This window comes from Ranitomeya variabilis, chromosome 3 (genome assembly GCF_051348905.1).
Source record: "Ranitomeya variabilis isolate aRanVar5 chromosome 3, aRanVar5.hap1, whole genome shotgun sequence".
NCBI classification, from domain to species: Eukaryota; Metazoa; Chordata; class Amphibia; order Anura; family Dendrobatidae; genus Ranitomeya; species Ranitomeya variabilis.
The window spans coordinates 425599975-425672063 of NC_135234.1; positions in this window are offsets into that span (position 1 = coordinate 425599975).

Consider the following 72089-nt stretch of genomic DNA (forward strand, 5'->3'; position numbering starts at 1 on the left):
TTGGGGGTAGCTGTACATGCTCACTATTACTCCAGTTGGGGGTAGCTGCACATGCTCACTATTACTCCACTTTGGGAGTAGCTGCACATGCTCACTATTACTCCAGTTTTGGGGTAGCTGCACATGCTCATTATTACACCAGATTGGGGGTAGCTGCTCATGCTCATTATTACTCCTGTTTGGAGGTAGTTGCACATGCTCACTATTACTCTAGCTTGGGGGTAGCTGCACATCAGGGCCAGACTGCCCATCTGGCAACTCTGGCAAATGCCAGAAAGGCCTGTCTGATTGTGGGCTGCCTTGACTGCTACGTTGTTAGCAGAATCGGTGTTCTCAAGACACCCATCTTCCTTTCCTCCATCCAGGGTAATATTAGTAATATATCCCATCTGGTTCATGGGGACGGGGACAACATGAGCCTGTGTGATTTCCAATGCCAGGGCTGAATTTCAGCCCCAGTCCGTACCTGCTGCACATGCTCACTATTACTCCAGTTTGGGGTTAGCTATACATGCTCACTATTAGTCCAGCTTGGGGGCAGCTGCACATGCTCACTATTACTCCAGTTTAGGGTTAGCTGCACATGCTCACTATTACTCCAGTTTAGGGTTAGCTGCACATGCTCACTATTACTCCAGTTTGGGGTTAGCTGTACATGCTCACTATTACTCCAGTTTGGGGTTAGCTGCACATGCTCACTATTACTCCAGCTTGGGGTTAGCTGCACATGCTCACTATTACTCCAGTTTGGGGTTAGCTGTACATGCTCACTATTACTCCAGTTTGGGAGTAGCTGCACATGCTCACTATTACTCCTGCTTGGGGAACTTATTCTCTGTATTGATGGGTGAACCCTCAGTAATCATACATTTATGACCAATCCTAATTCTGTCCCATTAATGATCAAATCTATAAAGTATGTTGTCCTAGCCCAGTATACACTGTGTGCAGAATTATTAGGCAAGTTGTATTTTAGAGGATTATTTTTATTATTGATCAACAACTATGTTCTCAATCAACCCAAAAGACTCATAAATATCAAAGCTTAATATTTTTGGAACTTGGAGTGTTTTTTTTTTTATTTGCTATCTTAGGAGGATATCTGTTTGGGCAGGTAACTATTACTGTGCAGAATTATTAGGCAACTTAATAAAAACCAAATATATTCTCATCTCACTTGTTTATTTTCACCAGGTAAACTAATATAAATGTACAAAATTTAGAAATAAACATTTCTGACATGCAAAAACAAAACCAAAATAAATTAGTGACCGACATAGCCACTTTTCTTTATGATGACCCTCCACAGCCTTCCATCCATAGATTCTGTCAGTTGCTTCATCTGTTTACGATCAACATTGTGTGCAGAAGCCACCACTGCCTCCCAGACACTGTTCCGAGAGGTGTACTGTTTTCCCTCCCTGTAGATCTCACATTTTATGAGGGACCACAGGTTCTCTATGAGGTTCAGATCCGGTGAACAAGGGGGCCATGTCATTATTTTTTCTTCTTTGAGACCTTTACTGGCAGCCACACTGTGGAGTAGTTGGAGACATGTGATGGAGCATTGTCCTGCATGAAAATCATGTTTTTCTTGAATGATACCAACTTCTTCCTCTACCACTGCTTGTAAAAGTTGTCTTCCAGAAACTGGCAGTAGGTCTGGGAGTTGAGCTCCATCCTCAACCTGAAAAGGTCCCACAAGTTCACCTTTGATGATACCAGCCCATACCAGTACCCCACCTCCACCTTGCTGGCGTCTGAGTCGGAGTGGAGCTCTCTGCCCTTTACTGATCCAGCCTCTGTCCCATCAAGAGTCACTCTCATTTCATCAGTCCATAAAACCTTAGAAAATTCAGTCTTAAGATATTTCTTGGCCCAGTCTTGACATTTTATCTTATGTTTCTTGTTCAAAGGTGGTCGTTTTCCAGCCTTCCTTACCTTGGCCATGTCCCTGAGTATCGCACACCTTGTGCTTTTTGTTACTCCAGTAACGTTGCAGCTCTGAAATATGGCAAAACTGGTGGCAAATAGCATCTTGGCAGCTTCACGCTTGATTTTCCTCAATTCATGGGCAGTTATTTTGCGCCTTTTTTGCCCAACACGCTTCTTGCGACCCTGTTGGCTATTTGCCATGAAACACTTGATTGTTCGGTGATCACACTTCAAAAGTTAGGCAATTTCAAGACTGCTGCATCCCTCTGCAAGACGTCTCACAATTTTGGACTTTTCAGAGCCCGTCAAATCTCTCTTCTGACCCATTTTGCCAAAGGAAAGGAAGTTGCCTAATAATTAAGCACACCTCATATAGGGTTCTTCTGATGTCATTAGACAACACCCTTCCTCATTACAGAGATGCACATCACCTGATTTACTTAATTGGTAGTTGGCTCTCAAGCCTGAACAGCTTGGAGTAGGACAACATGTATAAAAAGTATCATGTGTTCAAAATACAACTTGCCTAATAATTCTGCACGCAGTGTATATTGCATAATAATTTCTGACAATTACAAGCTAAGGAGTTCTTTCATAATGCTCTTTAATGACTTCTTTGTTGGAAATAATTATGCAGATATAACATTAAAATTAACCCAGAAGTTCCCTAGCCTAAATCATTGTATTGTTCAGCTAATAATCTTATTAGTCTGGGCCTTATAGCGCCATCCGTGGGGAATGAGCTGTCTGAATAGTATATGTTCACTCTCTGCTCAACCACAGAATCTTCTCTGAGACCGACTGTAGGGCTCAGAATAACATTGTAAGTCCTTATTATTAAGTGGCTCGGTATATATTCAAATGCACCCCGTAAAACGATGATGTGTTGGTGCAATAGATGAAGGTGATTGTGTCATTACCTGGTTTATGCATCTGACGCTAAGAATACAGAATCCGAATGTTCTGTAAATTATTGGCAATGTCACCTACTACTTTCATAGTCAGTAAGGTTTTTGGCAAGTTATATGAGGAATGAAATGAGCCATAGAAACTGCAATATTCTTTGTCATAACCTACAAACTCATTCTTGTAATATTCAGCTCCATCACAAAAGTGAAGCAACTACTGCTCTGAGCAGGTGACAAAGTAGGTACCATGATGGTTGAGCCACACAAGATAAAACTTAAAGGGGATGTCCACTTTTGGCGTTAATTTTGTTTCATCACATGCATGTACTGTATTTGGAGGCTAAATATAATTTTTGCAATTGTATATAACTAAAAATCTTTTTTTCTTTTACTGGCTATTTGTTTTCCTTCTCATTCAACTTTCAGGTGGCCTGTGGTCATAAATTAGCTGAAGAAGACAGATGCATAGGCTCACTGATGGATCCTCCGTTAACTCATCTTGCAGCAACACAAAGTACAGACGCTATAAAAGGCAATCAGTGTAAATTTGTTTAATTAAACCCAATTGAAAAAAATGATTTTAGCCTCAAATACAGGCATTTAAGTAAAAAAAAATACCAAAAGGAATTCCCCTTTAAGACTAATAAAGCTCCTGCATGTTTGCTTCCCATATCAAATGTATCAATTTATACAAAGGAGAACACAGATTTGTTATTATTATAACATTCGTGTTCTCGAATTAGAACTGAAATATCGTTTATGATTTTGTCACATATGCAGAATATTCACAGTGGGAGACTGATGGGCTCAAGTTTCTAGCATTAAAATGCTGCAGATATGAGTAATCATGTGTTTGATAATTCCCAATGAGAAACATTAGATACCAGCAGCTACAAAAAGTCATTCTTATTATATATTAAACAGCTTAATGTGGATAAACACATTTATCAAGCTTAATGCATCAGTAGAATCCGAGTCCATTAGTGCTAAGTAAGTGAGGGAAAAATATGAACATGTCATAACTCATAAGTAAAACAAGTAAAACAGTCCTCAAGTTCTAATCTAGTTAAATGTCCATTGAGGTGTTACTCGGAGTGGTGAAGAAGGCACCTGCACTGTTAGGGCAAGGCTCAAGAGGTCACGTCCATGGCTCATAGATATTGAGTCTTAACGCACATAGGACCCCCCAAATTATTGTTACATTGTTAATAGTGGTGTCTTTTATATGGCAAAAGGGCATTTTGTCCCAGTAAGGTACCAATGCTAATGTGAAACCGCTACCTCTACATGCACAATGGCTGTGTTAGTTTTTGTATATCTTACCTACATTTACTACTATGATTATAATTCACTTCTCCAAATTCTTCACCCAATTTTTGAGGTGCATGGAGCTAAAGCCACTATGTCTGCGTCTGTCCAGTATTCCAAAAGATTTAAAGGGAATCTGTCATCAGGTTTTTGCTATGTATTTTGAGGACAGTATGAGAAAGGGGTTAACACACAGAATTCAACAATGTGTCACATATCAAGCTGTGTGCTGTTGTTTGCCTACAACGAAGGTTTTATCATACGGACATTATCATTGCTGTTGCTAGCTGAATAATTTATTTCATTTCAATAAGAGACGTCTCAAGGAGACATGACTAATAGTGATGAGCGAGTATACTTGTTGCTCGGGTTTTCCCGTTCACGCTCGGGTGACCTCCGAGTATTTATGACTGCTGGGGGATTTAGTTTTCATCGGCAGCTGAATGATTTACAGCTACTAGCCTGCTTGATTACATGTGGGGATTCCCTAGCAACCAGGCAACCCCCACATGTACTTATGCTGGCTAGTAGCTGTAAATCATTCAGCTACCCGAGATGAAAACTAAATCTCTGAGCAGTCATAAATATTCGGAGGTCACCGGAGCGTTCTCGGGAAATCTCGAGCAACAAGTACACTCGCTCATCACTAATGACTAACTTTTACAAGTACATAAAAAAATACAAAAAATGAAAAGTTGTTTCAGGCAAAACCCCTCAAATGACAAAGGGGCATCAACTCCATCTGGAGAAACTAAAGGTTCAATCTCCAGAGGAGACAAGGCTTCTTTACCATAAGAACTATTATGTTCTATGTGGAATAGAAGACTACCTCAAGAGTTGGTTATGGCAGGAACCATTGACTTTTTCAAAAAGGGCTTAGATGCTTTTTTTTTTTTTTACAAGAAAATAACACAAATACTTAAACATAAATGTAAATGTGCAAAGTTTTTTTCTGAACGTTCCGTCCAATAGATCAACAATTGGTTTAAGGAGGGAAAAATTAGCTCTTTTAGTGCAGACTGGAGCATGCATTATGGTGTATATATTCCCTTTCCTTGTATCCTTTCCCATCCCTCAGTTAACTTGATGAGGTGCATTTTTTACTTCTATGTAAAAGTATATTGCAACAGAGACATTTTTATTTTCTGGTATTTCGATGACACTATTGAAAAGTTCTTCAGTAGAATCCGCAGAGGAGAACATATAAACAAAAGGATCCTTTATGTCCCAACAGCATGCAGTTAAGGGCGTTCTCTATTAAAACTATTGGAGATGTGTCCATAGCATGAGACGTTAATATCAGATTGGTGGGAGTCCGTTACCTGGCAAACTCACCAATCAGGTGGTAGAAGCCGCAGCTCCGGCAGTGGCCAGATATAAACACAATGAGCGGAGAGGCACTGTACAGAGCCAATGTCTACTGGCTGTGCCAAGTGCAAAATAATATTAGCTGTTCTTCAGCGCATATTTATTAATTTTATTAGCAATATGGGAAATAAATCATTGCTAAGACCCATTCCAACCCATGAGTTGTTAAATATAGAAATAAGTATCTGCTTTTTCATCTATTCTTTATGAATTACCTGTGTAATGAAACTTAGGATATAAAAATACCCAAACCCTCTAGTGAATGAAAAGTATACTGAATGAAGTTCAGATGACACCCATCACGTATACACAATATAGTATCGGTAACCAAGTGAGCTTCAATTAAGCAAACAATAGTAGGAAGATATTGCTGCTGCAAATGACATTCCATGCTCTTCCTAGCTTCTTTTCACTTAAACAGAAAATAAACACACAAAAAAACAAAACAAAAAACCTTCTTCCCTTACAATAATTAGTCGAATTTACCAACATGTCAAATTCCTTGAAACCCTCCAATGATTGCGGAAAAAAAAGCAACTTAGGCACCCAAACAAGAGATACTCTCCTTGGATGGGTTCACACAAACTCTATAAACCCATCTTCAGCTAGTCCTGTCTACCTAGTAAGGAGGGGAGAGCATGGCAGAGTCATTCTGCTTCAGCAATCAGTGGGGGTTTCAGGACTGAACCCCCCATTAATTGATTAATTGTTCTGACATGTCACTATGACCTATTCAAAATTGTGCATAGTTCCACTTAAAGGAACTTTCCCATCTATATATTTTAATTAAATGTTTGTTTATGTGCATGCAGGGTAGTGGGAGTGTATTAATATACTCCCTGTGAAGAATATGAGGGGATTTAATGGCAGATTACGATCTTCCTTCATAATGTGTAACTGTAACAGGACACCTGACTCAGCAGGTGGTTCAGCTACATCAGCTTCAAAGTGAAAACTCACACCCCCACCTGCTAATTTAGTATCCAGGCTCATGACACCATGACCCCTGCTGATCCCACACTGTGTAACTGCTACATTCAAACTTCCCCAAGTCAGATAGGATTTCATAAGTAGATAATGGAATTCTAATTGTCATAGCTGTATATCGGTGATGTTTTCGAGATCCTAAATCCTTCATAGGTTTTGGGAGTTTAGCTACATCCCGGGGGTGAAACAGGAAGTGACAAACCAAGGGGGTAAATCCTTGTGTAAGACCATGTGCTCTTTCTTTTGTCATGCTTGCTTTATACTTCTAAAGCAAAGTTCACATTTTGTAATGTGCTGGAAGAAAGTGGAAACATGTGGTACCCCACTCCCTTCATGTAGTCCAGCTCACATGATGGAATATCAAAATGTTCATCTGCTTATACCTTTCTACTACTACCTGTATTTGCATATTTAACCATTGAATACAGTGGGAAAAAAAACAATTGTGCAATTTCTCCCACTTAATAAGACGAAAGAGACCTGTAATTGACATCATAGGTAGACCATAACTGTGAGATTCAAAATGAGAAAACAAATCCAGAAAATCACTTTGTCTGATTCAGCAAGAAATATTTTGCAAATTATGGTGGAAAATAAGCATTTGGTCATTGACAAAAGTTCATCTCAATATTTTGTTAAATATCCTTTGTTGGCAATGACAGAGGTCAAACGTTTTCTGTAAGTCTTCACAAGGTTGGCAAACACTATTGGTGGTATGTTAGCCCATTCCCTCCATGCAGATCCCTAGAGCAGTAATGTTTTGGGCCTGTCTCTGGGCAACACAGACTTTCAACTCCATCCAAAGGTTTTCTATGGGGTTGAGATCTGGAGACCGGCTAAGCCGTTCCAGGACCTTCATATGCTTCTTACGAAGCCACTCCTTCATTGCCCTGGTGGTGTGCTTGGGATCATTATCATGCTGAAAGACCCATCCATGTTTTATTTTCAATGCCTTTGCTGATGGAAGGAGGTTTGCACTCAAAATCTCACGATACATGGTCCCATTCATTCTTTCCTGTAAACAAATCAGTTGTCCTGGTCCCTTTGCAGAGAAACAGCCCCAAAGCATGATGTTGCCACCTCCATGCTTCATAGTAGGTATGGTGCTCTCTGAATGCTACTCAGCATTCTGTCTCCTCCAAACACAATGAGTTTTGTTTCTACCAAACAGTTCTACTGTGGTTTCATCAGACCATATGACATTCTCTCAATACTCTTCTGGATAAAACAAATGCTCTCTAGCAAACTTCAGACAGACCCGGACATGTACTGACTTAAGCACGTCTGGCACTGTAGGAATTGAGTCCCTGCGGAGTAGTGTTACTGATGGTAGCCTTTGTTACAGTGGTCCCAGCTCTATGCAGGTCATTCACTAGGTCCCCCCATGTGGTCCTTGGATTTTTGCTCACCGTTCTTGTGATCATTTTGACTCCACAGGGTGAGATCTTGCGTGGAACACCAGATCGAGGGAGATTATCAGTGGCCTTGAATGTCTTCCATTTTCTTATTATTGCTCCCTCAGTTGATTTCATGACAGACAGCTGTGGTCTGATATTAATAGCCAGGGAAATTGGCCCTCCTCCCAGGCTAAGAACATCAGCCTTCAGCCACCCCAAAAATGGTGCATCAATAAGATGCGCCAAATCTGGTGCTTAGCCTCTCTCATCCCACTTGCCCTCTATTATACACATCTATTTAAAAATAAAAACAAAATAATACTCATCTTACGTCTGCCGAATCAATTGAAGCCCTCATCTACTGCAAAAAAGAAAAATAATAAAAAAGCATATTACTCACCTGTACTGTCATGTCGGACGCTGTTCAGACCAGGTCGTTCGACAGACAGCGGTAATTCCGCTTTTGACCACTATGTGCTCATTGGCGTCGGCTAGATTTTATCTAGCTGGTCCGGGGTTAATTTACCTGATGCTCGGATTGGAAGCTGGGCCATGCCCATTGCCTTTAAATAGTTATCCTGAACATTGGGCGTCGCCGATTATAGCTTCTGTCTTGTGCGCTGTTATCTCGGTCTGGAGTGGTGAGCTAGAAGTTGGAGTATCGTTGCTGGTGGTGTATTTCCCTTTGTCTTATTTACTCCTTCCTATATTTGTATTTATTTTGCCCTGCGCATTTATAGTGTATTCCTGAGTGACTGCGGCGTGGTGTATATTTTCCGTTATCCTTGTCTGTTCTAACTGTGGGCATTGGTGTATGATCTTTTCACTGGGTGGTGGGTGGTGGTTTCAGCCTAGGGTTGAAACAGGAGACAGGGCGAGGGTCGAGGCCTAGACATGCACACCATCAGTGTAAACTCTAGGTAGAGGGTCAGTCAGGATTTCCCTAGTCTGAGGGAAATTACAGGGGCCCGGGTTATTAGCTCTTGCCCACCTAGTCTCCCCGTGACATGTACGATGTGAAAAAAATCCATACTGTCCCATGATAATCCAGATGATTTAGATAGTGGTCACATCACTGATGCGGCCACTATCCCCGCCAGCCAGAACAGGACCATAATCGCTCCTTCAGTGTCTAGCGCTAAGCTGCCGTGAGAAAGTTTACCTTTGTTCTAACTTACACCACTGCTCACTGCATGAGAAAGTCGTAAAGCAGTGAGCAGTGCTGTAATTGAGGTCACCGGGGTTCAGCTGTGAACTTTCTCATGAGAGTTCAGCAGTAGACACTGGAGGAGCAATTACAGTGTGTTTTGGCTGGTGGGGAGAGCAGTCACTGATGTGACTGCTCTCCAAATCATCTGAATCGTTGTGGGACAGTATAGATTATCTTCACATTGGATGGGTGAGGGATATGGTTGTTTATTATTTTTGTTTTTTTTACAGGGAATATGGATATCGATGGATTGTGAGTAAGGTGAGTATCATGGTTGTTTATTATTTTCTGTTTTTTACAGGTGACAAGGTCTTCAATGGAATAGGCGTAAGGTGAGTATAACTGTGATTTTTTATTTCAAATATTGGAGTCTGTATCTTTCAAAAAAATATTTAATTCTGGCTGTATCTTTTTTACAACCTAACTATGGGATCAGTAATGGCGGCATTTAATTGACACCTATCCATTACAAACTGGGCTTGATGTCACTGGCCATAATACAGCTGACATTTGCCATTCGTCACAAGAAGGGCCATGACCAAGACAATGCCGACAGGTTATCCTGAAGTGGAGAGGCTGCAGACGGTTGCCAGGGGAACATCGGAAAGTGCTAGCACCCTGTGAAGGGAGGGTTGTGTAAAGAATATGGGGGTATGTATTAGCAGACTACAATCCTCCTTCATAATGTAGAGCTGTTACAGGACATCTGGCTCAGCAGGTGGTCCAGCCTTATCAACTTCAAAGTGAAAACTTACAACTACCAGCTCAGCTCATGACAAGATGACCCCCTGCTGAGATCATGCTGTGTAACTGCTACCTTCTAACTCTAAAGGTACCTTCACACGAAGCGACGCTGCAGCGATAGCGACAACGATGTCGATCGCTGCAGCGTCGCTGTTTGGTCGCTGGAGAGCTGTCACACAGACCGCTCTCCAGCGATCAACTATGCCGAGGTCCCCTGGTAACCAGGGTAAACATCGGGTAACTAAGCGCAGGGCCGCGCTTAGTAACCCGATGTTTACCCTGGTTACCAGCGTAAAATCTAAAAAAAACAAACAGCACATACTTACATTCACGTCCCCCTGCGTCCACTTCCTGACTGACTGAGCGCCGTACAGTGAGAGCAGAGCGGTGACGTCACCGCTGTGCTGCTTTCACTTTCACTTTGCGGCGCTGAGTCAGAGGAGGAAGCAGACTGCAGGGGACGCAATGTGAGTATGTGCTGTTTGTTTTTTTTACATTTTACGCTAGTAACCAGGGTAAACATCGGGTAACTAAGCGCGGCCCCGCGCTTAGTAACCCGATGTTTACCCTGGTTACCAGTGTAAAATATCGCTGGTATCGTTGCTTTTGCTTTCAAACACAACGATACACAGCGATCGGACGACCAAATAAAGTTCTGGACTTTATTCAGCGACCAGCGACATCACAGCAGGATCCTGATCGCTGCTGCGTGTCAAACGAAACGATATCGCTAGCGAGGACGCTGCAACGTCACGGATTGCTAGCGATATCGTTATAATGTCGTTTCGTGTGAAGGTACCTTAAGTAAAATAGCATTTCATAAGGATATTATGAAATTATTGTACATCATAGCTGTATACCAGTTACATTTTTGAGATCTCTGGAATGGGCTAAACGCCTTCCAGGATCTCGATACATTCTATCACCCCAGGGTGGGGAGATATGCAGAATGGCTAGTAGAAGCCAGGTAGCAAAACCATGTTTGGTCTCCAAGTGTAACGGGGCCTGTCTGGATCCTATAGCACCAGAAACACCACCCTATGATCTTCTATTTTGAAGTTATGGTCCTTCATAGGTTTTGAAAGTTTTAGCTACCAACACCCAGGGGAGGGGGGATTATGACCATCCCGGAGGCGGAACAAGGAGTGACCAACCAAGGGGTTAAATCCTTGTGTAAGATCATATGCTCTCTCACTTTGTCATGCTTGCTGTTCACTTCCAAAAGGGGTCACGTCATGCAACGTGCTGGATTGAACTGGAAACAGCTGGCGCCCCACATGAGTGCAGTCCAGATCACATGGTCAAACATCAAACCAGCAACTGACATGTTTCATCTGCTTATACTTATGTACTACTTAGTGGTGAATAGTGGAAGGTGTGGGTTCTTCACACTGACCTGCAGCTGCCCTCTTCAGTGTCAAGCGACTTTCTGGTCCTCTTTTGAATTACGTCACACATCTGCAGATGCTTTTACAATGTAAGTCCATGGAGAGTCTGAATGAGGCTCCATAGGCTTACATTGTAAACGAGACATCCAGTTCATGCATAACACACAAAATAAATATAGATGGGAGTGCTTCTTTAAAGGTATATGTAATTTTATACTTTGCAGTTTCCCAAAAAGAGAAAAACACCTTACAGGTAACTGCGTTGACAAAGGCAGTCTTATGTTGTTAACCTAATAATATGTCCACTGTTCTTAACTGGTTAGCAACCAAAAAAGGCAAATTATCTCAAACAAGGTGTTCTGTCAGCATGTCAATCTCCAGGACTTGTTTTAGTTGGAGTTCATACGCCACATTCCATAGTTGGGAATAGTGCCAAATGCAGCAATCAATAAGAGGTAATGGGAGCAAATTCCAGCCATTTCAGTGTTATAATTTGTCCTGGAAACAGGCAGGGAATAATGAGGAAGGATTCAGGTGAACCTTTTTGAGCCGATTTATTAAAGTGTTTACTGAGTATTTTTGAGCAATTTGGAAGTTGCAGAAAGTGTTGGGACATTTGGCATTTACAAATTTAGCATGGATGAGACATGGTCAAGACAAGGTGTGGCTACACCCACCAATGAAAATGACAAGTTTTGCCACTTTAGATGTGTAACTTAATCTAGAAATCCAGTCTCTATCTGGAGTAAAGTTATGGCTGTGTCACCTGCCAGTTTAATGGTGAGCTTCTTAACGAATTAAGCACATCATACTCCAGTGAGCCCCAGTCTTAATGAATTGGATTCTTAGTTCTTCCTTATCTAAATATTTTCTCTAGTTTCTCTCTAAAAAGGGATATTTCAGTCCAGGAGTACTGTGCTCTCCATCTCCATTGCTTTGCAATCTGTAAGATTGGTTTCACAAGTGATGCACCCTCTAGTTGCTGGTGAAGTGTAGCTGAGTAATAAGGTCTCCGGCCTACCTGTCTACAGTCTGGTTCTCTGTACCTCTGTCGCATTGCATCTTCAAGCTTGTATTCCCTCTGGGCTGGGACTATCATCCATAAGCAAGGTCAAGGCATATACATGGGTTTATCTCATAGTAGTTCATATGATTACTTGCTGGAGCTAGTAGTCCCTGAGCTGGGGGTATAAATAGTGGAGCACCAGTGTCCCGTGTAACACCAACACTCCAAATCTCTGACACAACCAAGTGAATTGAATCACATGTGCATGGCCTTTATATTCCCTGGAACCTGTACATATGGCCCAAAACTAAGTGTAAAGTTGTCGTCTACATTGTCTTCAGCATTACTGTTGAGATATTGTATTGCATGAGTGTCTATATCAGCTGCTGTATTGCTCCCTCCCTATCTTTCAACTTTTTTTGTCCAGGTTGGACAGAACTTGTGGTGTTTGTTTGGTTACTGCTGGCTCTCCTGCCAAATCTATGACAATCAGTCATTTACAGCACCATGGAATTAATGGTGCTCTATAGATAAATAAATAATAATAATAATAATAAGTGATAGGCAGCTGAATCCTGGGTGGAACCTTTTGTATAAAGGATCCCCAATGGCGCTCGCGAGCGCGCTTGTATCATTTGTGTGTGGCTACATGAATGAAGACCCTACCACTCTGTCTGCAAGTGTCATAGAATCATAGAATGGTAGAGTTGGAAGGGACCTCCTGGGTCATCTGGTCCAACCCCCTGCTCAAAGCAGGATTCACTAAATCATCTCAGACAGATGTCTGTCCAGCCTATGATTGAAGACTTCCATGGAAGGAGAACTCATCACCTTTCGTGGCAGCCTATTCCACTCATTGATCACCCTAACTGTCAAAATGCTTTTTCTAATATCTAATCTGTGTCTCCTCCCATTCAGTTTCATCCCGTTGCTTCTAGTCTTTCCTTGTGCAAATGAGAATAAAGATGATCCTTCTACAATGTGACAGCCCTTGAGATATTTGTAGACAGCTATTAAGTCGCCTCTCAGTCTTCTTTTTTCCAAGCTAAACATTCCCAGATCCTGTAACCGTTCCTCATAGGACATGGTTTGCTGACCGGTCACCATTCTGATCACTTTTCTATGAACTTGCCCCAGTTTGTTGATGTCTTTTTTAAATTGTGGTGCCAAAAACTGGATACAGTATTCCAGGTGAGGTCTGACCAAAGAGGAGTAGAGGGCAATAAAGACTTCGCATGATCTATCCTATATGCTTCTGTTAATACATCCCAGAATTGCATATGCCTTTTTTGCTGCTGCATCACACTGTTGACTCATCTTCAGTTTCGTATGTTTGTCTTACTTAAGTGTCTTAAGTGTCGTATGTCGGTCTTACTTTGGAACTGTACACATAGGCAGGCAGCTAGCATCAGTGGGGGCAATTCGCCATTTGGCTTAGCATCTTTTACCTACATGTGTGCGGTTAGCACAGTAGAGTTTCAGTGTAAGCTCAACCCTAGTCAGGGTATTAAGCAGAGCATCTGTTTCATTTCTGTGTGTGAGTGACACAGGTCAGGTGCAGTGCATCTGTTTAGTTTCTGTGTGCGAGTGACACAGCTCAGCTGCAGAGCATCTGTTTAGTTTCTGTGTGCGAATTACACAGCTCAGGTGCAGTGCATCTGTTTCGTTTCTTTGTGCGAGTTCAGTGCATGTGCTTGGCCTGTGACGTTTAACATGACAAAATGGTGTACGTGAGTTCCGTGACCTGAATAAAAACCTCACCATCCCCTTAAAACGGGTCCCATTTATTCACCTTATAACATTAACGCCTTTTCCATACCCCAATAAACAGACAGAGACATATATTTGGATTTAAGTGGCCACAGCAGCCATTTTATTAACATAAAGTATAACACAAATTTCTTTAACAAACCAAAATTAGGAGGGGTGGTCCTCAAAGCCCCAAAGTTATAAAACTCAAATATCCAAATTCCACATTGCTCCCCCAGGTTAAGTCTTACCCCCAGCCGTAAAGCACCAGCTCAGGGATAGATAACAACCAACCTGGTCCACCAAACCAGAACCCATGCCAGTGTACCTTGAATACCCCTCCAGCGGGATAATCGAACCACGCCTTGTTAAATTCACTCATGGGGAGTCCAGGACCTCTCAAGATCCCCCCCATTGAACCGCCATTTACCATTTCCACGGACTTCGAGGACCTCCACCCCCGCCCAACTGACGTGACATTTTTACCATTAGTATTAACAATACCATAAACAATTATCTTTTTGTGTATCCCATAAATAGAAAAAACTAACCCTTCAAAGGCCAACACCCCACTGTTTAACCAAGCAAGAAAGGGAGGGTTGGTGGGAGATTCCACTCACGTCTAGCAGGCACCTAATATGGATGCCTGCGTGAGGTACGTGCTCCCTCTTATACTCCCCCTCCCCTCGCCCCTTAATCCCACCTCCTACTTAGTTCAAACCGTGGCCAGTAACCCTCCCCTCACATTCCAATTAACCCCCACTGTCCCAGCTCCTAGCTATATTCTTGCATCAGCTCACCAGGTCCCACGCAACCATGTCATGTCGGCCTCCCTTTAGGTGCTGTGGGCCCAGTACGGCCTCTCTGAACAGAGCACTTAGTACTCGCTTGTACTGTTCCCTTCTGTGGAGTAACAGAGTTTGGAACTCTGCGACCTGTTCACACTGAGTGGCATTTACCCAGTGTGTACAAATAATCGCTCGCTGTGTGCTCCGACATGGCTCACTAGCAGCAGTTCAACATCTCTGCACAGTGAACCCCGGATTGCGATTGCACTTTATTATTTATTTTATTTAGTGCAATCTGCCAACCCTAACAAGACATGCAGGCACATTAATAAAACAGCAATACACAATGTTTACATATTGACTTATAGCCAAACCGTCAGGGCACCGCATAGGGCACACATGCCAGGCATATGGGAGAGAGGAGGCAACTGAGAGTCCCCGCCATCTCCTTACAGTACCAGTCCCAGCAGTGGCACACTCCTCCGTTAGAACTGGCTAGGAGACAGGGCTTGCAAACTAGATGGAAACATGGGTTTCAGTTGTGGTCTCTTCCTGTAGCAGATTGGTTCTAAAATACAAACATTTTCGCAATTTGTAAAGTATTAAAAATGTAAACTATTGAAAAAATAGTTTCATATAGTATTTCCAAAGACAAACAACTACTTTGAATAACATTTTTCAATTACAGCCTCCCGTACAGTAATCTCAGACATAGTTTGATGCACTCGGCGTACATCATTTGCCTATCATCTTGGATGCTAGTAATAAAAATATCTCGTAAAATTGTAACATGTTCACTCAAAAATAACAAATTAACATATTCAAACATCATGTAATAATGGAGAAAACCCTATCATCAGGATACGAAGAACAGGCAATAAATCATGTTCACACAGCCACGGAAATATAACAGCAATAGGCCTACTCTTGCATGAAAACAACACTTGATTTAAAGAATAGAAATGGCCAAAATGTAATGCAAATAATGTATATAAATTGGGGCAAGGTTCCTAGTTAATAACGATTAAAGTGGGTTTCTGACAAATTTAACATTTCAGTTCCTTACTGAGAACCTTTCTCAAGCATTACATGGCTGCATACACATGATATGAGCTGAATTCTAGATACATTTCTCCGAAGTGTCTCGTATTTTTAACTTTGTTGTTTCGAGTATACACAGCTTAGAGGGAATAATGAATGTGAACCTTTTTAGAGCTATGTACAGTACACATAGTGTACCATAAAATAATATAAAGCTGCCCTCAACAGCGCCACAATGGAGAAATTCATATTGGCACAGGTAAGGATCAGTATAGAACAAGCAGCACTGCACTGTGCTGTAGAGAGGTGCTACAGGACAACCTTTCATTATATGCTCTACAGTAATGCATATGTTTTGCCATTGAAATGCTCATAATGTTTGGATAGACCTTCCTGCCACAGATTAACAATAACTATGGCTTAGTATATACTGAATGTGGTTTCACAATCTAATGGCTCAAGAAACACTATTATATATTGATAATAACCCAATGCCACTGTATAATGTATTAGTAAATATATATCTATGCAATTTTCTAATTTATTAGTAATAGCCTAGTGTGAACCAACAGCTATAACATGTTCCAATATAGTTTATGATAAAGAGAATGACATTTACATTATCTTTGAGCCAATTGTGTGAAAATGTCATATACACTTGTCATTAAAATCCACAAAATATAAAATAAATGTTCTGACAAGAATAATGTTATTCACATAGTCATGAAAAGATATGTATTATAACCTGTAGATGACACTAGTATTAAGAAAGTTAAAGAGGTTGTCCAGGTTTGGGACAAACATCTGCACGTACAATGCTATGTTACTGCAGACTGCCTAATTTTGATAGGGAGCTCTGGCAGTTATAGGGAATTGGGGTGGATGGTGTGACAGTTATAGCTAATGAGGATGGACTGTGTGGTGATTACAGCTAACAAGGGCAGATAGTGCGTTGGTTATAGCTAATAACTAAGGACTGACAGTGTAGTGGTATAAGGTAATAATAATAATAATAATAATAATAATAATAATAATAAGGTAATAGATAAACTTCTTGGGGTGTCTAGTTTCCAAAATATGGTCTCTTCTGGGGGATTTTCCCTGTTTAGGCACATCAGGGGCTCTCCAAACGCGATATGGTGTCCGATCTCAATTCTAGCCAATTCTGCGTTGAAAAAGTCAAACGGCGCTCCTTTCCTTCCGAGCTCTGCCATGTGCCAAAACAGTGATTTACCCCCACATATGGGGCATCAGCAAACTCATGACAAATTGCACAACAAATTTTATGGTCTAATTTCTCCTGTTACCCTTGGAAAAATAAAAAATTGGGGGTGAAAAGATCATTTTTGTGGAAAAAATATGATTTTTTTATTTTCACGGCTCTACGTTATAAACTGTGAAGCACTTGGGGGTTTAAAGTGCTTACTACACATCTAGATAAGTTCCTTTGGGTGTCTAGTTTCCAAAATGGGGTCACTTGTGGAGGTAAATCACTGTTTAGGCACATCAGGGGCTCTCCAAACGCGTTATGGGTGGCATCCGATCTCAATTCCAGCCAATTCTGCAATGAAAAAGTCAAATGGCGCATCTTCCTTTCTGAGCTCTGCCGTGTGCCCAAATAGTGGTTTACCTCTACATATGGAGTATCACCATATTGAGGAAAAATTGCACAACAACTCTTGGGGCCTAGTTTCTCCTGTTACCCTTGGGAAAATAAAAAAATTGGGGGAGAAAAGCTCATTTTTGTGGAAAAAATATGATTTTTTTTATTTTCACGGCTCTAAGTTATAAACTTCTGTGAAACACTTGGGGATTCAAAGTGCTCATCACACATCTAGATAAGTTCCTTGGGGGTCTAGTTTCCAAAATGGGGTCACTTGTGAGGGGTTTCCACTTTTTAGGCACATCAAGGGCTCTCCAAACACGACATGGCGTCTGATCTCAATTCCAGCCAATTTTGCGTTGAATAAGTCAAACTGCGCCCCTTCCCTTCTAAGCCCTGCCGTGCACCCAAACAGAGTTTTTCCACACATATGGGAAACAAATTTTGTGGTTCATTTCTCTTTCTACACTTGTGAAAATAAAAAAAATTGGCACTGAAGTAAAATGTTTGTGAAAAAAGTTAAATGTTAATTTTTTTCCTTCCACGTTGCTTCAGCTCCTGTGAAGCACGCAAAAGGTTCATAAACTTCTTGGATGTGGTTTTGAGCACCTTGAGGGGTGCAGTTTTTAGAATGGTGTCACTTTTGAGTATTTTCTGTCATGTAGACCCCTCAAAGTGACTTCAAATGCAAATGTGATATGGTCCCTAAAAAAAATGGTTTTGTAAATTTTGTTGTAAAAATGAGAAAATCGCTGGTCAAATTTAACCCATTATAACATCCTAACAAAAAAAATGTTTTTCAAAAATTGTGCCAATGTAAAATAGACATGTGGGAAATGCTATTTCTTAACTATTTTGTGTGACATATCTCTCTGATTTAAGGGCATAAAAATTTAAAATTTTATAAATTGCAAAATGTTCAATTTTTTTGCCATATTTCCATTTTTTCATAAATAAACGCAAATCATATTGAAGAATTTTTACCACTTACATTAAGTACAATATGTCATGAAAAAACAATCTCAGAATCAGCGGTAGCTGTTAAAGCATTCCAGAATTATAACCACATAGTGGCAGTGGTCAGAAATGTAAAAATTGGCTTGGTCATTAAGTACAAAACTGGCTCTGTCACTAAGGGATTAATCATGTACTGATTATGGTTTTGGTGCTGCATTCATGTAATAATGATGGCTCTGGTGCTGCATTCATGTACTGATGGTGGATCTGACGTGATGCATAAATGTACTGATGGTGCTTCTGGTGATGTATTTATGTACTGATGGTGCTATTGGTGATGTATTTATATACTACTGATGCTTTTGGTGTCATGTACTGATGATGGTTGTGATGCTGTATTTCTGTACTGGTGATATTTGGGATGTTATATTCCTTTACTGTTGTTTAGTTCTGATCTTGTACATATGTAATAAATCATAACTTTTCACATATTGTGACACATGGCTATGTAAGTATAGTATTGTGCTGTCTGACAAATTAAGAATTACCCCACCTTTATTAATGTTAGGAGTAGGGTTGAGCGAAACGGGTCGATCATTTTCAAAAGTCGCCGACTTTTGGCTAAGTCGGCGTCTCATGAAACCCGATCCGACCCCTGTGCTTGTCGGCCATGCGGTACGCGACTTTCGCGCCAAAGTCGCGTTTCAATGACGCGAAAAGCGCCATTTCTCAGCCAATGAAGGTGAACGCAGAGTGTGGGCAGCGTGATGACATAGATCCTGGTCCCCACCATCTTAGAGAAGGGCATTGCAGTGATTGGCTTGCTGTCTGCGGCGTCACAGGGGCTATAAAGGGGCGTTCCCGCCGACCGCCATCTTACTGCTGCTGATCTGAGCTTAGGGACAGGTTGCTGCCGCTTCGTCAGAAGCAGGGAGAGCGTTAGGCAGGGTCCACTAACCACCAAACCGCTTGTGCTGTAGCGATTTCCACTGTCCAACACCACCTTCGGTGTGCAGGAACAGTGGAAGCTATTTTTTTTTTTTTTTCCTCAGCGCTGTAGCTCATTGGGCTGCCCTAGAAGGCTCCGTGATAGCTGTATTGCTGTGTGTACGCCACTGTGGAAACCAACTGCTTTTTTCAAAGCACATATCCTCTTGTTCCTTCCTTTCTGCACAGCTATCTTTTTTGTTTGTCCACACTTTTTATTTAATTTGTGCATCAGTCCACTCCTATTGCTGCCTGCCATACCTGGCTTAGATTACTGCAGGGAGATAGTAATTGTAGGACAGTCCCTGTTTTTTTTTTTTTTTTTTTTGTGGGAGATTAAGATTGGCATTTCTGCTACAGTGCCATCCCTGTGTGTGCCATCTCTCACTGAGTGGGCCATAGAAAGCCTATTTATTTTTTCCGTGATTTGTGTTCTAAATTCTACCTCAACACAAAAACACTACATCAATCAGTGGTGGAAAAATATTGGCCTCAGTCAGGGCTTGTGTGCCACTGCTGTGTGTGCTATCTCTTATTCAGTGGGCTATAGAAAGCCTATTTATTTATTTATTTTTTTTCTTATTATTTGGTTTCTAAAGTCTCCCTGAAAAAAAATAAAATAAATAAAAAAACAGTGGGAGAGTAATATTGCCCTTTCAGCTTGTGTGCCAGTCTTGACTCCTGGGTGTGCCACCTCTCTCTCTAATTGTGGGCCATAGAAAGCCTTTTTTTTTTTTTTTTTTTTTTAAATATTATTGGGTTTCTAAAGTCTCCCTTAAAAAACAAAAAATACATAAAAAAACAGTGGGAGAGTAATATTGCCCTTTCAGCTTGTGTGCCAGTCTTGACTCCTGGGTGTGCCACCTCTCTCTCTCATTCAGTGGGCCATAGAAAGCCTTTTTTTTTTTTTTAAATATTATTGGGTTTCTAAAGTCTCCCTTAAAAAACAAAAAATACATAAAAAAACAGTGGGAGAGTAATATTGCCCTTTCAGCTTGTGTGCCAGTCTTGACTCCTGGGTGTGCCACCTCTCTCTCTCATTCAGTGGGCCATAGAAAGGCTATTTATTTTTTTGGTTTTTTTTAATATTATTTGGTTTCTAAAGTCTCCCTGAAAATAATTAAAAAAAAACTTAAAAAAACAGTGGGAGAGTAATATTGCCCTTTCAGCTTGTGCGCCAGTCTTGACTCCTGGGTGTGCCACCTCTCTCTCTCATTCAGTGGGCCATAGAAAGCCTTTTTTTTTTTTTAAATATTATTGGGTTTCTAAAGTCTCCCTTAAAAAACAAAAAATACATAAAAAAACAGTGGGAGAGTAATATTGCCCTTTCAGCTTGTGTGCCAGTCTTGACTCCTGGGTGTGCCACCTCTCTCTCTCATTCAGTGGGCCATAGAAAGGCTATTTATTTTTTTGGTTTTTTTAATATTATTTGGTTTCTAAAGTCTCCCTGAAAATAATAAAAAAAAAACTTAAAAAAACAGTGGGAGAGTAATATTGCCCTTTCAGCTTGTGCGCCAGTCTTGACTCCTGGGTGTGCCACCTCTCTCTCTCATTCAGTGGGCCATAGAAAGGCTATTTATTTTTTTGGTTTTTTTAATATTATTTGGTTTCTAAAGTCTCCCTGAAAATAAAAAAAAAAAAACTTAAAAAAACAGTGGGAGAGTAATATTGCCCTTTCAGCTTGTGCGCCAGTCTTGACTCCTGGGTGTGCCACCTCTCTCTCTCTAATTGTGGGCCATAGAAAGCCTTTTTTTTGTTGTTTTTTTTTTTGTTTTTTTTTTAATATTATTTGGTTTCTAAAGTCTCCCTGAGAAAAAAAAAAAAATAAATTAGGTGGGAGATTAATATTGACATTAGTGCTTGAGTGACAGTCCTGCGTGTGTGTCATCTCTGTGATTTTGTGCCACAGAAAACAGAGTGTGTAACATTGTGCCTGATTTTCCTTGTGGTCTCACCAACCTGTTAAGGGATATTGAAATCATACTGAAGTTATAGCTCACCGTGTAAGTTGTTTGACAGCAACAAATAAAGTTACTTTGGTTAAGATTTTAAAACAATGAGGAAGTCTGGTGCAAGAGGTCGTCGTGGGCGTTCATTGTCAGCTGGTAATGATGGTAGTGGTAGTGGAGCATCAGGTGGTCGTGGGGATAAAAATATTCCACCTAAGTCTGGAGCTGTGGAGCCAGTTTCGTCGTCAGGCTACACAAGGCCTCGAACGCTCTCTTTTCTGGGAGTAGGAAAACCGCTTTTAAAGGCGGAGCAGCAACAGCAAGTTTTGGCTTACATTGCAGACTCAGCCTCTAGCTCTTTTGCCTCCTCTTCCGAAACTGGTAAATGTAAAAGCAGCGCGTCGCTTGTGGATGTTCACGGTCAGGGACAAGTCGCTTCCTTGTCCTCCTCAGCAAAAACTACAACAAGAGAGAAGGATGCAGCAGGCGACACAACGGGTCACTCCATGGAGCTCTTTACACATACCGTCCCTGGCTTAGAAAGTGAAACATTTAACAGGCCATGCCCATTACAAGTATATTCTGACATGGAGTGCACTGATGCACAGCCACAGCCAGAGTACTATGCTGCTCCTTTGACTCAGACCACCACATTGCCCTCTCAGGGTACAGATCCACAATCAGACCCTGATGAGACTATGTTGCCCCGCCACGAACGCTATACCACCGACCGACACAGTGACACAGACGAAGTTGCACACGAGCTCGAAGAGGAGGTAATAGATGACCCAGTTATTGACCCCGATTGGCAGCCATTGGGGGAACAGGGTGCAGGCGGCAGTAGTTCAGAAGCGGAGGTGGAGGAGGGGCCGCAGCAGGCATCAACATCGCAACAGGTTCCATCTGCCGGGCCCGTATCTGGCCCAAAACGCGTGTCAAAGCCAAAACCTGTTGGAGGACAGCGTGGCCATCCGGTTAAAGCTCAGTCTGCAATCCCTGAAAAGGGATCCGAGTCTAGGAAGAGTGCAGTCTGGCATTTTTTTAAACAACATCCAACTGATCAGCGCAAAGTCATCTCTCAAAAATGTTCAACTAGCTTAAGCAGAGGTCAGAATCTGAAAAGTCTAAATACTAGTTGCATGCATAGACACTTAACCACCATGCATTTTCAAGCCTGGACTAACTACCAAACGTCCCTTAAGGTTGTAGCACCCTCGGCCAATGAAGCTAGTCAGCAACGCAACATCCCTTCCGTCACTGTAAGGCCACCATTTTCCGCACCACCGGCAGTATCTGTGCAGGTTTCTTTGCCAGCCAAAAGCAGTCAGGGTCAGGGAACCACCAGTTTTGTAGGAGGAAATATTGCATCTAGGGCACCGGCGGAAACAATACCGTCTCCAACCGTCTCTCAGTCTGCCATGTACACCGGCACACCCGAAAGTTCCACGATCTCCAGCTCTCCAGTCCAGCTCACCCTACATGAGACTCTGGTTAGAAAAAGGAAGTACTTATCCTCGCATCCGCGTACACAGGGTTTTAACGCCCACATAGCTAGACTAATCTCGTTAGAGATGATGCCCTACCGGTTAGTTGAAAGCGAAGCTTTCAAAGCCCTGATGGAGTACGCTGAACCACGATACGAGCTACCCAGTCGACACTTTTTTTCCAGAAAAGCCATCCCAGCCCTGCACCAGCATGTTAAACAGCGCATCGTCCATGCACTCAGGCAATCTGTGAGTACAAAGGTGCACCTGACTACAGATGCATGGACCAGTAGGCATGGCCAGGGACGTTATGTGTCCATCACGGCACACTGGGTGAATGTGGTGGATGCAGGGTCCACAGGCGACATCAATTTAGGGACAGTTGTGCCTAGCCCACGGTCTAGGAAACAGTTGGCTGTAGGCGTTCGCACCCCCTCCTCCTCCTCCTCCTCGTCCTCCTGCAGAAGCTACAGCTCTTCCACAGAACGCAGTCTGCCAACCACTCCATCGGCAGATGACACTGTTGCACACCAGTTGTCCCATTATGGGCCAGCTACTGCCAAGCGTCAGCAGGCTGTATTGGCTATGAAGTGTTTGGGCGACAACAGACACACCGCGGAAGTTCTGTCCGAGTTCTTGCAACAAGAAACGCAGTCGTGGCTGGGCACAGTAGATCTTGAGGCAGGCAAGGTAGTGAGTGATAACGGAAGGAATTTCATGGCTGCCATCTCCCTTTCCCAACTGAAACACATTCCTTGCCTGGCTCACACCTTAAACCTGGTGGTGCAGTGCTTATTGAAAACTTATCCTGGGTTCTCCGACCTGCTCCTCAAAGTGCGTGCACTTTGCTCACATATCCGACGTTCGCCTGTACACGCCAGCCGTATGCAGACCTATCAGCGGTCTTTGAACCTTCCCCAGCATCGCCTCATCATAGACGTTGCAACAAGGTGGAACTCAACACTGCACATGCTTCAGAGACTGTGCGAACAGAGGCGTGCTGTTATTTATTTGTGGGAGGATACACGGGCAGGCAGTAGGATGGCAGACATGGAGTTGTCAGGTGTGCAGTGGTCTAAGATACAAGACATGTGTCAAGTCCTTCAGTGTTTTGAGGAATGCACACGGCTGGTTAGTGCAGACAACGCCGTAATAAGCATGAGCATCCCCCTAATGCGTCTGCTGATGCAAAGTTTGACGCACATAAAGGAGCAGGCGTCTGCACCAGAGGAAGAGGAAAGCCTTGATGACAGTCAGCCATTGTCTGGTCAGGGCAGTGTACAGGACGAGGTAGCGGGCGAAGAGAAGGTGGAGGACGAGGAGGATGATGGGGATGAGTATATTTTTAATGCCGAACCTTTCCCGGGGGCACAGGAAATTGGTTGCGTGTCACGGCCGGGTTCTGGTTTTTTGAGGGACACAAGTGACGTAGATTTGCCTGCAACTGCCCCTCAACCAATCACAACCGGAGATTTGACAACTGGAACTTTGGCCCACATGGCGGATTATGCCTTACGTATCCTAAAAAGGGACACACGCATTACGAAAATGATGAACGATGACGATTACTGGTTGGCCTGCCTCCTTGATCCACGCTATAAAGGCAAATTGCAAAATATTATGCCACATGAGAACTTGGAACTAATATTAGCAACCAAACAATCAACTCTTGTTGACCGTTTGCTTCAGGCATTCCCAGCACACAGCGCACGTGATCGTTCTCACACGAGCTCCAGGGGGCAGCAGACTAGGAGTGTTAGGGGTGCACACATCAGAAGTGGCGTTGGACAGAGGGGTTTTCTGACCAGGTTGTGGAGTGATTTTGCTATGACCGCAGACAGGACAGGTACTGCTGCATCAATTGAAAGTGACAGGAGACAACATTTGTCCAGTATGGTTACTAACTATTTTTCATCCCTTATCGATGTTCTCCCTCAACCGTCATTCCCATTTGATTACTGGGCCTCCAAATTAGACACCTGGCCAGAATTGGCAGAATATGCATTGCAGGAGCTTGCTTGCCCGGCAGCAAGTGTCCTATCAGAAAGAGTATTCAGTGCTGCAGGTTCAATATTAACCGAAAAAAGGACTCGTCTGGCTACCCAAAATGTTGACGATCTAACATTCATTAAAATGAACCACAACTGGATTTCGAAATCTTTTGCCCCACCTTGCCCGGCCGACACCTAGCTTTCCTATGAAAAGCTCTTGCCTGTGAATTACTTTTCTAATGTCTAATTTGCTGCAGCTGATTGTACAGCATACGACATGTTTACACCTCCCTAAATGGCCAAACTCCCCACACGGGGCCGTGGTATCGCGACTTGGCGCAAGCACCCGTGAGACTGCTGTTTGTCTGAAGAGGTGGGTGTGCTCGCTTTTGGTTGACGGCATTGCTACTGGGTCCCTCATAGTACAATGTAGTGTCTCTGGCGGTGGCGGTGCGCACCCAACGTCAGACACACCGTTGTAACATGAGGGGCCCTGGGGCGGTCCCGCCGGCCTCAAGAGAGTTCCCCCCTACCCCAGCTCAAAATGTGCTCTACCACGTGCAAAATTATGTCGCACAGCTCCACCAATCTTTAGTCTATTCGCTGACATCATTCAATGTCTGGCACTGACAATACAAATTTGTAGACATCTATGATGCAACTTAAAGTAGTCTGTGTCTGTGTCCTATATTGGCACCATTAAATAGTTACTGCCAAATTACTATGTCAGAAACTCAGTAGATGAGCCCACCCCTGTACCTAAGTATGCCACCTTTTTTTTTGTTTTGGTTGTTTTGCGAGACATTAACATCTATTTATATTTTGGGAGTACTGGGACAGACACTCCTTGCACTACTCCTCCACTCACCACCAAGCTGCCTGTGTATCCATGTAACCGCTGTAAAGCTGCCATGAGCCTATTGTTTGTTATTTTAGGCCTTTGATAGCCTGTCTGCGGTCCCTACTTTAAATACTCCTCCACTCATCACCAGCTGCCTGTGTATCCATGTAACCGCTGTAAAACTGCCATGAGCCTATTGTTTGTTATTTTAGGCCTTTGATAGCCTGTCTGCGGTCCCTACTTTAAATACTCCTCCACTCATCACCAGCTGCCTGCCCGTGTATCCATGTAACCGCTGTAAAACTGCCATGAGCCTATTGTTTGTTATTTTAGGCCTTTGATAGCCTGTCTGCGGTCCCTACTTTAAATACTCCTCCACTCACCACCAAGCTGCCTGTGTATCCATGTAACCGCTGTAAAACTGCCATGAGCCTATTGTTTGTTATTTTAGGCCTTTGATAGCCTGTCTGCGGTCCCTACTTTAAATACTCCTCCACTCATCACCAGCTGCCTGCCCGTGTATCCATGTAACCGCTGTAAAACTGCCATGAGCCTATTGTTTGTTATTTTAGGCCTTTGATAGCCTGTCTGCGGTCCCTACTTTAAATACTCCTCCACTCACCACCAAGCTGCCTGTGTATCCATGTAACCGCTGTAAAACTGCCATGAGCCTATTGTTTGTTATTTTAGGCCTTTGATAGCCTGTCTGCGGTCCCTACTTTAAATACTCCTCCACTCATCACCAGCTGCCTGCCCGTGTATCCATGTAACCACTGTAAAACTGCCATGAGCCTATTGTTTGTTATTTTAGGCCTTTGATAGCCTGTCTGCGGTCCCTACTTTAAATACTCCTCCACTCATCACCAGCTGCCTGTGTATCCATGTAACCGCTGTAAAACTGCCATGAGCCTATTGTTTGTTATTTTAGGCCTTTGATAGCCTGTCTGCGGTCCCTACTTTAAATACTCCTCCACTCATCACCAGCTGCCTGCCCGTGTATCCATGTAACCGCTGTAAAACTGCCATGAGCCTATTGTTTGTTATTTTAGGCCTTTGATAGCCTGTCTGCGGTCCCTACTTTAAATACTCCTCCACTCACCACCAAGCTGCCTGTGTATCCATGTAACCGCTGTAAAACTGCCATGAGCCTATTGTTTGTTATTTTAGGCCTTTGATAGCCTGTCTGCGGTCCCTACTTTAAATACTCCTCCACTCATCACCAGCTGCCTTCCCGTGTATCCATGTAACCGCTGTAAAACTGCCATGAGCCTATTGTTTGTTATTTTAGGCCTTTGATAGCCTGTCTGCGGTCCCTACTTTAAATACTCCTCCACTCACCACCAAGCTGCCTGTGTATCCATGTAACCGCTGTAAAACTGCCATGAGCCTATTGTTTATTTTAGGCCTTTGATAGCCTGTCTGCGGTCCCTACTTTAAATACTCCTCCACTCATCACCAGCTGCCTGCCCGTGTATCCATGTAACCGCTGTAAAACTGCCATGAGCCTATTGTTTGTTATTTTAGGCCTTTGATAGCCTGTCTGCGGTCCCTCCTTCCACTAGGCCTCCACTGACCAGACCACTGCTGCCCGTGTACCCCTGGAACCAATTTTAAAGTGCCTACAGCCAGCCCATTTTATTGTGTTAGGCCTTCGAAGCCTGTCTGCGGTCCCTCCTTCCACTAGGCCTCCACTGACCAGACCACTGCTGCCCGTGTACCCCTGGAACCAATTTTAAAGTGCCTACAGCCAGCCCATTTTATTGTGTTAGGCCTTTGAAGCCTGTCTGCGGTCCCTCCTTCCAATAGGCCTACACTGACAAAGGTACACCTGACAACAGACACATGGACCTGTAGGCATGGCCACGGAAGGTTACGTGTCCTTTGTGGCTCAATGGGTTAATGTATTGGATGCATGGTCCACACAGGGGACAGCCTGCTAAGTCTGTATGCAGTCCCTAATTCAAGTTGTCCTCAACTGAATAAAGCTGAGCTTCTACCTTCTGGCTCTCATTAAGTGTTTTTTAAAAAACAAAATGGTGGTTCCGGCCTACTAACGGTGTCTGCCCCTGCCTGGTGTTGCCCTCAACTGAATAAAGCTGAGCTTCAACCTTCTTGCTCTCATTAAGTGTTTTTTAAAAAACAAAATGGTGGTTAGGGCCTACTAACGGCTTCTGCCCCTCCCTGGTGTTGCCCTCAACTGAATAAAGCTGAGCTTCTACCTTCCGGCTCTGATTAACTGCTGTTTTTAAACAAAATGGTGGTTCCGGCCTACTAACGGTGTCTGCCCCTGCCTGGTGTTGCCCTCAACTGAATAAAGCTGAGCTTCAACCTTCTGGCTCTCATTAAGTGTTTTTTAAAAAACAAAATGGTGGTTAGGGCCTACTAACGGCTTCTGCCCCTCCCTGGTGTTGCCCTCAACTGAATAAAGCTGAGCTTCTACCTTCCGGCTCTGATTAACTGCTGTTTTTAAACACATTGCTGGTTCCGGCCTACTAACGGTGTCTGCCCCTGCCTGGTGTTGCCCTCAACTGAATAAAGCTGAGCTTCAACCTTCTGGCTCTCATTAAGTGTTTTTTAAAAAACAAAATGGTGGTTAGGGCCTACTAACGGCTTCTGCCCCTCCCTGGTGTTGCCCTCAACTGAATAAAGCTGAGCTTCTACCTTCCAGCTCTGATTAACTGCTGTTTTTAAACAAAATGGTGGTTCCGGCCTACTAACGGTGTCTGCCCCTGCCTGGTGTTGCCCTCAACTGAATAAAGCTGAGCTTCAACCTTCTGGCTCTCATTAAGTGTTTTTTAAAAAACAAAATGGTGGTTAGGGCCTACTAACGGCTTCTACCCCTCCCTGGTGTTGCCCTCAACTGAATAAAGCTGAGCTTCTACCTTCCGGCTCTGATTAACTGCTGTTTTTAAACACATTGCTGGTTCCGGCCTACTAACGGTGTCTGCCCCTGCCTGGTGTTGCCCTCAACTGAATAAAGCTGAGCTTCAACCTTCTGGCTCTCATTAAGTGTTTTTTAAAAAACAAAATGGTGGTTAGGGCCTACTAACGGCTTCTGCCCCTCCCTGGTGTTGCCCTCAACTGAATAAAGCTGAGCTTCTACCTTCCGGCTCTGATTAACTGCTGTTTTTAAACACATTGCTGGTTCCGGCCTACTAACGGTGTCTGCCCCTGCCTGGTGTTGCCCTCAACTGAATAAAGCTGAGCTTCAACCTTCTGGCTCTCATTAAGTGTTTTTTAAAAAACAAAATGGTGGTTAGGGCCTACTAACGGCTTCTGCCCCTCCCTGGTGTTGCCCTCAACTGAATAAAGCTGAGCGTCTACCTTCCGGCTCTGATTAACTGCTGTTTTTAAACACATTGCTGGTTCCGGCCTACTAACGGTGTCTGCCCCTGCCTGGTGTTGCCCTCAACTGAATAAAGCTGAGCTTCAACCTTCTGGCTCTCATTAAGTGTTTTTTAAAAAACAAAATGGTGGTTCCGGCCTACTAACGGTGTCTGCCCCTGCCTGGTGTTGCCCTCAACTGAATAAAGCTGAGCTTCAACCTTCTGGCTCTCATTAAGTGTTTTTTAAAAAACAAAATGGTGGTTAGGGCCTACTAACGGCTTCTGCCCCTCCCTGGTGTTGCCCTCAACTGAATAAAGCTGAGCTTCTACCTTCCGGCTCTGATTAACTGCTGTTTTTAAACAAAATGGTGGTTCCGGCCTACTAACGGTGTCTGCCCCTGCCTGGTGTTGCCCTCAACTGAATAAAGCTGAGCTTCAACCTTCTGGCTCTCATTAAGTGTTTTTTAAAAAACAAAATGGTGGTTAGGGCCTACTAACGGCTTCTGCCCCTCCCTGGTGTTGCCCTCAACTGAATAAAGCTGAGCTTCTACCTTCCGGCTCTGATTAACTGCTGTTTTTAAACAAAATGGTGGTTCCGGCCTACTAACGGTGTCTGCCCCTGCCTGGTGTTGCCCTCAACTGAATAAAGCTGAGCTTCAACCTTCTGGCTCTCATTAAGTGTTTTTTAAAAAACAAAATGGTGGTTAGGGCCTACTAACGGCTTCTGTCCCTCCCTGGTGTTGCCCTCAACTGAATAAAGCTGAGCTTCTACCTTCCGGCTCTGATTAACTGCTGTTTTTAAACACATTGCTGGTTCCGGCCTACTAACGGTGTCTGCCCCTGCCTGGTGTTGCCCTCAACTGAATAAAGCTGAGCTTCAACCTTCTGGCTCTCATTAAGTGTTTTTTAAAAAACAAAATGGTGGTTAGGGCCTACTAACGGCTTCTGCCCCTCCCTGGTGTTGCCCTCAACTGAATAAAGCTGAGCTTCTACCTTCCGGCTCTGATTAACTGCTGTTTTTAAACACATTGCTGGTTCCGGCCTACTAACGGTGTCTGCCCCTGCCTGGTGTTGCCCTCAACTGAATAAAGCTGAGCTTCAACCTTCTGGCTCTCATTAAGTGTTTTTTAAAAAACAAAATGGTGGTTAGGGCCTACTAACGGCTTCTGCCCCTCCCTGGTGTTGCCCTCAACTGAATTAAGCTGAGCTTCTACCTTCCGGCTCTGATTAACTGCTGTTTTTAAACACATTGCTGGTTCCGGCCTACTAACGGTGTCTGCCCCTGCCTGGTGTTGCCCTCAACTGAATAAAGCTGAGCTTCAACCTTCTGGCTCTCATTAAGTGTTTTTTAAAAAACAAAATGGTGGTTAGGGCCTACTAACGGCTTCTGCCCCTCCCTGGTGTTGCCCTCAACTGAATAAAGCTGAGCTTCTACCTTCCGGCTCTGATTAACTGCTGTTTTTAAACACATTGCTGGTTCCGGCCTACTAACGGTGTCTGCCCCTGCCTGGTGTTGCCCTCAACTGAATAAAGCTGAGCTTCAACCTTCTGGCTCTCATTAAGTGTTTTTTAAAAAACAAAATGGTGGTTAGGGCCTACTAACGGCTTCTGCCCCTCCCTGGTGTTGCCCTCAACTGAATAAAGCTGAGCTTCTACCTTCCGGCTCTGATTAACTGCTGTTTTTAAACACATTGCTGGTTCCGGCCTACTAACGGTGTCTGCCCCTGCCTGGTGTTGCCCTCAACTGAATAAAGCTGAGCTTCAACCTTCTGGCTCTCATTAAGTGTTTTTTAAAAAACAAAATGGTGGTTCCGGCCTACTAACGGTGTCTGCCCCTGCCTGGTGTTGCCCTCAACTGAACAAAGCTGAGCTTCCACATTCTGGCTTTCGGCCTATACTATCAGATATTAAACTGCATTTGGCCTACTAGTGTGGTTAGGCCCTTGAAACAGTGTCTGCTACTCTTGGGTTTGCTACTCCACTGAACAAAGCAATGCCGCCTGTTTAGTCCTGTTACCAATTTTGATCTGCATTTAGCCTACTTTATTCTTTGGCCCTATATCTGTTTCCTCATCATCCTGCCCATTGCCCAGCCACTGCTAGATGAGTCTGCTGGTACATTGACCTAGACCACTACATTCCCCTTGTACTCTACACAGCCAGAATCTGACCCTGCTGAAAGTAAGGTTCCCCTTCCCGCATATTATACCACCTTACACAGGGACAAAGAGGAAGGTGCAGATGAAAGTGCAGGTTCCTTCATCAGGTGGGGGGGCATACTCGTTGGCGACGTCACTGGCACAGGGCCACTCAGAGTACGCAAAAGTGTCGCTGCTGGTGGGAGGCGCCCCCGCCATGCAAACACACCGCCGTACTTTGAGGGGCCCTGTGCCAGTGCCAATGCGAACGAGTGGGCCCCCCCTGCTTGCTCAGGATCACAGCACTTGCAACGTTGAAATACTTACCTCTCCCTGCTCCACCGCCATGACGTAGTCCATGTTTCCTGGGCCCACTAAAACCTTGAACCAGCCCTACCCCCACAACTTTTGCCAAATGACCCCCAATTTCCAGTGCCCAACTATTATTATAAAGTTAATTAAGATTGACAAGCTTCAGAAAACAAGAATGGATGTTTTTGGCAGTAAAATGTGCACTGTAGGTGTTTTCCTGGCCTCCACTCACTGCCGGCTATGCTTCCCCATTGACTTGCATTGGGTTTCGTGTTTCGGTCGATCCCCGACTTTTAGCGATAATCGGCCGACTTCACTCGACTCGACTCTGGACTAAATCGGGTTTCACAAAACCAGACTCGATCTTAAAAAAATGAAAGTCGCTCAACCCTAGTTAGGAGCATTAATTCCAGTGGTCAGTACATTACCATTCACATGCAAATTTTATATACGAATCATGTGCCAACTAGCTTCTCTTTCTGCATTGGGAGAATCAGAAAGAAAATCCAGTTGGCACGTGATTGTAAATATGCAAACATTATGAGCAGTCACGCGACAACTACTCAAACAGCTTCAGCTTTGCAAAAGAGAGGGCGCCAAGCTTAAATTTTGCAAAAGGTGCAGGAAAACCTTTATTTGCCTCTTCTACAATTATGTAATTGAATAGTGTAAGATGTAATATAAATATAAAAATATATATGATAATGAAAATTGTCAAAAATATATAATAAATATAAAGCAATTTATAGAATCATATAACGTTAGAGTTGGAAGGGACCTCGAGAGTCATCATGTCCTGCTCCCTGCTCAATTCACAGTAATTATATACCATATATACTCGTTTATTAGCCGACCCGAGTATAAGCCTTGGCATCTAATTTTGCCACGAAAAACTGGGAAAATTATTCGATTCGAGTATAAGCCGGGTATGCATTGTCCCCTCATCCCTATCCTGGTATGCATGGTTCCTCATCCCCCTCCTTATATGCATGGTTCTTCATCTCCATCCTTATATGCATGGCTCCTCATCGCTTTCCTTGTCTGCATGGCTCCCCATCCCTGTCCTTGTCTGCATGGCTCCCCATCCCTGTCCTTGCCTTGTCTGCATGGCTTCCCATCCCCATCCTTGTCTACATGGCTCCCCATCCATATCCTGCCAGGGCAGCTAAGGAGTGGCTCCGTGAGAACTATTTCAAGGTCTTGGGGTGGCCTAGCCAGTCTCCAGACCTGAACCCAATAGAAAATCTTTGGAGGGAGCTGAAACTCAGTGTTGCCCTGCCACAGCTCCGAAACCTGAAAGATCTGGAGAAGATCTGTATGGAGGAGTGGGCCAAAATCCCTGGTGCATTGTGTACAAACTTGGTCCCGAACAACAGGATACGTCTGACCTCTGTATTTTTTTGCAAACAAAGGTTTCTGTACCAAACATTATGGTCTTTTTTCTATTGTATCAAATGTTTTTTTCATGAAATAAAATGCCAATTAATTATGCAAAAATTATACAATGTAGTTTTCTGGATTTTATTAAGATTCTGTCTCTCACAGTTGAAGTGTACCTACGATAAATTACAGACCTCTCTATTCTTTGTAGGTGGGAAATTTACCAAACAAAAGGCAATATTCAGGAAACAAACAACAGCCATTTGGCACCGTAATGATGGTGATGCTGATGAGGGGTGTTTTGATCTCTGCTCATTGCTATGTACACCAATGACTTTATCAATAAAAAAGTCATCATTTTCAGCACCAAGGACAGCAGGTTTGTCTACAAAGGTATCCTAAAGATTTCTGTAGTGTTCAGCATCAAAGGGAGTTGATTTGTTATAATGTATGTAAAAACTGAATTTTGCATTCATATTTTGTACATTCCCAGAAGGAAAATAAAAGTTTGTTATATAACGAGAATCTGCCAGCTCATTCACTAAAGATTTACTTCCCATTGTTGTGTTATCTTTTATTAGAAATGATTATGAAGAAGAATAATAACAACCCACCCCAGTGCTTGAATCCCAGTGCTCCCATAACTCTGAAACATTTAGGGAAAGAACCTGATAACAGATAGTGCAAGATCTCACGGGGAAGTAGAAAAAATAAACAATTATAAATAGGGAAAAGATGGATTTTAGAGATAGCATTAGTGAATTGGATGAAACGAAGTGGGAGCATAGTATACAATATTTCCTACCAGGTTCTCCACTCCTTTGTCATTATTAAAATAAAGTTCAGCTTTATTATGCACACTACAATCCCTCATGCACATGTTCAAACAATCTCTGGCTTTATGATTTATTAATTGGGCAGAGAAAAGTTTTTAGCTTTAAAGAAAATGATCTTAAATATTTCACAGTGCACAGCACAAAGTCTCCCTGCTTGTTCAAGGAGGATCCTGACCCAGGGGAGGGAAGCCACTTTAAAATATGACATGTCTGCACAAAAACATTGTGCTAGTCATGACACTCTTAAAGAGCCTCTAAAACAACAATTGTTTAACAGATATAAATCATTGTGTTATCCTCTTGTATTCACTATTTGACTACTTTATTCAGTCAAATCTGAGTTACTATTGTTTCGTTAGCCTTTGGATTCTAACAATATGTCTATTTGGTATTATTTAGGCATGATGCTAGGAGAACGGAGCTGTGCTACATAGTTTCATAGCTTCAACAACTACACATTTACATGAAAAGGAAACAATGACAGTCAGAAGATGAACAATTGTAAAAGCTATATAGAAGAGCACACTGAATGACACAGAAATTCTGCAATGATTAAATGGGTTTTCTGGTCTTAAGCTACAATTCTACAGACACGCTATGCCACAGCAAGCTTGTGAGTCCTCTCATTGGGCACACTGTGCACTTTGAGGGTTCCCTGGTGCCAGAGAATGGAGCGGGCAGTCATGTGACTGCAAGTATGTGATTTGCATACTCCCGGTCACATTCCAACTAGACTGTGTCCAGCTTTGCTTAATACACTTGCATTGAGCGAAGCCATGCCCATCTAGTCGGCATGTGATCACATGTAGGCAAATCACATACTTGCATTCATGTACCTACTGCTCCCGGTGCTGGATAATCCTCACATCACGCATTTTAAGATGCTTTTTATAAAGCACCCACTATATGGCATCCCAAATACACTGTGTTCCAAATTATTATGCACATAGAGTTTAGGAGTGATAAGGTTAGAATTTTGTTGTTTGTCATTTAAACTCATTGATGGTGATGTGTGTCAGGGTTCTTTATATCACTGAAAGCAATTGCAGATACCTGTGCTAATTAGTTTGGAAGGTGTGTCCAATTAAAGGCAAGACTACTTAAGAAGGCTGTTCCACATTATTAAGCAGCCTACATTTTTGGCCAAAATGGGAAAGAAAAAGGATGTGTCGGCTGCTGAGAAGCAACAAATTGTGGAGTATTTAGGTCAAGGCATGACTACAATCAACATTGCCAAGACACTTCGTCGTGATCATCGCACAATCAAGAAGTATGTAGCTGATTCCCAGCACACACGTGTGCGTGCTGATAAGGAAAAATTGAGGACTCTTTCCAACAGGCAATTGCGTAAGGTTAAAAGAGCAGCTGGAAAAATGCCTTGTCATAGCAGCAGACAAGTTTTTGAAGCTGCTGGTGCCTCCAACGTCCCCAGAACAACAAGGTGCAGGGTCCTTCAGAGGTTTGCAGCTGTGCGTAAGCCATCCTGTCGACCACCTCTATCCACTGCACACAAGCAGAAACGGCTCCAGTGGGCCAAACGATACATGAAGACTGACTTCCAACCTGTTTTGTTCACCGATGAGTGCCGTGCAATGCTCGATGGTGCAGATGGATGGAGTGGAGGATGGCTGGTTGATGGACACCCCATGAAAACACGGCTAAGGCGCCAACAAGGAGGAGGTGGAGTAATGTTTTAGGCTGGAATCATGGGGAGAGAGAATGTCGGCCCCTTTATGATCCCTGAAGGGGTAAAGATGAACTCCATAATCTATGTGGAGTTTCTAAAACAACACTTCCTGCCATGGTTCAAGAGGAAGAACCGTGCTTTCCGCAGCAAGATCATTTTCATGCATGATAATGCACCGTCTCATGCTGCAAAAAACATATCTGCATCTCTGGCTGCTATGGGCATAAACGAGGACAAACTTATGGTGTGGCCACCATCTTCCCCTGACCTCAACCCCATTGAGAACCTCTGGAGCATCATCAAAAGGAGTGTCTATGATGGCGGGAGGCAGTTCACATCTAAGCAACAGCTCTGGGAGGGTATTCTGTCCACATGCAAAACAATTGAAGCAGAAACCATCCAGAAACTGACAAATTCAATGGACGAGAGAGTTCAGAAGCTTCTTTGGAACAAGGAGTCCTATGTGCAAATGTAACATCACCTAGAATAAAGTTTTCACTTGAAAACTGTTTGATTTCATTTTGTAACAAGCTGATAATGCTTATAACTTCACAATTGGCCATTTTTTTTGTTCAAAATAAAAAAAAGGTTGAAAACTCTGCTGTGCATAATAATTTGGAACATGCATTTTGAGTGTTTATTTTTTTTTAAAAAGATACTGTTTTCATAGGCAGTTTGTTCCAAAACATTGCAATTATACTAGAATAGTAGATGACTGGAAAATAACAATGACTGCAATTCAGATAGGTAATTTAGAGAAAATATTAGGAAATATTATTTGCATAATAATTTGTAACACAGTGTAGAAATTATTGACATAGTTCAATTATGTGTCATATGCTATGTAAATTATAAAACTCTGTTTATCTGTCACGACAGACACGATTAAGTCCAGCGTATGGCAAAACATATACCAATAACGGGATGGAATGAGGTGAAGAAGGCTCTAACTGTAGGGAACGAGTGATGGGGCACCTCCTGAACTTCAACCTGTGCTTGTCCCTAAACTCTATCACCAACAGTCAGCTGATGGGTCATGTGACTTTTTAAAGGATGGTGGAAGTGGTCACCACCCACATCATCTGATTAGCAACAAAGCAGCTGCCAGCAAGGAATCTGACATTAACCCTTGCTGGCCCGAAATGAAAAAAGCTACATTTATAATATAGCGGAACTAGAGCTGCCACAATACCAAAAATTAATTGTGGCAGTACCCCCTTTTCAATGAGGGGCCTCTGGACCCTCAACACTGGATTTCACCGGAAATGATGTCTCAATCCACTAGGATTCACCTCTGCAGTCACCTGATCCTGGAGATGGCAATAATGTAGGCTCCGGAAGGGCAACAAATCTCCAGACCACCGACTTGTGAAATACATTATTTACTTGTATTACTGGGGGAAACTCAAGTTGGAAAGTCCCCAGGCTGAGAATGGCCGACGCCCGATATGGCCCAATCAGCCTAGATCTCCAGGTCCCAGATGCGTATTTCCACCTGATATTTTTGGTGGACACCTACACATATTCAATCACACACAGGTCCGGACCTGAATGTTTATTTCCATGCATTTGCCAAAAGATGGAGATCTTTTTGAGGAACAGACAACAGAGGCGTCCCCATGTGTCTCCAAACTCATACCCTCGCTATATAGAGAGGGAATCACTACCCTCCCCGATACCAACTCTTGAGAGGACTCCGAGACTCAGGGTTTACTTTAGGTGAAGGTTGAGTCTTGCCCCTACTCCCTGGTAGCACCTTAGCTGCCACCTCAGGAGAAGAATGGGTAAGTTTGAGAAGGACGGCAGAGTTCGTAGCTCCCAGGCAACAGTCCTTACAAGGCTGATTACAACTAACTACTTCCCTGGACTGCCAATCTATGACCATATTGTGACTCTTAAGCCAGGGAAGGCCTAAGACGGTGTGAGTTGGCATACACTCCAAGATGCAGCACAACAGGGATTCTTTGTAAAGAGTCCCTATACGCAGCTTAATATTACCTATGACTTTGGTCACACTCCCCTGGCTTAGAGGAACAGAGTCTATTTCCCATATGTTAATGGGTTTCGCCAGTGTCCTACCAATCAGCTCATGGGTCTGAACAAAGCGAGAATCCACCAAATTAACTCCAGCTCCACTATCCACAAGAACCGGTATAGTCTCATTTTCCCTACCAACCATCACTTTAGCCGAAATGGTACACTGAGACGTAAAGGAGGAGGAAATGTACACACCATTGTCGTCTCCCTCCATACGACCAGGGGAATGTGGCTTTTGTGATGAAGTACATACTTTGTTGCGAGCTGGACAGAAATTTATGTAAGGATCCGTCAGACCACAGAAAACACATGCCCTCGTCCCATGGCAAACCACAGGCAATCTAGTTTGACAGGAGGCTTCTCCCACCTGCATGGGTTCATCCATCTGCACCAGTGTTTACTACTCACTAGAAAGAACAACATGGAGTAGTTTGGGTGTATGTCTCTCCCTGCGGTGTCTATCCACCTGGATAGCAAGGGCCATGGCGTCTTCCAATGACCCAGGAGTAGCATACTGCACCAGAGTATGCTGAAGCCTTGCTGACAGACCCTGACATAAATGGCTCCTAAGAGCAGGGTCATTCCACTGTGTGTCAGTGGCCCATCTCCGAAACTCTGAGTAGTACTCCTCAGCCCCCTTGCTTGATTTTATAGAGTCTAGACTCAGCCAGGGAGATGCCATCAGAATCCCTATACACCAGCTCCAATGTCATGAAAAACTCGTCCACTGACCGCAAAGATGATGCATTAGTCGGCAGGGAGAAGGCCCAGGATTGGGGATCACCCTGGAGAAGGGAGACTATAATCTCCACACACTGTTCCTCACTCCTTGAGGAACGAGGCCAAAGCCTGAAATATAATTTACAGGCTTCTTTGAAGACCATAAATGTATCTCTCCCTCCTGAAAATCTGTGAGGGAGAGATATTTTGGGTTCCAATTTAGCCAGGACTTGAGTTTAGACCAAGATCCCCATCAACTGCTGAAGCTGCAGCACCACATGAGTCTGCAAATTGGTAACCTCATCTGTGAGGGTCTGGATCAGATGAACAAAAGCCTCAACTTGAGCCATGGGTTCACCGGAAAAAAGTATGGGTTGGTGATAATGTCACGGTTAAGTCTAGATGACGACGCAACATATACAAACAATGGGATTGAACGGGGTGAGGAAGGCCCTAACCATAGGGAATGAGGGATGGGGCACCTCCAGAATTTCAACCTGTGCCTGTCTCTCTAAACTCCCCTAATGCCCTAAGCGGTTACTTCCCCCCGCTGCCATCACGTGCCTAGTCCCTGATTGACATCTCACTATTACCTGGCTGGAGCACAGGCCGGCAAGGATGCTAGCCTCACCACTGCAGATGGTGAGCAACACAGGGAGAGGGTCAAGAAGAAGACAGCAGATTCCTCACTGAAACCAGAGAGCACTTTACTCCAAGCTAGTAGTCATAGATTACTCTATCACCAGCAGTCAGCTGATGGGTCAAATGACTTTATAAAGGATGGTGAAAGTGGCCACAAACCCACATCAGCTAAAAAGCAACAAAGCAGCTGCCAGCAAGGAATCTAACAATAACCCTTGCTGGCCCCAAAGGAAAAAAGCTACATTTAAATTACAGGGGAACCAGAGCTGCCACAAATCTAAAAATGAATTGTGACATTACCATACAAGTGCCATTGCTACATGTTACTTTGTGGCCAATGAGGTTAGGAGACACCACCATAAATGGCCATCATATTTTCAAGCTGGTACGGACTGGGGCTGAAATTCAGCCCTGGCATTTGAAATCACACAAGCCCATGTTGTCCCCGTCCCCAAGCACTAGATGGGATATATTACTAATTATACCCTGGATAGAGGAAAGCAAGATTTACTACAAGACCAATATTTCTAATGATACCAGTGGCCTGCTGGGGTAAGTGACTCCATCACAACTCTTAATAGTATGAGTGTCTTGAGATCACCGATTCTGTTAACAACGTTGCAGACAAGGCAGCCCATGACCAGGCAGGCCCTTCTGGCATTTGCCAGAATTGACAGATGGCCAGTCCGGCCCTGTTTTCAAGTCAGGGGCAGATAGACTATTGCTGCAACCTGTGAAGCCACTAAAAGGTAAGGGGGCCACTTCCATCAATCTAGTAGCTGTTGTCACAGACATAAAGAGGAGTTCAGAGTGTTTTTGCACAGGTGCCTTCTTTTGTCAATGTTCTCCCCTGATTCAATTTCAACCTCAATCCCTGCTTAGACTGTCATTCGACTGGGGAAATACAAGTCTATAAACCACTTATAAACAGTGCATTTTTGTACACTGTTGTACAGTGATTGCAGCCCAAAGTGTAAAGTCCTCTGTACCATTGCATAGGGAAGAAAGTAATTTACGTAACAGATGTAATATATACTAGTTTTGTACACAAACATGTCAAAGTGTCTCTAAATGCGTACACATAGAAAGGTCAGACTGCTGACAGCTTATAAATGATTTTTACTGAAAAGTTGCAATGCCTTGATTGGCCACTAGATGTCAGGGGAATGCCATACGCCTATTTGCGAATTAAGTAAATGCCTTAAATATCCCATTAGGTGATCCTTTAATTAGACACAAAGCTGTAAAGTTTTAATTGAGGCAAACAACGCAACTCTTCAAATATAGACTCATAAATATACAAAATGCCTAATGTTCAAAGTGGCTTGATCTCAATTTGCTGCTCAGCCTCTAGATCTTTATTGATTTATTCATTGATATCATAGCATGACAGATAGACAAATCACAGACAGCTTTTAAAAAATGATGTCATATCATGTCATGGCAGAATCTGCATACATATCGGAGAAGCTTTTTGTTTAAGTTTTCCATCCAGAAGCTGGTTGCTGTTTATTGCCTTCATAAAAAGCTTCTAAAGAACAATGACTGTTCTGGACTCTATATTCCGGTGACGGATGGCGTAGTAGTGACATGATCAATGATGACCTGTGAAGCCTCACACTCACAGTCTGAGCCACAGATGAATGAAAATGACCAGCAGATCATATTCGGAGAGGTGAATTTTCCAGTTAGGACTAAAATGATTCTCCTCTATGGAATCTCAGACAATTAAATCCTCCTATTACTAAATTAAATGACTTACCACCAGACAATTGCCTCGTTAATGTTAATATCTGCCATTTACACAGGTTGTTTGCTATGAATGTGACCTAATAGGGAGGTTTTCTGTGTGCAGATTCTGGGTGGCAATGGTACAATTGGAGAAACACAGCGTTGTCACTTGTCACCTCCGCTGGCTCCTTGTGCTCGGGAGAGAAGGATGAAAGGAACACTGACATATGAAAATGTATGAGTGCTACGCTCACTTGTTTTCTGATCCACCTGCATTTCATCCTGCCCCATGACAAGCTCCTCCGAGGGATTCGTTACCATACTATTTTGTCTCGGCGCCATGGAGAAAAAAAAAATCCCAGATGCCATGGAAATGTACCCATCCTTTCTAAATACCAATGAATCCCACCTAGGCACGAATATCAGCTCACGAATCCGGATGCGAGGGTCCGTGGTGCTTTGCATGTCAAGGCGGAGGCTGGCTCGTGGACGTCAAAAGCCATTATTATAACAACTGGAAAGTTCACCTGTCTATTTCTGCGTTCATTTGCAAATTTCTAATTAATTTGCCTTTAGTCGGAGGTCTCAGAGCTAAGAGAAAAAAATAATCAAGCGTGCATTCAGATCTTTAATGATTTAAAGCCCACGGTCAGTCACAAGTGATGTATTTGTAAACAAGGAGACAAGAGAAAGAAATCCCAGAACCTACAATTTCTTTTCTGCTGAAATACTGTAATCACGCGAAGCTACAAGACAAATCGCTTCTGAGATGGATGTAGCGTCTAGTGAAAGCAAACAACCAGGCGCAACGGCATTATACTTTACAGACCACTGTAGAATTACACGAAGCAATTATTCTGCTGCAGATTATTAGGAGAGTTCATAGCAATAATTACCTTGTGAAAATGAGCAAAATAATCCATGGCGAACGAATAAAATATTTCATCATTTACTAAATTGATTGTTCATTACGAAAGAATTAAGACAGTGAATGATTTCACAGGCACGTATGAACGATTATTGGTAAGACTTGAGTAAAAGGAATATGTCAGCAGGTTTTTGCTATGTGAGCTGACAGCACCATGAGGTAGGGACAGAGATCCCGATTCCAGTGATATATCATTTAGTTTATTGGGTGAAGCAGTTATGACAAAGTCACAGTTTCTTGTGCTGCAGATCTAGAAGAGCTAAAGGTACCTTCACACGAAGCGACGCTGCAGCGATAGCGACAACGATGCCGATCGCTGCAGCGTCGCTGTTTGATCGCTGGGGAGCTGTCACACAGACCGCTCTCCAGCGACCAATGATGCCGAGGTCCCCGGGTAACCAGGGTAAACATCGGGTTGCTAAGCGCAGGGCCGCGCTTAGTAACCCGATGTTTACCCTGGTTACCAGCGTAAAAGTAAAAAAAAAAAACAGTACATGCTCACCTGCACGTCCCCCAGCGTCTGCTTCCTGATACTGACTGAGCTCCGGCACTAACAGCACAGCGGTGACGTCACCGCTGTGCTTTCACTTTCACTTTAGGGCCGGATCTCAGTCAGAGCAGGAAGCAGATGCTGGGGGACGCGCAGGTGAGTATGTACTGTTTGTTTTTTTTACTTTTACGCTGGTAACCAGGGTAAACATCGGGTTACTAAGCGCGGCCCTGCGCTTGGTAACCCGATGTTTACCCTGGTTACCAGTGTAAAATATCGCTGGTATCGTTGCTTTTGCTTTCAAACACAATGATACACGACGATCGGACGACCAAATAAAGTTCTGGACTTTATTCAGCGACCAGCGACATCACAGCAGGATCCTGATCGCTGCTGCATGTCAAACGAAACGATATCGCTAGCGAGGACGCTGCAACGTCACGGATCGCTAGCGATGTCGTTTCGTGTGAAGGTACCTTTAGTTTGTTGAGCTGTGTATAACTCTGGTCATGCCACAGCTTTCTGTGTACATTGGATAGAAAGCTGCTAATCAGTGCTGGGGGTGCGGTTAGACTAGGAGGTACAAGGCCAGTTGTCCTGTAGTGATAATCTCCTGCTGATAAAACACTGATTGTATTGAAGAAGCAACACACAGCCTAGTAAATAACATATTGCTGTAATCAGCGTCTCTGCTTTTATGGTGCGCTCAGATTACATCAGAAAAACTGCTGACGGATTCCCTTTAAGGATTGATGCAGATATATACTATGGAGCTGCAGTGACTTGTGTGCCTATGTACAATGCTACATATATGGTAGACATGCTGTACTCTCATAGAACTAAAAGTAACACTCTAAGGGAGAATTTGTAATATAGCAGGAGATGAAACATCTCACAATTTAGATACATATTCACCAATATTGTAATGTAAATTGTGGCAGATTTTTTCATGGAATACGCAGTGGACATCAGTATCGATTCCATCACGTCTGAACCAGGCTTAAGGCTGTAAAACAAAGTTAAAAGTGAGTTTGTCACTTTCACAAAAAAAGTCTTATGCTACTCCAACCCCACTGTCATCTTCTAGAATGTCACGCAAACCTGCCTTATGTTGGATGATTGTTGACTGTTGTGATGTTCATACCATCTAATTAGCCATGCTCCCTATACATTATGCAAATACATTATTTAGACTGTTTTTAGAGATGAGTGGCTCTGGCAAAATTGCAATTTTGCCTGCACACATGGATTTTACAGGGAAACTCAAAATGCAGAACAGTTATTCTGTATTAATTTAATGGCCCTTATTATGCTCCAGGGTCTCTCCAGACCCCGGAGCATAATAAACAAAGCATGTAGAAACAAATACTAATACTTCACCACTCACCTCTCCAGCCATTACTGCTGTTCCCGTTCCACTCTTTGTCATGTTGCATTTTTGGCCTGTAGTTCACTCTAGGTTGGGGCTTCAGACTGCGGGCAAGACAAGGAGTTAACTTTGCATGCACAGCAACCTCCAGGGCCTGCAGCTGGAAGTTGTGACTCCATGTTCACTATAGGCCGGGAATTCTATCCATGAGATTGGACTTCAGGGCCTGCTTGTAGCTGGAAGCCCCGGCCTAGAGTGAATACCAGAACACAGATGCAGTGTAATAGAAATGCAGGAGACCTGATAGCGGGCAGGGAGCAGCGGGGAAGGCAAAAGACGTTTGTGTGTTTTGCCTCTCTTTGGCTCTTGGGTGGCTATTTATTGGTGCTATTTATTGGTGCCTTTGTCAGTGATAGTCCATGCTTCCAGGCTAGAGCAGCTGATCCGTATATCCTAGTGATCCTTCTGCCTCTGACTTCCCGTGTTTGTGTCTGACCTGTTCCCTATCCCTGACTCAGTGTACGTTTGGTGATTTCCCTACAGTGTATGACTCGGCTTGAACTCTGAACTCCGCCTCTGGTTTTACTGTCTCAGGTACTTAATGTTGATGATTATGGCTTACAGCCAAGAAAAACCCAAAAGTCATTATCTCATTAAATTAGAGTAATTAGCAAAATACACATGCAAAGTCTTCCTAAGCATTTAAAAAGGTCCCTTAGTCTGTTTCAGTAGGCTCCACAATCATGGGGAAGACTGATGACTTGACGGATGTGCAGAAGGCAGTCATTAACACACTCCACAATGAGGGTAACTGACAAAAGATCATTGCTAAAGAAGTTGGCTGTTCACAGAGTGCTGTATCCAAGCATATTATTGGAAATTTAAGTGGTGTGGTTGCACAAGCAACCGGGATAACCGCTGCCTTGAAAGAATTGTTAAGAAAAGGCCATTCAAAAATTTAGGGTAGATTCACTAATAGTGGATTGCTGCTGGTGTCATTGTTTCAAGAGCCACCACACACAGATGTATCCAGGACATGGGCTACAAGTGTTGCATTCCTTGTTTCAAGCCACTCATGACCAATAGACAACACCAGAAGCGTCTTACCTGGGCCAAGGAGAAAAATAACTGGACTGTTGCTCAGTGGTCCAAGGTGTTGATTTCAGATAAAAGTAAACTTTGCATTTCATTTGGAATTCAAGATCCCAGAGTCTGGAGGAAGAGTGGAGAGGCACACAATCCAAGCTGCTTGAGGTGAGGTCTGGTGTGAAGTTTCCACAATCAGTGATGGTTTGGGGAGCCATGTCATCTGCTGGTGTAGGTCCACTGTGTTTTATCAAGACCAAAGTCAGTGCAGCCGTCTGCCAGGAAATTTTAGAGCACTTCATGCTTCACTCTGCAGAAAAGCTTTTTGCAGATGGAAATTTCATTCTCCAGCAGGACTTGGCACCTGTCCACACTGCCAAAAGTACCAATATCTGGTTTAAAAACAACAGTATAACTGTGCTTGATTGGCCAGCAAACTTGTCTGACCTTATCCCCATAGAGAATCTATGGGGTATTGTCAAGAGGAAGATGAGAGACATCAGACCCAACAATGCAGACAAGCTGAAGGCAGCTATCAAAGCAACCTGGGCTTCCATAACACCTCAGCAGTGCCACAGGTTGATCGCCACCATGCCACGCTGCATTGATGCAGTAATTGATACAAAAGGAGCCCGGACCAAGTACTGAGTGCATTTACTGAACATACATTTCAGTAGGCCAACATTTCAGATTTTAAAATCATTTTTGAAGCTGGTGTTATGAAGTATTCTAATTTACTGAGATAATGACTTTTGGATTTTCATTGGCTGTAAGCCATAATCATCAACATTAACAGAAATAAACACATGAAATAGATCCCTCTGTTTGGAATGACTCTATATAATATATAATATATGAGATTCACTTTTTGTATTGAAGAACTGAAATAAGTTAACTTTTTGATGATATTTTGTGAGAAGCACTTGTATATTATTGACACACTACTTTTACTATCTTTATTTAATGATCCAGGCATCATGGTCTGTACAATTATTCTTCTGAACTTTACTGATCTTCTGATATTTTTTGTGGCTAATTTTCATACCACCACTTGTTATCTATTTATTATTTATCTTACAATCATGTTTTGCATACCATGGTGCCCTGTAATTTAAACTGTATACTACTGTTATTATCACTATATATATACAGTGGGGCAAAAAAGTATTTAGTCAGTCAGCAATAGTGCAAGTTCCACCACTTAAAAAGATGAGAGGCGTCTGTAATTTACATCATAGGTAGACCTCAACTATGGGAGACAAACTGAGAAAAAAAAATACAGAAAATCACATTGTCTGTTTTTTTATCATTTTATTTGCATATTCTGGTGGAAAATAAGTATTTGGTCAGAAACAAAATTTCATCTCAATACTTTGTAATACATCCTTTGTTGGCAATGACAGAGGTCAAACGTTTTCTGTAAGTCTTCACAAGGTTGCCACACACTGTTGTTGGTATGTTGGCCCATTCCTCCATGCAGATCTCCTCTAGAGCAGTGATGTTTTTGGCTTTTCGCTTGGCAACACGGACTTTCAACTCCCTCCAAAGGTTTTCTATAGGGTTGAGATCTGGAGACTGGCTAGGCCACTCCAGGACCTTGAAATGCTTCTTACGAAGCCACTCCTTCGTTGCCCTGGCGGTGTGCTTTGGATCATTGTCATGTTGAAAGACCCAGCCACGTTTCATCTTCAATGCCCTTGCTGATGGAAGGAGGTTTGCACTCAAAATCTCACGATACATGGCCCCATTCATTCTTTCATGTACCCGGATCAGTTGTCCTGGCCCCTTTGCAGAGAAACAGCCCCAAAGCATGATGTTTCCACCACCATGCTTTACAGTAGGTATGGTGTTTGATGGATGCAACTCAGTATTCTTTTTCCTCCAAGCACGACAAGTTGTGTTTCTACCAAATAGTTCCAATTTGGTTTCATCAGACCATAGGACATTCTCCCAAAACTCCTCTGGATCATCCAAATGCTCTCTAGCAATCTTCAGACGGGCCCGGACATGTACTGGCTTAAGCAGTGGGACACGTCTGGCACTGCAGGATCTGAGTCCATGGTGGCGTAGTGTGTTACTTATGGTAGGCCTTGTTACATTGGTCCCAGCTCTCTGCAGTTCATTCACTAGGTCCCCCCACGTGGTTCTGGGATTTTTGCTCACCGTTCTTGTGATTATTCTGACCCCACGGGGTGGGATTTTGCGTGGAGCCCCAGATCGAGGGAGATTATCAGTGGTCTTGAATGTCTTCCATTTTCTAATTATTGCTCCCACTGTTGATTTCTTCACTCCAAGCTGGTTGGCTATTGAAGATTCAGTCTTCCCAGCCTGGTGCAGGGCTACAATTTTGTTTCTGGTGTCCTTTGACAGCTCTTTGGTCTTCACCATAGTGGAGTTTGGAGTCAGACTGTTTGAGGGTGTGCACAGGTGTCTTTTTATACTGATAACAAGTTTAAACAGGTGCCATTACTACAGGTAATGAGTGGAGGAAAGAGGAGACTCTTAAAGAAGAAGTTACAGGTCTGTGAGAGCCAGAAATCTTGATTGTTTGTTTCTGACCAAATACTTATTTTCCACCAGAATATGCAAATAAAATGATAAAAAAACAGACAATGTGATTTTCTGTATTTGTTTTTCTCAGTTTGTCTCCCATAGTTGAGGTCTACCTATGATGTAAATTACAGACGCCTCTCATCTTTTTAAGTGGTGGAACTTGCACTATTGCTGACTGACTAAATACTTTCTTGCCCCACTGTATATATATATATATATATATATATATATATATATATATATATATATATATATATATATATATATATATAATATTTGGTTACCTGCAATTGTCTCTTGGGTTTGTATTCACTGTTCCATTTGGTTGTTTTTCCCCACTTTTTACCACATTTTAAAATGTTACCTTCTTGTAATTAATAAAGTTGTATTTACTATTTCATCATGGACTTTTATACCCCGGTTTCTTTCTTCCCTTTAAAGATGATATTTTCACCGATGAGTCATTACCTAATATCCTTTATACATGCGCGGTTGACTTGTGAACTTTTCTTCACTTATAATTACACCATTGTTGATTAATATTTAATTTTTACATGTGATTTTTACTTTTAATACTTTATATTTAATGACAGTGAGTGCAGAGGTTTGTCACCACATAGACAAAGGGGAGAGTGATGCCTCAGTATGAGGAACTAATATGCTATATCTATATGAGTTAGGAGTGCTGATAATTCCTGATATGCTATTCCAGTGCATTGCTGCTAAGAGAGGAGATCAAGTGATGAGACTGTTCCATGCACTTACATTGAATGAATGCAGTGCTATGATAGAGATTGTGCCTAAGGAGCGGCTGAGGTGTTTGCCAGCAGGTTATGTAAAGTGAAAGCCCAATATTCATGTTTAGGAAAATCCTCTACATTTGTTCAAACTGCTGACTCATGTAAGAAGGTTTGTAATAGAATGTATGACCATCAAGCTTGTTGCCTCTCCCGAGTAAAGTTTTCTTGAAATGTCTGAAGTGCACAGAAGAGGGCATCATATTCTTGGTCAGGATAGCTAGGTTAAGTGATGCAACCTGCATATATAGTGTGCATGCTAATTTATTTGCATAAGTATGTGTGTGCAGAGATCATGGATGATGCAGCTCAGTCAAAGCCAGAGTCCATACATTAAAGTAGCCAAAGTGTAAAACCAGAGCACAAGACAAAGAGTTACAACCCTATAATCATATATAGAGTGCCAGCAGTAGATTTCAGGTTCAGCCAGTGTCAAGTAGACCACAAGAATGCAATTTGCATACTTTCGGCCCCACTCCGACCAACCTGTAGCCGTCCTCACTCAATACACTTGCATTGGACACAGTCTCATTGGTACCTGACCGGATGTATCCAAATTATATAAACATGCTTGTGGTCATGCCACCTCCACCCCGCTGCTGGAGAATCCATATACTGTATGGAGTGCTTGGTGTGCGTGATGTGAAGATTGACAAGTCTGCAGTCATATCGAGTAATTTCAGACTTGTAGTTTTAGACAACCCCTTTAAAAAACAGAGATGACAGCACTTTTTTTAGTCTTTGAGACAGATTTTCTGTAAAAAAAACCCAATACCTTAGTAAAAAGGAATCACTTAATTTATTTATTGTTTACAAACAAAATCCTATTGATGTGATTTGAGGTTACTTTTAACCTATTTTGTAAAATTAATTGTACCTTTTCATGTCTACAACATTAATATGTATAAAACTCTCTTTTTAAGAGTGGAAACATGAGCACAGACCATATTTGTGCTTTGCAATTTCATATATATCTGCTTTTGTGATCTCCAGCATAAGCCGTTGATGCACTGATTGATTCACTTACACAGAATATACCAAAGGATAAAGATACAAATTCTGCAATTTAGGCAGGCTAAGTAGGTCCTACGTCACTTAAGGCTATATTTCTTGTTCATTTTACAGAACCTATTTGAACTATTTAGTTTTAGCGTGAATGAAAGCAACACTGTAATTTTTTGGCAAGTTGTAGCTTCAAAAATGAAAACTGCTTTTCTGAGCCCGAAAAATGATTCTTAAAGAGACCATATCACTAAAATTATTAATTATTTTGAAAACTGATGTAACATTATTAATAATTTCGCAAAAAAATCATAGGCAAAATATATAAGAAACTTGAGAAAACTCCTCTTCATGACACCAGCCTCTCAGTGAGACGAGCCGACTTCAGTTGAAGTTGCCTCCAGGGGAATTCCCCAAGATCCTCTGTTCTGCTGCCGTCACTCTCCCATGATGCCTTGCAGCGAGAAGAGTGAGTTATGTGCTGTAAGAGCTGCGATCTGTCCCCAGTGTGGTGCTGAGACTTTCAGCCTCCAGTCCTGCTCTGTAAAGAGTGGAGTAAAACATAAAGTTGTAGCATACATAGTACATATGGGGAGAATCATGGTATGTAATATATATAGATAGTATACTACCCTAAATATGTATGTCACGGACTCAATAGGGACAACTGCCAAAACAGAAATCCTAATCACCACAAGAACGCAGTTATATCCCGTAAAATATCACTTTTATTAATATACCTTTAAAAACAGTATAAATGTATAGGCACAAAGGACAAAGGTAAGGGTGGTGAAACACTGAACCGCAGTACACTGTACACATAGGGGCCTGTGGTACCACCCATAGCTAACACACACAGCAGCACTAAGTAATATTGAGATACCAGCCCATGTAAATAAAGAGAATAGTTAATAGAGTAGAGCAGGCCTGATATCAAACGCCTAAATAGGTGCAAACAGAAGTATATCTACCATACCTGGTGTGTGCAGCAAATGGGGGACCCAGGACCCACCCCGACGCGCGTTTCAGAGCGGCGTTGTTCAGCTTGCAAGCCTGCATCAAAGTCAAGGACCTGACATATGGCATAACTGTACGTCACATGTTGGGAAGGGGTTAACAAAACTAGCAGCAGGGAAAAATATAAAATGATAATAATTAAAAAAACTCATCTGGCAAATCCGAGCCGTTCTAGCACTGCTATTTGTTCTGAGTAGCACTCAGCACTGGACTTGTATACTGATTTTTATGAAGAAATCCCTTACAAGATCAATGGTGAACGCTCATTAGCGATGCAGCAGTCAGTCTGCGCCCCGACCACAACTGTGACATTGGTAATATTGTATATTCTGAGTGCTTCTGACATGCAGCTAGGGATACATGGTGTTTACTGCATGGGGTAAGGTGCGCCAATTCCTAGGGCTAGGAACATACTGACTAGTCATGAGTGTGTACTCGTTGCTTGGGTTTTCCTGAGCATGCTCGGGTGGTCTCCAAGTATTTGTTAGTGTTCGGAGATTTAGATTTTCATCACGGCAGCTGAATGATTTACAGCTATTAGCCAGGCTGAGTACATGTGGGGAATGCCTGGTTGCTAGGTAATGCCCACATGTAATCAAGCTGGCTGATAGCTGTAAATCATGCTGCTGAGGCGATGAAAACTTAATCTCCGAGCACTAACAAATACTCGGAGACCATCCAAGCATGCTCGGGAAAACCCGAGCAACGAGTATATTCGCTCATCACTAGTACTGACTAATGTATTAACTACTGAGCGCTCATCAGAGGAATATGCAGCGCAGCCCTCAGTTCCTTGCACCAGAAAACACCACTTATTTCTGTCAGAAGCACTCAGCATATGCAGTTTTTGCACTATCACAGTGCCGGCTAGGGTGCAGACTGACTGCTGTGTGGATGATAAGCACTCAGCACAGGACTGGTAGAGAGATTTCCTCAGGGAATCGCTCCACATGCTCAGCACTAAGAAGTCTTCAGGAGCACAGCAGTCAGTTTGCGCCCTGACCAGCACTGTGTACCTATACTGCATATGCTGAGCCCTTGTTCACTGTGACCCTGACAATTTTTTTTTCAATTTTTATTGATAGGAGGAGGGAGTGATTAACCCCTTCCCGACCCATGACGCCACGTAGGCGTCATGAAAACCCGTGCCAATCCGACCCATGACGCCTATGTGGCGTCATGGAATGATCGCGTCCCTGCAGATCGGGTGAAAGGGTTAACTCCTATTTTACCCGATCTGCAGGGAGAGGGGGAGTGGTGCTTCAGCCCAGGGGGGGTGGCTTCACCCCCCCGTGGCTACGATCGCTCTGATTGGCTGTTGAAAGTGAAACTGCCAATCAGAGCGATTTGTAATATTTCACCTAAAAAACTGGTGAAATATTACAATCCAGCCATGGCCGATGCTGCAATATCATCGGCCATGGCTGGAAAACCTGAAGTCACCCCCCCCACACCCACCGATCGCCCCCCCAGTCCTCCGTTAGTCCTCCGGTCCCCTCCGTCCGCCTGCCGGCTCCCCCGTCCTGCTGTCCGCTCCCCCCTGTGCTCCGATCACCCCCCCTGTGCTCCAATCACCCCCCCTGTGCTCCAATCACCCCCCCTGTGCTCCAATCCACCCCCCCACCACCCCTTCATACTTACCGATCCTCCCGGTGTCCGTACGCCTCCTCGCTGGGCGCCGCCATCTTCCAAAATGGCGGGCGCATGCGCAGTGCGCCCGCCGCATCTGCCGGCCGGCAAAGTACATTTTGATCGCTGTGGTAGGTTCTATCACAGCGATCAAAATAAAAAAATAATAAATAAACCCCCCCCCTTTATCACCCCCATAGGTAGGGACAATAATAAAATAAAGAAAATATTTTTTTTTCTTTTTCCACTAGGGGTAGGGTTAGAACTAGGGTTAGAACTAGGGGTAGGGTTAGGGGTAGGGTTAGGGTTACGGGTAGGGTTAGGGTTAGGGGTAGGGTTATGGCATGTGCACACAGATCGGATCGGCCGCGGATCCGCAGCGGATCGGCAGCGGATCGGCAGCGGATCGGCCGCGGATCCGCAGCGGATCTGCAGCGGATCCGCAGCGGATCGGCCGCGGATCGGCAGCGGATCGGCAGCGGATAGGCCGCGGATCCGCAGCGGATTGGCCGCGGATCCGCAGCGGATTGGCAGCGGATTGGCCGCGGATCCGCAGCGGATCTGCAGCGGATCCGCAGCGGATCGGCCGCGGATCGGCAGCGGATCGGCAGCGGATAGGCCGCGGATCCGCAGCGGATTGGCCGCGGATCCGCAGCGGATTGGCAGCGGATTGGCCGCGGATCCGCAGCGGATTGGCCGCGGATCCGCAGCGGATTGGCCACTGCGAATTCGAAGCAGTTTTCCATCAGGTTTACAGTACCATGTACACCTAAGGAAAACCAAATCCGCTGTGCCCATGGTGCGGAAAATTCTGTGCAGAAACGCTGCGTTGTATTTTCCGCAGCATGTCAATTCTTTGTGCGGATTCCGCAGCGTTTTACACCTGTTCCTCAATAGGAATCCGCAGGTGAAATCCGCACAAAAAAACACTGGAAATCTGCTGTAAATCCGCAGGTAAAACGCAGTGCCTTTTACCTGCAGATTTTTCAAAAATCGTTTGGAAAAATCTCACACGAATCCGCAACGTGGGCACATAGCCTTAGGGTTAGGGTTGGAATTAGAGTTAGGGTTGGAATTAGGGCTAGGGTTTGAAATAGGGTTAAGATTAGGCTTGTGGTTAGGGTTACGGATAGGGTTAGGGGTGTGTTGGGGTTACAGTTGTGGTTAGGGTTGGGATTAGGGTTACGGTTGGGATTAGGGTTAGGATTAGGGTTGGAATTAGGGTTACGGGTGTGTTGCGGTTAGGGTTGTGGTTAGGGGTTTGTTGGGGTTAGGGTTGTGATTAGGGTTATGGCTACAGTTGGGATTAGGATTAGGGGTGTGTTGGGGTTAGTGTTGAAGTTAGAATTGAGGGGTTTCCACTGTTTAGGCACATCAGGGGTCTCCAAACGCAACATGGCGCCACCATTGATTCCAGCCAATCTTGCGTTCAAAAAGTCAAATGGTGCTCCCGCCCTTCCAAGCCCCGACGTGCGCCCAAACAGTGGTTTACCCCCACATTTGGGGTACCAGCGTACTCAGGACAAACTGGGCAACAACTGTTGGGGTCCAATTTCTCCTGTTACCCTTGCAAAAATAAAAAATCACTTGCTAAAACATAATTTTTGAGGAAAGAACAATTATTTTTTATTTTCACGGCTCTGCGTTATAAACTTCTGTGAAGCACTTGGGGGTTGAAAGTGCTCACCACACATCTAGATAAGTTCCTTCGGGGGTCTAGTTTCCAAAATGGGGTCACTTGTGGGGTGTTTCTACTGTTTAGGCACATCAGGGGCTCTGCAAATGCAATGTGACGCCCGCAGACCATTCCATCAAAGTCTGCATTTCAAATGTCACTACTTCCCTTCCGAGCCCTGACGTGTGCCCAAACAGTGGTTTACCCCCACATATGGGGTATCAGCGTACTAACAACAAACTGGGCAACAAATATTGGGGTCCAAATTCTCCTGTTACCCTTGTGAAAATAAAAAATTGCTTGCTAAAACATCTTTTTTGAGGAAAGAAAAATGATTTTTTATTTTCACGGCTCTGCGTTGTAAACTTCTGTGAAGCACTTGGGGGTTCAACGTGCTCACCACACATCTAGATAAGTTCCTTGTGGGATCTAGTTTCCAAAATGGGGTCACTTGTGGGGGGTTTCTACTGTTTAGGCATATCAGGGGCTCTGCAAACGTAACATGATGCCCGCAGACCATTCCATCAAAGTCTGCATTCCAAAACGTCACTACTTCCCTTCCGAGCCCCGGCATGTGCCCAAACAGTGGTTTACCCCCACATATGGGGTATCAGCGTACTCAGGAGAAACTGGACAACAACTTTTGCGGTCCAATTTCTCCTGTTACTCTTGCAAAAATAAAAAATTCTGGGCTAAAAAATCATTTTTGAGAAAAGAAAAATTATTTTTTATTTTCATGGCTCTGCGTTATAAACTTCTGTGAAGCACTTGGGGGTTCAATGTGCTCACCACACATCTAGATTAGTTCCTTGGGAGGTCTAGTTTCCAAAATGGGGTCACTTGTGCGGGAGCTCCAATGTTTAGGCACACAGGGGCTCTCCAAACGCGACATGGTGTCCGCTAATGATTGGAGCTAATTTTCCATTCAAAAAGCCAAATGGCGTGCCTTCCCTTCCGAGCCCTGCCGTGCGCCCAAACAGTGGTTTACCCCCACATATGGGGTATCATCGTACTCAGGACAAACTGGACAACAACATTTGCGGTCCAATTTCTCCTATTACCCTTGGGAAAATAAAAAATTCTGGGCTAAAAATCATTTTTGAGGAAAGAAAATTTTTTTTTTATTTTCACGGCTCTGCGTTATAAACTTCTGTGAAGCACCTGGGGGTTATAAGTGCTCACTATGCATCTAGATAAGTTTCTTGGGGGGTCTAGTTTCCAAAATGGGGTCACTTGTAGGGGAGCTCCAATGTTTAGGCACACAGGGGCTCTCCAAATGCGACATGGTGTCCGCTAACGATTGGAGCTAATTTTCCATTCAAAAAGTCAAATGGCACGCCTCCCCTTCCGAGCCTTGCCGTGCACCCAAACAGTGGTTTACCCCCACATATGAGGTATCGGCATACTCAGGAGAAATTGCCCAACAAATTTTAGGATCCATTTTATCCTGTTGCCCATGTGAAAATGAAAAAATTGAGGCTAAAATAATTTTTTTGTGAAAAAAAAGTACTTTTTCATTTTTACGGATCAATTTGTGAAGCACCTGGGGGTTTAAAGTGCTCACTATGCTTCTAGATAAGTTCCTTGGGGGGTCTAGTTTCCAAAATGGGGTCACTTGTGGGGGAGCTCCAATGTTTAGGCACACGGGGGCTCTCCAAACGCGACATGGTGTCCGCTAAAGATTGGAGCCAATTTTTCATTGAAAAAGTCATATGGCGCTCCTTCCCTTCCGAGCCCTGCCGTGCACCCAAACAGTGGTTTACCCCCACATATGAGGTATCAGCGTACTCAGGACAAATTGGACAACAACGTCCGTGGTCCAGTTTCTCGTTTTACCCTTGGGAAAATAAAAAAATTGTTGCTAAAAGATCATTTTTGTGACTAAAAAGTTAAATGTTCATTTTTTACTTCCATGTTGCTTCTGCTGCTGTGAAACACCTGAAGGGTTAATAAACTTCTAGAATGTGGTTTTGAGCACCTTGAGGGGTGCAGTTTTTAGAATGGTGTCACTTTTGGGTATTTTCAGCCATATAGAACCCTCAAAATGACTTCAAATGTGAGGTGGTCCCTAAAAAAAATGGTTTTGTAAATTTTGTTGTAAAAATGAGAAATCACTGGTCAAATTTTAACCCTTATAACTTCCTAGCAAAAAAAAAAATTGTTTCCAAAATTGTGCTGATGTAAAGTAGACATGTGGGAAACGTTATTTATTAACTATCTTGTGTCACATAACTCTCTGGTTTAACAGAATAAAAATTCAAAATGTGAAAATTGCGAAATTTTCAAAATTTTCGCCAAATTTCCATTTTTTTCACAAATAAACTCAGAAATTATCGACCTAAATTTACCACTAACATGAAGCCCAATATGTCACGAAAAAACAATCTCAGAATCGCTAGGATCCGTTGAAGCGTTCCTGAGTTATTACCTCATAAAGGGACACTGGTCAGAATTGCAAAAAACGGCAAGGTCATTAAGGCCAAAATAGCCTGGGTCATGAAGGGGTTAAGACTTTGGCTTTAGAGTTGCGATTTTACGCACAGAAAAAAAAGCATGCATATTTCTACTGTATTATGATATATACAATGTATATATACATATATTTCACACTTGTACCGTGTTAGCCATAACGTTTCTTATGACATACCAGTTATATACTGTACATTCTCTGTGTTAGTATAAATGTGAGCTTTTATAAATAACCATTCTCATGTAAACTGGTTTACAGGTTATTAAAGATTGAACTGATATGGTCATTACATGCTGGGCTTTGGTCTGTAGCCTCAGAGTCTACCCAACAACCAGCCTGTAATCTGGGGACGTGTCTCTTTGGAACACAGCATGCTGAGCTGCCAATCCCAAGATGGCCGCTTCCATGATCTGTGATTCTCTAAACATAATTCTTCTATTCACAGATATTAAGCTTTCAAATTTCATTTATTCCATGTTTATTTGTACATACAGTCTCCTTACTATGATATATGCTTGAATGTCTGAAGGTGATAGGTTCTCTTTAAGTTGCATGTATACAAATGTAAATGTATTGCATGTGTCTCTAAATACATTATACATGAACATGCTCCCATCCACAAAAACTACCCAAGGGAAAAAACTAAAACAAGCTACTAAAGACTATATTAATTTCGGCCTTTGCTGATCATAGTCATTAAGAGGCAGGGAAATGAATGGAGCTATTAAAATTAACACACATATTTCCAGCATTCCCTGTGGCTACTCAGTTATTTAAACAAATCACTCTTACTAAATGCAAAATTAAGAAATCTACCGGAGGCTTTTTAATTGTCTACCTGCGGTATATGATTACTTTTCTTTTTCCTTCTACCCATCAGCAGAATAGTGAAAAAAATATGCAGTATGTTCACGTTTTTAAATAGGCTCTGTGTTCAATTCAAGTTAAAGATAAGGTATGATAGAGAAGTGGCAATTCCTAAAAGGCTTGTTAGACACAAAACTAATATGCCTTAGGCATGGGAGCTCTTACCATAAAAAGTGAAAGCATTACTTACCTACTGGCAGCCCTGCTGATTCAGAGCAGGCCACTCTATAGGCCTGCACTAGCTCTGGAAGTGATACCTGTTCCATCCTGAAGTCACAGGACTGCTGAAGCCTATGACTTGCTGCAGCAGTCAGGTGAGGTAAGTAGAAGCAGGGGCTGACATAAATAGAAGCGGGTCCTTTTGCAAGAACAGTAGATGGTCCCCTTGCTGTCCAATAGTTCATCATAATACAGTCATTTAGGTGTCTGTGAAAGAAGCTGGTTGCTGCTTTTGAGGTGGAAGCAGGTCTCCTTAGATCTTGTGCCAATGTATGTTGCATAGATTGCACCAGTGGTATGTCCATCTCTGAGTAGAAGAGCGCACCATCAGAGAAGCATCTGATGGTGTTCTCTTCCAGTCACTTGACAGATGCAGCCAATCATAATCTTCAGTGGTCCTGTGACTTCAGAATAGGCATCATTTCCGGAGATAGTGAGGGCCTACAGAGCAGCCAGCACTGCACCAAGATGGGTGCAAGGGTGTTGGCATTTAAGCAGTATCCATACCTAAAAATTATTTTTGCGTCAAACAACCCTTTTAAGCTGAATACCTGACTAATTGTTGACTGTTTGCTGTTGATGAACCTAACCTAATTGTTTAACCCCCTTAGTGACAAAGCCAATTTGCAGCTTAATGACCAGGCCATTTTTTACAATTCTGACCCCTGTCCCTTTATGAGGTTATAAGTCTGGAGAGCTTTAACGGATCCAGCTGATTCTGAGATCGTTTTTTCGCGACATAATGTATTTCTTGGTAGTGGTAAAATTTCTTCGATATTACTTGTGTTTATTTATGAAAAAAGTGGAACTATGGCGAAAGTTTTTAAAATGTAGCAATTTTCAAATTGTAATTCTTATGCCCTTAAATCAGAGAGATATGTCAGACAAAATAGTTAATAAATAACATTTCTCACATGTCTACTTTACATCAGCACAATTTTGTAAACACAATTTTTTTTTGTTAGGATGTTATAAGGGTTAAAAGTTGACCAGCGATTTCTCATTTTTACAACAAAATTTACAAAACCAATTTTTTTAGGGTCCATCTCACATTTAAAATCATTCTGAGGGGTGTACATGACAGACAATACCCCAAAGTGACACCATTCTAAAAACAACACCCCTCAAGGTGCTCAAAACCACATTCAAGGAGTTTATTAACCCTTTACGTGCTTCACAGGAACTGAAGCAATGTGGAAGGAAAAAATTAACATTTAACTTTTTTTCACAGACATTTTACTTCAGAACCAATTTTTTCTTATTTTCACAAGTGTAAAAAGAGAAAATGAACGACAAATTTTGTGGTGCAATTTCTCCTGAATTAAAAAGCAGACTTTAATGGAATGGTCTGCGGGCATCATGTTGCATTTGCAGAGCCCCTGATGTACCTAAACAGTCGAAACCCCCCACAATAACCCCATTTTGGAAACTAGACCCCTTAAGGAACTTATCTAGATGTGTGGTGAGCACTTTGAACCCCCAAGTGCTTCACAGAAGTTTATAACGTAGAGCCGTGAAAATAAAAAATCATATTTTTCATACAAAAATGATATTTTCGCCCCCAAATTTTTACTTTCACAAGGGTAACAGGAGAAATTGGACCACAAAAGTTGTTGTGCAATTTGTCTTGAGTATGCTGATACCCCATATGTGGGTGAACAACTGTTTGGGCACACATTGGGGCTTGGAAAAGGGAAATAATGATGTTTTAAAATGCAGACTTTGAAGGAATGGTCTGCGGGCATCATGTTGCGTTTGCAGAGCCTCTGATGTGCCTAAACAGTAGAAACCCCCCTACAAGTGACCCCATTTTGGAAACTAGCCCCTCCAATGAACTTATCTAGATGTGTTGTGTGAACTTTGAACCCCCAAGTGTTTCATTAAAGTTTATAACGCAGAGCCGTGAAAATAAAAAAAATCATTTTTTTCCACAAAAAATTATTTTTAGCACGCAATTTTTTCTTTTCACAAGGGTAACAGAAGAAATATGCATGTAAACCATGTCTCATATCATGTCGGGTTTAGGCAGGAGAAATGAAAAGCAGGCAATTGAATTACCGGCTTTTCACATATATCGCGCTGAAGTAAATATAAATATATATATATATATATATGTGTCTCAATGACATATATATATATAAAAAACGAAACCCGACTTTGGAGCGAAGGTCGCCGACGGCCGACCCGATCCCACAGTGAGATCGGGTCGGGTTTCACGAAACCCGACTTTCCCAAAAGTCGGCGACTTTTGAAATTGGCCGATCTGTTTCGCTCAACCCTAGTGAGCACTTTGAGCACCCAAGTGCTTCATAGAAGTTTATAACACGGAGCTGTGAAAATAAAAAATATTTTTTTTCCCACAAAAATTAATTTTAGCCCCGAATTTTTTATTTTTCCAAGGGTAACTGAGGAAATTGGACCACAAAAGTTGTTGTCCAATTTGTTCTGAGTATGCTGATGCCCTATATGTGGGGGTAAACCACTGTTTGGGCGCATGGCAGAGCTCAGAAGGGAGGGAGCACCATTTGACTTTTTGAATGCTAAATTGGCTGGAATCAATGTTGGCGCCATGTCACGTTTGGAGACCCCCTGATGTACCTAAACAGTGGAAACCTCCCAATTCTAACACCAACCCTAACCCCAACACACCCCTAAACCTAATCCCAACCCTAACCATAACCCTAATCACAACCCTAACCTCAACACACCCCTAAACCTAATCCCAATCCTAACCATAACTCTAATCACAACTCTAACCCCAACACACCCCTAACCTTAATTCCAACCCTAACCATAACCCTAACCTAACCCCAACACACCTCTAACACTAATTTGAACCCTAACCCTAATCCCAACCCTAACCCTAATTAGACCCTAACCCTAATCCCAACCCTAACCCTAATGCCAACCCTAACCCTAACTTTAGCCCCAACACTAACCCTAACTTTATCCCTAAGCCTAACTTTTAGCCCCATCCCTAACCCTAATATTAGCCCCAACCCTAACCCTAACTTTAGCCTAACTCACTATAGCCCAACTCTAACCCTAATGGGAAAATGGAAACAAATATACTTTCCTTATTTTATTATTTTTCCCTAATTCCCTAAGTAAGGTGGTGATAAAGGGGGGTTTATTTACTTTTTTTTTTATCACTGTGATAGGGTCTATCATAGTGACTAAAATGAACCAACAGGAAAAATCTCCCTATTGTTGCCAGATGCCGGCCGGCAGATCTCAGCGGGCGCATGCGCATTTTCTCCCAGAAGAAGAAGCCGGAAGCCCGGGGGATTTCAGGAGGCCATGCAGGGACAACGGAGGTACTGGGGGGGATTTGGGACCCTATTTCTCTATCCTCTGATGTGCGATCACATCAGAGGAGAGAGACTTTAAATGGCAAATCGCAATTTTTTTTGCGGTCGCCGTTATACGGTTTATAATGGCGATCACAACCCCAGGGTCTGTAAGAACAGACCAGAATCATGTTCTCTGGGCTCTCTGCTACCCCCGGCAGGCGAGACCCAAGAGAAATTCCAAATCTGGTTGGCGCTATACACTTTTTCCACAATTAATAAGTGCCCTTAACTACTGCCATTAAATGGCATATCGGCGGTCGTTAAGGGGTTAAAGCCTCCACTGAAATGTTGGTAGGCATTGGAAATTCAGAAGCACATAATCTAAGGTTTTCAAGTGCTAAGGTTAAAGTTGGGATTTCTAAATGTCTTGGTATCAAAAATGCAGACACCAAACCCCCTTTCATTTTCCCTGTACTCTTGATTATACTTACTGCTACCCTGCACATTTTTTAGAAATGGTGGTCTTCACAAAACCACCCAAGGTTGCAAACCTATTGTTTTTAGTGTCTTCTATATTAGGGTTTTACCCTATTGTGCACTTCTCCCTTCACAGTCACTATTTAAGAGGAAGAATCACAATATGTCTGTGCCTTTAGGCTGCCGTCACACTAGCAGTATTTGGTCAGTATTTTACATCAGTATTTGTAAGCCAAAACCAGGAGTGGGTGATAAATGCAGAAGTGGTGCATATGTTTCTGTTATACTTTTCCTCTATTTGTTCCACTCCTGGTTTTGGCTTACAAATACTGAGGTAAAATAATGACTAGGGTTGAGCGAAACGGGTCGGCCATTTTCAGAAGTCGCCGACTTTTGGCAAAGTCGGGTTTCATGAAACCCGACCCGACCCCTGTGTGGGGTCGGCCATGAGGTCGGCGATCTTCTGAATCTGGTATCGGAATTCCGATACCGAGTTCCGATATGTTTGCGATATCGGAAATCGGTATCGGAATCCACATTTAAGTGTAAAATAAAGAATTAAAATACAAAATATTGATATACTCACCTCTCCGGAGGCCCCTGGACATCGCCGCTGGTAACCGGCAGCCTTCTTTGCTTAAAATGAGCGCGTTTACAGCCTTCCATGATGTCACGGCTTCTGATTGGTCGCGTGCCACTCATGTGACCGCCACGCGACCAATCACAAGCCGTGACGTAATTCTCAGGTCCTAAATTCCTAATTCTAGGAATTTAGGACCTGAGAATTACGTTACGGCTTGTGATTGGTCGCGTGGCGGTCACATGGGTGGCCGCGACCAATCACAAGCCGTGACGTCATCTAAGGCCCTTCACGCGCTCATTCTTAAGAAGGAAGGCTGCCGGAAAGAAGCAGGGCACGTCCGAGGGTGAGTATATACCTAATAGGAATATACTCACCCTCGGCTTCTTTCCGGCAGCCTTCCTTCCTAAGAATGAGCGCGTTCAGGGCCTTAGATGACGTCACGGCTTGTGACTGGTCGCGGCCGCCCATGTGACCGCCACGCGACCAATCACAAGCCGTGATGTAATTCTCAGGTCCTAAATTCCCAGAATTAGGAATTTAGGACCTGAGAATTATGTCACGGCTTGTGATTGGTCGCGTAGCGGTCACATGAGCGGCACGCGACCAATCAGAAGCCGTGACGTCATGGAAGGCCCTGAACGCGCTCATTTTAAGCAAAGAAGGCTGCCGGTTACCAGCGGTGATGTCCAGGGGCCTCCGGACGGGTGAGTATATCAATATTTTTTATTTTAATTCTTTATTTTACACAGTAATATGGATCCCAGGGCCTGAAGGAGAGTTTCCTCTCCTTCAGACCCTGGGAACCATAGTATCTCATTGCACTGCATTGGGTTTCGTGTTTCGGCCGACCCCGACCCCGACTTTTTTATAGGATCGGCCGATTTCGCTCGACCCGACTTTTGAGAAAGTCGGGTATCGTGAAACCCGACCCGATCCTATAAAAATAAAAGTCGCTCAACCCTAATAATGACCAAATACTGCTAGTGTGACGGCAGCCTCACTGTGAGGCGGGTGGGGCTTAAATAGAGAAGATAACTATCTGTCTTATCTCTCATTCCCTCTTTCTCTCACCAGAAGGTTTTTTTATCCTTTTTTACTAAATTTTGACCAACACTGGCACTTGAGATCATTATTTATCACCTTGTTAGCATTAGCACTTTAGGGAATTTTGAATTAATTTTATTATTTTTACTCTTATCTACCTCATCAATTATGTTACATGATTTTCAATTAATATAGTGACAAGTAACAGTGTATACCTAGCTGCTATTTATTCATTTTTTCAACTATTTATACCTCTATTTTTCCTAGCATCTTGTCTTGAAATTTTAAATGTTTTTAATTTTCATTAAAATAAATATTATGATTTTATACCTATTAATATTGTCTGTTGTCACTTCTAATTTTTATTTCTGATTATCACACCAGAAGCAAAACTTGTTTTTGTATTGATTTCTCATCGAACTGCAGTCCACTGCTTATAGGCATTTCCATATTTATGGACAACTAGTGATGTTCTTGGTAACAACTGTATAAAGGTGGAGGGGATGATGTTGCATCCCTCTGGAGGTCTATGTTATCTTAAATGTATGAAAAGATACTTTACTGTATCATATGTATTATGTCCCAGCAGGCTGCAGTTCCTGGTAGTGAGGGGTGACCTGGTGTCATGGCTGTGTCAGAGGCTGCAGACCGTTGCACTGCATTAGGCTGCAGAAGGTCTTAGCAGTTTGCCTTGCAGACTTCTTCCTGATCCTTCTGACTATGACCCAGTGGCAACCTTCCCTCGACTCTAATGGACACACCTGGACCTGAGTGTTTATAAAACCCAGCTTGCTGCTGAGAGTTGCCGGTGATATTTCCATTTCCAACTGTTGAGTCTTGGAGCTATAGCAGTCGGCAGACAGTGTGACATTAGATCTACCTAGGGGTCTCCACTCCCTGCTTCCCTAGTGTTGGGTTCCCTTTCCCTTATCCCTTTCTGTTGCACTTAGGCCGGATTCAGATTTGCGTTCAGGGCTTTGTGGAGGGCTGCGTATGTCCTCCGTTAAGCCCCGCCTACTTCCGCAGACTTCTGCATGCGTCCTGCGTACCTATCTTTAACATTGGGTATGCAGGACATGTGGATGTATGCTGATGCGTCATTTTGATGCACCCGCCGTCAGCAAAAAACGCAACTTGTTGCGTTCCCGTGCAGTCTGCAGGCACGTCAAAACAACGCATCCGCATACATCCGCATATATCGCATGTCCTGCATACTCAATGTTAAAGATAGGAATGCAGGACGCATGCAGAAGTATACGGAAGTAGGCGGGGCTTAACGGAGGAAGTACGCAGTCCTCCGCAAAGCACCAAACTCTAATGTGAACTTAGCCTTAGTCTTTCCTACACTGTGCGTGACACCGGGTTAGCTGTAGGTCAAGTCCATAGTTGGGGAGGAGAATTTGGGTTTGTGTGAGTCAATTCCTGGTTTGTAGTCAGTAAGTTGGTAAGAGAGAAACAAAAAGGGACACCCTCAGAGAGGAAGAAAATCATCATTGGGTGTGTAGGAAGGAACTAGTGGCAAAGGAAGCAAGTTTTATCATTAGAGCTTTAGTGGCGTCAGTGTTCTCTCTTACACAGGCAAGTCGGGGAACCTACTGTAATAGAATATAGGAATATCTTTAGAAAACTGTTGGGAATGGCCCTAGTGCTGGACAGACCTGAAAGCTCCGGTCAATGGGACGATGTCAGTGGGTTTTGGCACATATAGGAAGAAGACAGTGGGAGAATCTCCATTATGTGTGGTCCCAAGGCAGATTAGTCGGAGTGCAGTGCCACAGGAAAACACATTGACCCATGTGGCGCTACACTGGTATTATGTAGGTTCTCAGCCTAAACTGTGAACTTACAGTAATGTTCATCACAAGTATGCTGCTCCATCGCTCACCATACCGTAAACTGGGACAATGACTCGTGTCGTGTATAAGCTGCAGGGGGCATTTCATTTTCAGCACAAAAAAAGTGCTGAAAAACATCGGCTTATACACGGGTGACATAGGGTAATTATTTTGTCTGTTCCCTCATTGTAAGGGCACCCTCTTCTGATAAACTCGTATAAGAAATAGGGTACTACATTGACCTGATTACAAGGGGATTATGTGCAAATGGCTGACTGCACCTACATATACAGTACATATATAACCTCTGTGATGCAATATATCTTATGTGGGAATAATTATTTGCCTGTATACTTCCCAGTACAATCGTTGGCCTGTTTGAGTATTTTTTCTGTACCCTCGTTATAAGGATTCCCTTCTCTGATAAAGTGCACGTACCATATGATATATCAGAGATAGGGTAATACGTTGACCTGATTATTAGCATATGGTACCTTACTATTGATCCCTTGCACCCTATATGTATCTTTTGTTAGAGTTTTTCTTTAGGGAAAGGGAGGGACAGCCACCGATGAGCGAGGGCGTTATTGTGCAGGTCTAGGATGCCAACCTCCACAGGCAGGTAGGGAAACACCAGTCCAGTATTAGGGTGAATTTTCTCTACTCCCAACCATATTTTTTGCAGACAAAAATATTAATGTGTGTTGTTGTTCTTTTGTGAGTCACAATTGTTTTTATTGATAAAAATTGTCTTTCTAGATACTACTATTAAAAGTTAAGTTTAATGTGATTAATTGAATACATATTTTGGTGACTTGCTATGTATATGATTTGTCTAACTAATAAGCAGATATAATTGCAAAGACAAATATCAGGTTATGTCTGCGACCGCAAGGGTTACACTACTTTGGAGATATCTTTTTACCTTATATATTTCAATGGATGTGCTATTTGGGCAAATGATCCAGTGATTAAAGCCATTGCATAATGATATCTGCTCATCCTGGCACTGAGGTTGAAAAAGATAGCTAGATAGTTGTGGCAGCATTAAACTTTCATGAAGAATTTTATCGCATAGAATTGCACTAATCAATGCCTGTTACTTCTCCATGTATCCATTTATTAGGTAAGCAACATTTGGCAGTGACTGAGGCTGGATGGAAGCTATTCATAACCGATTAACTTCTCAGCAGTTATGGAGACGTTTTGTCATCTTCGTCATTTTATCTTATAGTGAAAACAAAGAGAGACGAAAATGTATTTGATGCAATGAAAAACAGATATAGCCCAGCGTTTTGACCAGTTTGTTGCCTTTATCAAGGGTATATGTGTGGGTAATGGCCCAGTAACTGTATTTGGAGCCTGATGTGTCATGTACTGTAGACAAATTACATTATGGACAAATGCATTATGGTGAGCCCGCTACATGGCGTCATTAATAGGCTTTGAGCCATATACTTTGCATTCCTGTGTGAACATGCCACATACAGACTATGTGTTTGCACAGGTGCACCAAGCGGCCAATTCCTGATTGTAGGGTGGCTGCTTTATCGGTATTATTGCACCTGTGTATTTGCCACCTTAACTTGGGTCCGCTGCACCTTGGTTAGTGCAATTGTTGGAGGCCTTGAACAGGTAAGCATCTCTGCCTGTATACTGGTGTTTTTTTGTTTAGAATAGTGGAGGTCTTTCCTCTTATGGTGTTTTTTTTAGATTAGGACTGCCAATATGTAAGGACCCTTGACGCGGGTTGGCAGCTTAAATATTGTGGCCATAATATCGACCAATACCTTGCATACATTGTTATGTTTTTGGTGCACTCTATATTTTTCCAGGGTGCGGCTGGGCCCTAGATGGCTCTGTACACTGTGGCCTCTGTTCACACAAGATGCATTATGGTGAGCCCGCTACATGGCATCATTAATAGGCTTTGAGCCATATACTTTGCATTCCTGTGTGAACACGCCACATACAGACTATGTGTTTGCACAGGTGCACCAAGCTTCCAATTCCTGATTGTAGGGTGGCTGCATTATCGGTATTATTGCACCTGTGTATTTGCCATCTTAACTTGGGTCCGCTGCACCTTGGTTCGTGCAATTGTTGGAGGCCTTGAACAGGTAAGCATCTCTGTCTATATACTGGTGTTTTTTTTGTTTACTGTAGACAAATTACACAAGTAATCTGCACCAAAATACATGGGAAAAAATGTGCAAAAACGCGGTGAAAACCCCTAAAAAAAGTTAAAATGCTGAAACATGGGCATTTTGAATGTTGCGCAATTTGTGAACATTGCATAAGACAGCTCACTTGCTATAGGCTCAATAGCAGGAGGGAGAGTCTCAGTCTACACTATGCACCCTAAGATCAATATCAACCAAACAAAAACATCATATATTTATTCATATACCATGGCCAATTGCCCAAAATAAAAAACCTTAAATGGATAATCCACATTGACACTACCAAGCATATATTTCCTACAAAAGACAAGGAGTCAAAGTCCATCAATGTGAGCTGTTTTGTACAGCTGACATGTGCGCGCAATAGCGGTGGGTGAAATCGTGATTCACCCGCCGCTATTAACCTGTTAAATGCCGCTGTGAAACGCTGACAGCGGCACTTAACCGGCGCTTCCAGCCGAGTGGCCGGAAATGAGCGCATCGCCGACTCCCGTCACATTATCGGGGGTCAGCGATGCATCAGAATGGTAACCATAGAGGTCCTTGAGACCTCTATGGTTACTGATGCCGGCCTTGCATGAGCGCCCCCCTGTGGTCGGCACTCATAGCAAGCCTGCATTTCAGCTACATAGCAGTGATCTGATGAGTACAGTGCTGCCCATTGTGTTGGATTGTCAATGCAACCCTGTTCTTCCACTCTTGACACACTGATAGCAACACCGCAGAAGAAATGCTAACACAGGCTTCCAGTATCCGTTGTTTCAGATCTTGCACATCTCGTGTCTTCACAGCATAGACATTTGCCTTCAGATGACCCCAAAGATAAAAGTCCAAGGGGGTTAGATCAGGAAAACTTGGTGGCCATTCAACTGGCCCACGATGACCAATCCACTTTCCAGGAAACTGTTCATGTAGGAATGCTTGAACCTGACACCTGAGCCTGGGATATGGCATGGTGAATCATGGTACCAAGTGCCCCCCAAAAATATTTCTTCATGCACAACAGTTCAAGTCACAAAACAATGTCACCACAGCACTATATTAAAAGTGGATAGGATCAGGCTCAACCACTGTTGGATGCTCAGGGGTAAAACGGTAAGACAATACAAAAGATCTAACCCCGGCACACTCCAAAAACGTGAAGACTGAACTGTTGCCTTCAAAGGTTTTTTTTAATATATCTTGCGCAAAAGAGAATGGTGTCCGTGTTAGTGATCGCTTCAGTGTGGAGGCAAGGAGCTCCTTGCCTCCACATTGAAGCGGTCACTAATAAGGACACAGGGTGGGAGCCACATGCCAGCTGCAGCCTTCCCTATGAACAGTGAATAAGGCTCATTGTGGTCTAACTACCTCCTACAATACTTTATGCGCATTCCATTCCTTTTGAAAGATACAAAGGCTAAAGGCTGAGTCACACATAACGATATCGTTAACGATATCGTTGCAACGTCACGCTTTTGGTGATGTAAGCAACAATCCCACTAACGATCTCATTATGTGTGACAGCGACCAACGATCAGGCCCCTGCTGGGAGATCGTTGGTCGATGGGAATGATCAGGACCTTTTTTTGGTCGCTGATCACCCGCTGTAATCGCTGGATCGGCGTGTGTGATGCCGATCCAGCGATGTGTTCACTTGTAACCAGGGTAAATATTGGGTTACTAAGTGCAGGGCCGCGCTTAGTAACCCGATATTTACCCTGGTTACAATTGTAAAAGTGAAAAAAAAAAAACACTACATACTCACATTCTGATGTCTGTCACGCCCCCCGGCGTCCACAGGGTTGACTGTGTCAGCGCCGGCCGTAAAGCAGAGCACCGCTGTGCTCTGCTTTACGGCCGGCGCTGACATATTCAGTGCAGGGAAGCTCTCGGCAGCAGCGCATGCATTACCAGCACTCCTGCCGAAAGCAGTTTTAACCCTGTGGATGCCGGGGGACGTGACAGACATCAGAATGTGAGTACGTACTGTTTTTTTTTTAACTTTTACAATGGTAACCAGGGTAAATATCGGGTTACTAAGCGCGACCCTGCACTTAGTAACCCGATGTTTACCCTGGTTACCCGGGTGCTGCAGGGGGACTTCGGCATCGTTGAAGACAGTTTCAATGATGCCGAAGTCGTTCCCCTGATCGTTGGTCGCTGGAGAGAGCTGTCTGTGTGACAGCTCCCCAGCGACCACACAACGACTTACCAACGATCATGGCCAGGTCGTATCGCTGGTCGTGATCGTTGGTGTTATGATCCGGTGACCTTGGAGCCGCATGAGACTTTCTTTGGAGTAGGTGGAACCTGTACTGACCGCAAACCCTAAACTGACATCGCAACTAGAAGTAGCCGTGGGGTGTACCTAACACAACCTAGACACCTCGACACAGCCGGAGAACTAAATACCCCTATAGATGGAAATGGGAATTCTATCTTGCCTCAGAGCAAAACCCCAAAGGATAGGTAGCCCCCCACAAATATTGACTGTGAGTATTAGAGGAAAGACACACGCAGGCAGAAAACAGGATTTAGCAAAAGAGGCCACTCTAGCTAAATAGAAAAGGATAGGATAGAATACTAAGCGGTCAGTATTAAAACCCTAAGAATATCCACAACAGATAATACAAAAATTCCACATCTAACTAAAGACATGGAATGTATATCTGCATCTCCTGAGAATCCAACATGACTGAAAAAATCCAAACACAGTCTAAGCTGGACAAGAAAAAACAATGAATAGTACTGAATAGTAAAGCACACAGCATGTGTGCTGCAGAAACAAAACCCAGACACTTATCTTGGCTGATTTGGCAGCAGGGCAGGAGGAACCAGACAGAGATGTAAGACCTCCAAGAACAATGGGCAACTGGCAAGGGCTAATGGATCCTGCAAACCTAAATACCCAGAGAGAGCTGCAATCAGCAGGGACACCTGCTCAGGATTGCAACCCAGGGACAACTGTATTACCGCCAACAACCACCGGAGGGAACCCAAGAGCAGAATTCACAACACGTTGGTAAGTCGTTTAGTGTAACGGTACCTTAAGTCTACCTCAATACATCTGTATTCCTAGCAATTGATAACAAAAGACAATCTACAATGGGTGTGAACAGTTTAATTTAATTCCATTCTGCTGGCCAATCAAGAACACTTTTGACAGACTTCCATAGGGCAATCTGAGAGCCCAGGACCTACATACGATAAAACTACCATAAGATTGTCTTCCTGACTAAGGCTCGTGCCTGAGCCGAACCGTTGGAAACCATTCTCTTTTGCACAAGATATATTAAAAAAACTTTGAAAGCAACAAATATGACAAAGTGTAATATGGCACACTGTTTCACAGTTAGCCAGTGAAAAAATAAGATTTAGAACGCTAAACTCGTAACATGGAGCACAATAGAAGCAGTGCACAACACACTTGTATGACATGCGCCCTGCTGGCTTTGTCTGTGGACCTCAGATATGGCAAATATATATATATATATATATATATATATATATATATATATATATATATATATATACACCCACTACCTAGCAGCTATCCAAGTAAGAAACAGCAGCTTAAAATATAGCTGCTAGCACTGCCAGCATCAGGAGCAGCTTCTCTGCACTTTTACAGTGTCACAATATGACACATGTCAAAGATTTGATGTTGGATGGCAAATTTGACATATCAAGAAAGAATTTGGTGGCCCTCAGACTATCACTGTGTTTTATGTTGGTATAAATGGACTCAATGTCCGCTGTCACCAACAAAGTATCAGTTTCAACAAGAAGGCCATCAATTTTCCTTAGGAATTCGTTGGTATCTTTAAGAAAGGATGGCAAACTAGGGGTTGGAGTTTGTAGTCTATCCATCACTTGACATACTCCAAGTAATTCACCCCTCCTGAAACAATCGGAACGTCCTGGCAGTATATAAGTATGAATTTTTGGGTGAAGATATCAGGTCAGGATGGTGGGTTCTGGAATGAATAGTGCTGAAACTAGATTCTTAGTAATCACCTCATTTTCAATTGCTTTGTTGAGAATGGCTTGTAATTGTGACACAAAAGCAAATTCTTGTAACACATTTTGTTGTTAAGTTGATGAAACGCCTCTTTCTTGTACATCAATTTTGGCCAGGTGTTGCCCTCCTTGTCACCCGGCTTCAGCACTACATCAGGTAAATTTTGCAAAATACATAAGCCATCACATTTCTCTCTTATCAGATTGTTATGTATGATATGATGAGGGATTTGTAAAAAATCCCTCATAACAATCTGAACGAACAAATGCACATTGGTACAGGAGGAGAGAGGGGGAAATTTCTCGGAGTGTGAACGGATGGAATGGGGGTATCTTACCTCCTGCTGTTATGCTCAATGGATAGATCGTCCATTGTCCATAAGAAATATGTAGGAAATAAAGTATGGAATTTAATCATAATAAAAATGTTTTTTGAATATCAAAGATTTTGAAAAGATAGGAAGGTCTTTAATTGCTGTGAAAGAATCAAATCTAGATGCACAATAGAGAGTGTCTTTAGGTGTAAAAGTATGTGTGCCAATATTAATTACCTTATTATCCCTATTTATATCCATGACCGGGTAACCATAGATGTAGAAGGTACATCAAATTGGTCTCTGAGGGATGAGATTGATGTGTACACTTGACAGTGTATGTTGGGATAGAGATGCATGTGAAAAGAGTTTTTTCCAAAAATAAACAGATTTAAGTTGGAAATCTCTTTGATCCCTACAATATTTATGTATCTCATGGATTGTTTTGACACACATATCTAAAGTCTTCGACATCTGAGCATGAAATATCTGCAATCTCTCAGGCGACAGGCCAATCTGAGATTGGTCTGTGTGCTGCATCAATTAGTTTATCCAAGTTGGTGATTGTGCTGGTATTAACATCAATAAGTAGTTGCATTAAAGTATTAGAACAGCTTTTGTATGCCTCTTCCCGTTTGGCAACGAATGCCTCATCGTCCACAGGAAAAGTGGTTATAACACGTACTCATAATCCTCTGGGTTTTAGTTTACAAGACACATATTTTTCTAGGAATACATGATTCCACCATAAATTGGTACGTTTCAACAACATATATTTGTATGTCAGAAGACTTGATTGTCCCATCTGTGATCACTGGTCTGCTGTGGATCATCCACATTCACACCAAAACTGGTCAATTTGGCCAAGCTCAGACTTTTCCTTGGCCTTATAGTCCATGTCCCCAGAGATGACACAGTAAACCTATGTGAGAAATTAATCATGGGATTAGGTAGCATGTCCGAAACACAATGTGCATGAAATTATCTTAAAAAAATGTAACACATTCAACATGCTTTTACTTATGAATTTCAGGAAAAATCGTCAATGGAGAAATCAGACAAAGGCAGAGAAATATTGATCAAAATCCCCAGGTAATAGTCAATATACAAAAAAATTGTATTATTGGAAAACTCAGGATAGAGGGAAAAAGATATACAACTGTGCGAAAACGGATTCACAAAACAGGAGGATGGGCATGTAATTATACATTATATCATATCACATGATAAATGATGATGGTATACAAGTTAAACTCATCATCAAAAGCCCACCTATGAAAAAAGGTGATAGCGTACCAGGAGGTACAAACAATGCTAGTATATGCAATAGCTAAAGTGAAATATATAAATAGAGAAAAATGGACTAGTGCATTACTCAAGACTAACCACAATGGGTGCAGAGGCTCATAGATGGATGCATTTTTGAGGGATTTTGTTTATTTTTCTGATTTTCTTTAAATCTTTTTTTGCTTGATTTTTTTTACTTTGACTTTGTTTGATTGCTTACATTTTTTGTATATTATTTGGTATTTGTACATGTTTGCTATACATTGATATATCTTTTATATGATTCAATATTGTACATTTACTCTTTATATTTACCAGCTAACCACTTTAGCCTATGCCAGTATGCCTATTTACCTTAATCAATTTTGCTAAAACTAAGCCTTGAGCATTGCACATTATGATGTCACGACATGCACCATGAACACAGGGGCCTACATGGTGCTTAAAACCTCAGTATAGTGTGAAGATGCCTGAATAAGACGTCATGTGTAAGAAGAAATACAAACCCAGATTGCGCAG